The 69,524-nt window shown below is 56.8% G+C and overlaps 3 protein-coding genes and 2 pseudogenes across 3 annotated transcripts in view; 3 read left to right on the top strand and 2 right to left on the bottom strand.

Annotated features, from left to right (window-relative positions):
- Positions 1–14,813: 14,813 nt before the first annotated feature.
- On the top strand, positions 14,814–35,927 carry LOC139604531 (Fc receptor-like protein 4; annotated as a pseudogene).
- A 3,158-nt stretch (positions 35,928–39,085) lies between these two features.
- Positions 39,086–58,903, top strand: LOC139604530 (low affinity immunoglobulin gamma Fc region receptor II-like). Its single transcript, XM_071455666.1, has 8 exons — positions 39,086–39,177; positions 39,864–39,884; positions 39,973–40,203; positions 40,420–40,674; positions 57,494–57,763; positions 57,853–58,155; positions 58,236–58,322; positions 58,878–58,903. Exons 1-8 carry the CDS (start codon positions 39,129–39,131, stop codon positions 58,901–58,903), a joined length of 1,242 nt encoding a protein of 413 aa, XP_071311767.1. The 5' UTR covers positions 39,086–39,128.
- LOC139604511 (Fc receptor-like protein 3) lies at positions 40,991–57,351 on the top strand (annotated as a pseudogene).
- A 4,481-nt stretch (positions 58,904–63,384) lies between the features above and the next one.
- On the bottom strand, positions 63,385–64,929 carry LOC139604529 (low affinity immunoglobulin gamma Fc region receptor III-like). The gene is made up of 3 exons (XM_071455664.1): positions 64,881–64,929; positions 63,901–64,131; positions 63,385–63,662 (listed from the first exon to the last, which is right to left on the bottom strand). The coding sequence occupies exons 1-3, from the start codon at positions 64,927–64,929 to the stop codon at positions 63,385–63,387; spliced, it is 558 nt and encodes a 185-aa protein (XP_071311765.1).
- Positions 64,930–68,617: 3,688 nt separating this feature from the next.
- Positions 68,618–69,524, bottom strand: part of LOC139604528 (Fc receptor-like protein 2) — a 1,558-nt gene continuing 651 nt past the window's right edge. Inside the window, exons 3-4 of the mRNA XM_071455663.1 lie at positions 68,955–69,223; positions 68,618–68,865 (exon numbers count right to left, since the gene is read on the bottom strand). Coding sequence (XP_071311764.1) covers positions 68,618–68,865; positions 68,955–69,223 — 517 coding nt within the window. The remainder of the gene's footprint in view (positions 68,866–68,954; positions 69,224–69,524) is intronic.

The raw sequence follows: 69,524 nt of genomic DNA, 5'->3' as shown, positions 1-69,524 counted from the left end.
CGGAGGGACCAGAGCAAGGCTCAAAGCAGAGATTGGCTCTGATCTCAATTGGCCCGGGGGAAAAGGTGCCCGAGAAAAGGGGACAAGGAGAAATGTCATTGCCTTCAGTCCCACCATCCCGAAAACCCAAGGGAACCCTAAAGCGTCCTGAAACTCCAGAGAGTGCAGGGGCTTCAGGCTCCGACTCAGACACAGATGATACCATTCCGCTCCCTGATGAAATAAAGTTTTCTCCCAGTGATATCGAGGAGGCAGGTCAGTCTCTAAGAGCGTACCATCCCAATTCACAGGGGTCAGAGGGAGAGGAGGTGGAAAAAGTGGCGGAGTCGGGGAGAGGGGTTCAAAGGGAACAAGTGGGGAGGGGGGATGCGCTCTCTCACGGCAGGCGCGGTGGCACGGAAGTGGCGGCGGCCGGCGGGGGGGGCGTGGAGGCGATGGGAGACATGGGTTCTGGTGCGGCTTTTGCGAGCGCAACGCCGAAAGCAGCGGCAGCCTCATTTGGCGCGGTGCCAAAAGTGCGCGTGTCGAGCAAGGCTCGGGGAACAGCCAGGGAGGGCTCTCAAACCAACGCGGCAGCGTCAGACACGGGCAGCAAGGGCGGAGCAGCTGCAGAGCTCCGGCAGGCTGCCATGGGGGGATGCAGGAGACGCGCGGTGGTGATGTCAGACCCAGAAATCTGGACCCGGAGATCAGCTCGAAACGCAGCGCGAAAGGGGACACCCGCGGGGGAGGGGGGGGGGGGGGGGGGGGGGGGGTGCGCACTTCGGCGGGGGGGTGTGGATACAGCGTCAGAGGAGGAGGAGAGAGGGACAGGAACAGACAATAGGGAGGAGACTTCGGAGGTGGAGCGGGACGGAGACAGTGACATCAGTACAGGGGAGGCAGGGGGCGTCCCCGAAGGCACACATGCGCAGGGAGTGCCGGCGGAGCGAGGTCGGGGGCGGGTCCGATCCTCTGTGACGTCTGGGGCGAAGAGGAGGGGCCACGCTCGGGGTTCGACATCCCGGGGCTCCACCCCCTCTCCGAGCCCGATGCCTTTAGTCTCAAACCCTATGGTTCAAGCCCCTTCCACTCAAAAGAAACGTTCAAGTATTCAACCCTCAATGCCAGCTCAGTCAACAGCCATGCAAACTCGGTCTCAAACACGGTTGCAGGGGTTGCAGTCTGCCGAGCAGGAAGCGATCAAGTTCGTGTCATCATCAAGGTCATCCAGGCAGGCGACAGCGCCACCTCGTGGAGGGACGACCACATTGCAGGACATGTCAGACCTGCTCGACAGCGCCACCACATCACCTGCTGGCCAAACTGCAACAATGCAACAATTTTTTCCAACAATTTATAAAGGGAAAGCCACATCAAAGAAAATAAAAGCAACAACAACAACACAGCAAAAGGATAATATTCCATCAACTTCAGGATCATATGAAGTTGAAGACAGCTCAGATGAAACACAGCCTCAAGAAGAAGAAATGATACACATTACAGCAAGAGAAGGAATTCCAGCATGGATGCTTTCAGCAGCGGAAGCAGCAAGGAATCTTCTGCAGTCTTTTGATGCAGCAAAAAGAACACGTTCAAGAGAGCCTCAAGTTTCTTTTTCAGACTTAGGAGCAAGACTGAAGACCTCAAGTCAAAGAACATGGGACGCATCTCAGAGAGATCCTTTAATAATCATAGAGTGGATTTTCTTACCGAATAGGCCTTCAAAGACAATTCTGACAGATTTGGAGATGGCCGCACAGATCATCATAAAGGGGAGAACAAGATTGCTGACAATGGCGGGACGAGAATTTTCAAAAATTTATCTGCCTTTGAAGAAAGATTATTTTGATTGGGCGATGCAGAAATCAAAAGATTTGTTAATTGCGTTGTTAGCTTTTCCAGGAGCTTGCACCATCAATTTTCCACAACATAGAATGTTGCAATCGCAAATATGCTACAGAGCAAAGCCAAAAATAAGTGAAGAACCTCTGGACGGGATCACAGTGTTCACTGATGGCTCAGGAAAGACACACAAGTCAGTGATCACGTGGATGAACTCAACGACAGGGGAATGGGAATCAAACGTAAAGACGGTTTAAGGCTCTCCACAAATTGTGGAGTTGGCAGCTGTTGTCCGAGCATTTCAGTTGTTCCAACACCTGCTCAATTTGGTCACGGACTCTGCATATGTTGCAGGGGTGGTCAAGCGATTGGAAGGTTCGCTCTTGAAAGAAGTCAGCAACGAAGTTTTATATTCCTATCTAGTGAGCATGAAAACAGTGCTAGAAAGCAGGAAAGAAGAATATTTCATCACTCACATCAGAGCGCACACAACACTTCCAGGATTTCTAGCGGAAGGGAATGCTCAGGCAGACAGATTGACAATGCCCATTTCACAAACACTTCCGGACATTTTTGAGCAAGCACGACTGAGTCATGCATTTTTTCATCAGAATGCGCAGGCGCTGATGGAATCCTTTCGTCTCACAAAAACTCAGGCGAGGGAAATCATTAGTGCTTGTCCAGATTGTCAACTCGTGCAACCACCTGCTTCAACAGGAGCAGTCAATCCACGAGGACTGCAAAGTCTTCAGCTGTGGCAAACAGATGTCACAAAATATCCATCATTTGGGAGACTCAAAAATGTTCATGTATCAGTAGATACATTCTCAGGGGCAGTCTTTGCTTCAGCACATGCAGGGGAAACAGCAGAACATGCTTGTCGACATTTTTTACAAGCATTTGCATCATTAGGTGTGCCTCAAGAAATAAAAACAGATAATGGTCCAACATATACAGGCAGGGTGCTTGACAGATTCCTGAAAAGATGGGGTGTCAGACACACATTTGGCATTCCACATTCACCCACAGGTCAGGCAATCATTGAAAGAACACATCACACCCTGAAATCCCTTTTGGACAGGCAGAAAAGGGGGGAGCCAGAGGCGACACCACACATGAAGTTAAACAAAGCGTTGTATGTGTTGAATTTTCTTAACAGTTCATCTTCTGAACCCAATCCACCAATCGTGAGGCATTTTTCAAACAGCTCTCAGGCAAAACTAAGGGAGAATCCTTTGGTTTTGATCAGAAACCCAGAGACAGGACAAATAGAGGGTCCTTTTGAACTAATTACTTGGGGCAAGGGTTTCGCTTGTGTTTCCACAGGGCGAGGGCTGAAGTGGGTGTCAGCACGGCATGTGAAGCCATTTCAGACAAGAGAGCAGGAGAGCACAGATCCCAGAGGCAGAGAGACGAGTACGCAGACGGAGGAAGAAACTCAAGTTGTGAGCAGTGACTCAGAAGAGGGACGAAAAGAATAAAAACTTTGGGGGGTTTTTTCCTTTGTGGCTTTGAGTGGGAGCATGACAATGAATTTTCATAAGGGTGAAGTCGTGAGCTTCATGATGCTCATGCTTTCATCTGTTGCTTTAAGCAATGGAGCAAATCTACCCGTCAGTCAGCCAAAACAAAATGTTTGGGAAACGTTAGCCCAGGCAGCAAATTTAGAAAGTATCTGCCTGACACATTCGAAACCAGGGAAACCATTCACAGCATGCATGGTTGGGTTGCCAGTGGGCAAATGGCCAATTCCAGGGCATTCTCCAATGGAGATTTCGCAAGTCATCAAAGATCCTGTGAATGAATGGTGTGCTTGGACACATCTTTTACCTGTGGCTTCTACCGAACCGCAGGAACTGGAAATTTTCGGGTCCACAACAATGGAACTATGCATGGAATTCGAAATTTCGAATGTGTCAAGGACAAACAAAAGCGTTGATGTCACACCAAATCACAAATATTATAGAAACGCATCAGCTTGGTGCAATCACACTGTGACGACAGCCAAAGGATCAATCCAGGTCCCAGTGCAATTGCCACGTGGGTTGTTTTTAATTTGTGGGGACAGAATTTGGCACGGCACTCCTGCAAATGCCAAGGGAGGTCCATGCAGCATTGGGAGAATTTCAATGTTGTCACCAGATTTGAAAGTATTAAGAGAGCAAAAACACAAAGAGAAAAGGTCCTTGCAACATTACAGTGCAGACTGTGATGATGAAGTATACACCTGGGACAAGGCAAGGAGAATTGCGGCAGCAATTTTCTCACCTCAGACAGCGTCGGGGGTGGCCTTGACTCAACTGGACCACATGGGTTGTTGGTTGAGCAAGCATGCTCAATCAGTCTCTCTCGCTTTGAGTGATATATTAAAAGACATAAGTAGTGTGAGAGAGGCAACTCTTCAAAATAGGGCAGCAATCGATTATCTATTGATTGCTCATGGACATGGATGTGAAGAGTTTGAGGGAATGTGCTGCATGAATCTCTCGGATCATTCAAGATCAATTCATGAAAGCATTCAAAATATAAAAGACAGTATAAAGAAACTAGGCGAAATCACTGGGTCATGGATTGATGCTGTGGCAGGATTTTTTGATCTTTCTCCCTTATGGAGAGGGTTTTTAAAAATGGGATTTTATATTTTAATAATACTCTTAGTCCTCATGCTCATCGTCCCATGCATCTTTTTGTGTGTGAGACGTGTCATGAGTCAAGTTGCCAAAGAAGTCTTCTTGGTGCAAACAGAAGGGGGAGATGTGGGATCTCAGCACATCGTTCCCGATGTCCAGAGATGCCAGGAGAACCCTTGGGGGGTCTCGAAAATCCTGGAATGTTGCCAAGAGTGTTTGGTGGCTTGATTTTGATCCATCCACAGAAGTAATAAGAATTTGAGGACAAGAGAATCACTTTAGAGTGAAAAGTGTAAAAGAGACACATTTAGAGGGTGAAATATAGACTTTAAGGTTTTTGGTACAGGGGGGTTATGGAGACAAGATGGAGGGATCAGGGCGTGTCTCGTCCTTCTTCTTTCTTCTTCTTGTCCTCCATCTCCTGTGGTGATGTTGGCACTTGGGGATTGGTTTATGGTGAAGGTGCACTTGCTAACATGGGTGAAAAGCATTGGAAAATAAAGGTAAATATTATGTACGTAGATTTTAGTATAAAAAGACATCACCGCCCCGTGGGTGGTCAGAGAGTGCCTGTGACTGCTTGCAGATCAGACCTCTGTTGGGCAGACAGAAAATTTTGTAGATAAGAAATAATAAACAACCTGAAGACCGAAAAGCTGAAGAGTCCAGACTCGTCCTTTGAAACGCGTGCCACCCAAGAACCACTCTACCCGTGTCGGGGCAGAGACAGACAGCCGAACCCGACAGTTAGTGTTGGGACAGTGATGTGTATTGTGGAGTGGCTGATGTTGTTGGGGTGCCCATCCAAGGGTGGGGCCCAGCCATGGCCCAGCCCCACTGCACAGGGATGGCCATTGCCCAGCCCTGCTCTGCCCAGCCCCAGGTGGCAGCCAGCACCTGAGGGTCCCCCCTGCCCCCTTGGCTTTGATTCTGGCAGCTTTAGAGCTGCTGCAGAGGTGAGAATTCAGTGGGTGGAAAAAGGCCTGCCTGTGGTTTGCTCAGCCCTGCAAGAAGCAGAAATCACAAAGGGAGCCCAAGCAGTGGCTCTGGGAGGGCCTTTGATGGTTTTCAGAGCAGGGCTGGCTGGAAACTGCCCCTGCAGGGGCAGCTGAGAGAGAACCAATCTGGAAATGCAGCAATTGATCATCTGTTCCTTTTGCTAAGGGACAAAGAGAGCCCTACAACTACTGCAAATCCCACAACAATCTGTTCAACAAGCTGACCTGGACCATGCTTCTTTAACAAAACCTGCAGCCCTCTGGAACCTCATGAAAAGAATGTTTGGCCTCAGGCTGTGACCATTAGATAAGAGGTAAATGTGTGGAAATATCAAACAGGGGGTCTGGCCACGGCTCTGGTGGAGCTCTGGGGAGTGACCCTGTCTGGATTCAACATGTCCCCAAAGCTGCTCCATCCCTGCCCTCCTCATCTGAGTGAAAGGCTAGGGCTTTACGGGAATTGTGATGTAAAGCCACCAGAGGTACTGTTGTGGACCTGAGACCTGCCCAGGGTGAGGCGCTGCCTTCCTTCCATTTGGGATCATGGAGAGTGGTCGTGGGTGTTGTGCAGGACATGTGCCTGGCCCCGGGACACTGCTACGCTGCCACTGGGCACTGGGATCCAACCTGCTGCCTTGGCGGCTTCTGCCCGCTGCCGGTGGTGGTGCCGGGACCGATTGGTGGCCGTGAGTTTGCAAAAGGAGCGATTTCCCCTCCTGCCTCCCGCCCGAGGCCGCCATGGCCCCTGAGGGAATGGAGCTGGAGCGGGGCGCCCCCTGCTGGCCGGGAGTGCTCCCTGCAGCGGCCCCTGCTGGCCGCGGTTATAACTGCCACAAAAACCAACAGCGCTGAGCGGGAGGGAAAGTTCTGGGTTTGTGTTGTTTCTTCTGTTCTGGTTTAAAAATTTCCCACTAAAAAGCTGTTATTCCTTTTCCTACATTTTGGCCTTGAAGCTCCAAATTCTTTGAAGTTAAAAAAAGTTTCAGAGATGGGTCTTCTTTCCTTTCCAAGAACATTCCCACTTTCCTTGGCAGATATTTCTCATTTAAATGAGTTTCCAACTCCTGGGTTCCAGTGTGGATGGGACAGACGCCCAGAGAGGAGACAGGGTCAGCGACTTGGCCACCTCCTGATCTGCATTTTAAGCCACTTGGGCCACCAAGGGCCCTCTCCCCAGCAGGGACTTCTCGTCAGATGGCTACTCAGGAGCTGGCTTTGACAGAGCCTCAAACTGTCCCCAGTGTGCCATGGTTGACAGACTGATGGACAGGTGGAGCCGTCTCACCAAAAGCAAGGCCTGACCCACCCCTGCCACACACAGCTGTTCCAAAATGTCTCCAGACATCAAACTTTTCCTGTCTCTGACACCCTCTCTGTGCCATAGTGTGATCCCGACTGCCCTGGAAATGGGGGAGGTTCTGGAACCCCCACAGGGCCTTTGTGACATCCTTGTGTGGGGAACACAGCAGAGGAGGTGTTTGGGACAGGGGAGAAGAGAATCCAGAGCCTCCTGAAGAGTGCTTTGGCCCTCAGAGCAAGGAAGGTCCAGGCTCCTGCCAGGTTCCTCTGCTGTAGGAAACGTGCTGGTGTTTTGCAGAGATATAGTTAAAAACTCTACAACTTTTGTGAAAGTTGTAAAGCTGGTATGTTTATTACAGCACTGGATGCATGTGGGAATCGTTCTTCTAAAATGACATGCATACTTTTCAGGACTTCAGGTCTTTTTTTATCTTTCTTTCATATACATATGCATACAATTTGACAATAGGTTCATACAAATTCATTTTTACGAATTTTGCATGACATTTGCTGCTAGTTCTTCTTTATCAGGAAGAATTCTTAGGTCATGTTGACTTGCCCTCACAGAAATCTCTGTTTCTTTCTATCACTTTTTGTCTGTCTCTTTTATCTTTGTCTTTCACTGAGCAACTTCACTGAGCTTAGGTTCTGCAGTAAAGCTAAATATCTATAGTTTCTAACTACAGACTCAAAAATGTACATTTCACTGAAATCAAAATAGATTTCTACCTTAGAAAATTTTTTCTTTGTCTCAAGGGGGAAATATCTGGGGTTTGTTCCTTGTTGCGGCTTTGCCGGGAAATTGGTCCTTGCGTGACCATTTTGAATCTGTACCTTGTTTCTGTTGGTTTAATTCTCTCTCATTGCTGTTTCAGCAAATTGTTCTTCTCTCAGCCCTTTGGGATGTTTGTTCCCCCACGGGGAGCAGGAGGGGCAGTTTTTAGTGGCAGCACAGACACGAGTGGGTGCCCATGGGTGGGGACCCCCAGTGCCCCCAGTTCCCCCCAGTGTCACAGCACATTCCCGTAGATGTCACCGGGTTCCTGTGGTCACCCCTGGGGTCCCCGCAGCTCCGCGTAGGTCACCTGGGGATCTGGAGGGTGGTGGCACGGGGGGACGCTGCGAGAGACACGGGCTGTGGGATCTGGGTGGGGTGACACTGGTGGGTGACATGTCCCTCTGCGTGTGTCCCCCCCGTACTCACCCCCTGCCCTCTTGGTGACCATGACGTGGGTGTACAGCACCTCCCCCTCCTCTGGGGGGGCCGGGGGATCCGAGGGGGCCCTGAGGGAATAAAGGGGATGTGGGGGGGGAATATGGGAGGTCTTGGGGGTTGGGGAAAATAGGGAGCGTGTGGTTTGAGCTCCCCACTCACCTTTCCTGGTGCTTCCTGGCAGCTGCAGAGAAAGGGGGGAGGAGTGACTGTGGGGTCCCAGGGCCCCAAACCCTCTCAGAATTCCTGAACCCCCATGAGACCCTCAATTCGCCTCAGGGCCCCCAAGCATCCCTGAAGCCCCTCAGAATTCATGAATCTCCCCAGTGCCCGCGAGGACCTCAGCCTCAAGAACCCAACTCCCAGCAGGGACAGAGATGCCCCAAACAGCCCCAGGGCCCCTGAAACAACACCCAACATCCCACAAGTACACTCCAGTGTCTCCTTAAACCCTACAGGACCCCTAGCAAAGTTCATAATTCAGGGTCTGTGGTTGCTGCCCTATCACTCCCCACCTCTGTGGGCCTCTACAGCTCCCTGGGACCCCCGTCCCCCCCATCGTCACCCACGCAGGCGGTGCCACCAATGCCAGGCCACAATGACACCCATGAGCAGGAGCAGGAACAAAGGGCCCCACTGACCCCTGCAGCCTCTGCAAGAAACAGAGGGGGACAAAATGGAGTTACCCATCACCCCAGGGGTCCTGCAATCCCTGATGACCACATGTGACCCCACCTGTGACCCAGGGTGAGCCAGGTGTCACCTCCAGGGCCAGCTCACGGCTGAGTGCCTGGAACACGCGGTGCCTGTCCTGTCCCAGCTGGTTGGTGGCCACGCACTGGTAGGTGCTCGAATGTCCCACATCGATGTCTCTGAGCTCCAGGAGGGAACACCAGGCATCCTCCTGCCTGTTTTGCAGCCAGGTGAAGGTGACAGGGGCTAAGCCCACCTGCACCGAGCAGAGCAGGGTCACGTTGTCACCTGCACACACCTGGTGTGACAGGGGACTGGGGGTGATGGTGGCATTGGCCACGGGTTCTGCAGGGACAGAGACAGGGCTGAGAGCACTGGGATGGGCTGGCAGGCAGTGTGGAGGGATAGGGATGGGTGGGATGGGTGTGATGGGGGATGTTGGGAATGGGGTCACACCATGGAGGGGTGAGGGGACAAGGGGAGTGGTGGGGGGACACAAGGAAGGTGTCTGGGGGACATGGAGGTGCCCACAGAGGGGATCCAAAGAGGCTGTGGGGACTCCCCATGCCCATCCCCGCACTCACTGTGCACCGTGACGTGGAGCCGGGCACTGCTCTTCCACACGGCCCCACCCTCAGAGTGCACCTGGCAGCTGTAATTCCCCGAGTGGGAGACCCCCACAGCGGGCATCAGCAGCTGCAGGGACCCCTGTGGGCCCCCACCACCTGCCTGTCCCAGTAGAACACGTGCAGGAGGGGGGCTCAGGGCTGCAGGGGGCTGGGGGTGCTGAGGCAGCTGAGAGTCAGGGGGGACCCATGGGTGGGCTCGGGGGGACTCTCCAGCATGGGCACCACAGGGGAGGGGGATTTGTGAGCCTGAGTCCCTGGGGAGGGGCTGTAGGGTTGTCGGGGTGGCAGCAGTGGGGTGCTCACCGTGCACTGTCACTGTCACCGGTGCTGACTCTTTCCACCCCCAGGGTTTCACCCAGTCTTTGCAGTGATAGCTGCCACTGTGATTCAGCTGCAGAAGGGACAGGGACAGCTCAGTCCAATTGGGGACCACCTGTGGCTCTTTCTCCTCATGGTAGAAAGACACGGAGTTGACCGTTCTTTTCCGCCAGCCCCGGCAGTGCAGTGTCACCGTGTCCCCCTCCAGCTGTGCCCACACCGGCACCTGCAGCACCAGCCAGTCTGGGGGACAGAGGGGTCCTGTCACATCTCAGGTATCTGGAGGGTCCCCAGGTCACAAGGATCCCCCCACTGCGGTGACACCCCAGCGCCAGATGGTTTTCCCCACACTGGGATGCTCTGGGATGTCCTCAGAGCAGGGGACGGGCTCTACTAACACAGGAGGTGACCCATGGTGTGGAGCCCAGCCAGAACCCTCGGGGTCTCGTGGGTGCAAGGCTGGGGACACCCAAACACCCCTCACCATCTGAGATGTTCACAGGCAGGCTGAACACACTGTCAGGTCTGCCACAGTTGCAGGTGCCACTCAGGGGGCCAGTGAGGAGGTCGAGTCCCTGTTGCCACCAGTGCTTCCCGTCCTTGTACCAGGTGGTGGCACCGGCGGTTCCCGAGCCCTGGCAGGTCAGTGTCACCCGGTCCCACAGCACCACCGGCCTCCAGGCGGGCTCCACCAGGAGCTGGGTGGTCTGGGCACCTGCGGGTGACAGGGGACACCAGCCTGCCAGGGCCAGCGTGGGGCTGGGGACAGCGGGGTGGGGCCATGGCATCCCGTGAGGACTCACCAGCGAGGCCAAGGGTCTGGGCTAGAAGGGAGCAGGGACAGGGCTGGCTGGGGGTGGCCCTGTAGGGACAGAGGCACAGGGGCAGGGGGAGTGGGGGCTTTCCCTGAAAAAGGTCTCAGTGGGGGCATTGGTGTGGCACAGAGGTCTCGAGGACAGGGACACAGCAGCCAACCCCTGCTCAGGCATGGGGACCCTGTGCTAGCACAGGTCACCCCTGCCAGCCCCACAGCCACATTCCCATGACCCTGTGCCCATGGTCCCATTCTGGTGGCACCTGTCCCCATGGCTCAAGCACATGGTGCTTGTCCCCTTGTTCCTGCCCCTGCATCCCTGTGTCCCTGTTCCCCTGTCTCTGTCCCCACAGCTGCCCAAGCCCAAAGTTTCCTTCTGTAGCATCCTTGTCCCCACAACTCCATCCTCCTGTCCCTGTACCCACATCCCAGTTCCCCTGTGTGTGTCTCATGTTCCTGTCCCCATGGCCACCCCACAACTCTGGTGACACTGGGCTCTATGTCCTGTTGGCCTTGAGGACCCCAGGGGACCCAGCAGTCCCCCTGTGCCCCCTTCCCTCCCCATCCCCAGGGTGTCAGGCCCGTGCCTGGGGCACTCACCCCACAGGAGCAGTGCCACCTTCCTGGCGATCCCGGTGTCCCCAGCCATGTGCACTGGCTGTCACTCGCTGCTGTGGCCACCACTCCCCTGGCTGGTGGCTCTTGGGATGAAGGGGAAGGAAGCAAGGTCACGTCTGTCCCCATGTGTTGGTGGCCCTTGGTGGGGCCAGGGTGGCCACAAGCTGGGCACAGGCTGTGGGCAGGGTGGGGAAAGCCTGGGGACATGGTGGGGGATGCTGTTGCCAGGAGTGGGGGGCTCATGGGATGTGGGGAACCAAGGATGGGTGTCCAGGAGAATGGGGGTCCACTGCAATTGGGGTTTCCATGCCTGGGGGCATTCAGGGATGGGGGTGCTGTGGGAACATGGTCCCCAGGGATTTGGGGTCATGGTGTGGGGGTGCCAGGGCTGGGGGTGCAGGGGGGAAAAAGGGGACCCACGGGAATAGGGGTTCTGGGGGAAGAAGCAGCCCATGGGATGGGATCAGGGCAATGGTGGTGCTGGGCAATGTCAGTCCTGGGATGGGGGTCCCCAGGGAGGAGAGACCAAGGCAATGGGAGTCCCATGGTTGGGTTTCCAGGGGAATGGGGGTGCCAGGGATGGGCAGTGGCTGGGTGGGCACGGGAGTCACAGCCCCTTCCTGGGGTGCCTCAGATTTTGGGGTGACTCAGAGCCCAGCACAGCCCCCACCCTGGGGCAACCCCATGGCTCTCCTGGGAGGTTCTGTGTCTCTGCCCCACTCACCCCTGGGCTTTTTCCTGTCTCCCAGCATTTCCTGGCTGAACCATCCCAGGGAACAGCTGGGAGGATCCCAGGAAGGGAAAAAAGGGGTTGGGGGGTGCAGACAGTGGTTTCAGGGCTGTGGGGGATGGGGCTCCCTGTCTGTGACCCCCCAACTCTTTCTCTTTCCTGCAGCGGTTTGTGCTGAGGCAAGGACATGAATTCTGTCCAGGGGGCACATCCAGAGGGGTCCAGCCTTTAGGGAAAAGGGCAGCTCTGCTGTGCTGACACCCGGCTCTTGTCCCAGCCTCTTGTCCCTGGGAGCTCCTCCTCGTTCTGAGGGTGCCACATCCTTGGGGATTCCTTTCCCAGAGGTGGCACATCCTGGGGTCCTCTGTCCTGGCTGGGCCTTGAGCATTCCCGCTGTCCCCAGTGGGGCCCTGTGACCTCTGGGGTGCCCAAATTAAGGAGGCATCTTTTATGACCTTGCCCTGATGATGGTAAATCCCAGGATCAAGCTGGTTGAATTCCCTGATGCCCAATTGCTTTGGACAATTTTGGGGTCATATTTTGGTCTCAGATTTTGAGATGACTCAGAGCCCAGCACAGACCCCACCCTGGGGCACCCCAGGCTTGTCCTGGGAGGCTCTGGGTCTCTGCCCCACAAATCCCTGGGCTTTTCCCTGTCACCCAAATTTCCTGTCTTAGCAATCTCAGGAAACACTTGATGCCCAATTGACTGTGACAAAATTATACATCCATAGAAAAAAGGCATAAATCTTTTCCTACACCATTATTTCCCCAATGAAAAACAAACTCCTCAAAAATCAAAGTGACAAGGTATAAAATGCTTTGGTTTATAGAATCCTTTAAATCATTGCTTTCCCAACAGGAGGAAATCAAAACACAATAAAAACACAAATAAGTGGAAATAAAAACACAATAAAACCACAAATCACAATGAAATGAGACTTTTTGGTTCCCTTTAGCAGCCCCCTGCTGCATCCCACAGCAGCGTTTGCTTGTGGATAACACAGAGGGTGGAATCTCCCTGAGTGTCCAACAGCTCCATGGGATTGTTCCCTGCCTGCTGGGCAGCAACCCAGCCCCTAAGGAAGCCTTTTCTTGGCCCATATTTAGGAACTCTCCCCATGTTTCTCATTCCCACCCTGAAACTGGATTGACTTCCCATGGAGGAAGGGGAGAAGCTCTGTCCATCCTTGGGACAGTGCACAGGAATCTGTGGAAATGCCCCTGTGTGCCTCAGGGTCTGATTAAATCCCTGGTAAATCCACTCCAGCCTGCCCTGAATTCCCCTGCCTGGGCACTCCCTGCTCCTGCTGTGACACCCCTGTTCCCCAGCCCTTCGTGTGCAGCCCCTGCTCAATATTTCCACACTTTCCCCTCTCTTCTGGTGTGCACATTCAGAACCCAAACATTCTTCTGGGAGGTTCCAAAGGGCAGGAAGTTTTGCTCAAGAAGGAGGGTCCAGGTCAGGTTGTTGAGCAGAGTGTTGTTGTCTTTGCAGTAATTCTGGGGCTCTCCCAGTCCCTTGCCAAGAAGGATAAAATGATCAATTGCTGCATTTCTGGACTGGTTCTCTCTCAGCTGAACCTGCAGGGGCAGTTTCCAGCCAGCCCTGCTCTGAAAACCATCAAAGGCCCTCACAGAGCCACTGCTTGGGCTCCCTTTGGGTTTGTGCTTCTTTCAGGGCTGAGCAAACCACAGGCAGGCCTTTTTCCACCCACAGAATTCTCACCTCTGCAGCAGCTCTAAAGCTGCCAGAATCAAAGACAAGGGGGCAGGGGGGACCCTCAGGTGCTGGCTGCCACCTGGGGCTGGGCAGAGCAGGGCTGGGCAATGGCCATCCCTGTGCAGTGGGGCTGGGCCATGGCTGGGCCCCACCCTTGCATTGACAGGGGTCCCCAGGATGTGCTACCCCTGGGACAGGCACCCGGCCAGGAATGTGCAGGGACATTTCCAGAACTGCCATACCCAGGACAGGACCCCTCATGCCAGGATGTGTCACCCCCTGGGACAGGATCCCCCCAGGACAGGACCCCCCTGGATGTGCCCCCCAGGACAGAACCCCCCCCTTTCCCATCTGACTCTCATCACAAATGGCCTCTTCCTTCTTGTCCAGGAAAAGGAAAGTGAAAGTGTTGAGGGGGCACAGCCCAACACCTCCATCCCCCACAACCTCCTCACCATTCCCTGCACCCCCCCTAATCCAAATTTCCCCTGCCCCTCAGTCCCCCCAACCCGTTCCCTGCTCAGGTGCTCCCCGGGATTCCTGAGTCAGGAACCAGGGGACAGGGGACATGGCATAAAAGTGGGGAAAATAAGGAAAAAAGATAAATAAAGAGAGGAAAAAGTGAGGGGCAAGGGAGGGCACAGAGGCTGAGCTACCAAGGACCCCCATGCCCAGAAAATGAGCAACCAAGGAGGGCAGTGCTGGGCCCTGGCAGCTGAGACTCCTAGGCCTGCCCAGCCACTGCCCATCCCTGGGACCTCCATTCCCCCAGAAATCAAATCATAGCACCTCTGTTCCTTATATCCTCGCATCCCAGTATTGACATTCCCCAGGATCTCCATAGCCCAGGGCCCCCATTCCCAAGGAATCCTCTCCTGTTCATTCCATCCCCTGCAATCCTCCTTCCCACAGAACCATGATTCTCTCAGGAACCCCCATTCCCCCAGCATCCCCATCCCCTGACCCCAAATCTCTAGAGCCCACGCTCCCCTGGGACTCCCACCCCTGAGTCCTCCCAGCCCTGGGCACCCCCATTCCCATGGACCCCATCCCTTGGATCTCCCATTCTCCTGGACACCCATTCCTGGCTCCCCAAACCCACTGAGCCTCCCACTCCTGGGTACCCCATGTCCCACCTTGTTCCACCCACCCTTGTCCCCAGCCTGTGCCCAGCCTGTCCCCACCCTGCCCCCACCAAGGGCCACCTACACATGAGGACGGACGTGACCTCACTTCCTTCCCCTTCATCCAAAGAACCTCCAGCCAAGGGAGTGGTGGCCACAGCAGCGAGTGACAGCCAGTGCACATGGCTGGGGACACCGGGATGGCCGGGAAGGTGGCGCTGCTCCTGTGGGGTCACTGCCCCGGGCAGGGGCCTGACACCCCAGGATGGGGAGGGGAGGGGGCACAGGGGGGCTGTGGGGTCCCCTGAGGTCCCCAATGCCAGCAGTGCCAGTCCACGTTACCCACATGGACCTTGGTGGGACTGGGGATGTAGGGTGGCTTTGGGGACAGGAACAGGGGGCAGGAATTTGGGCATGGGGATGTGGGAACAGGAATGTGGGGACTGGCACCTTTGGGCTCAGGTAGCTCTGGGCATAGGGACAGGGGAACTGGGATGCAGGGACAGAAGGGGACAAGAACGGTGAGGATGTGGCCACGGGGATGGGATCATGAGCTGGTGGGGGTCACCTGGGTCAGCATGGGCTGTGTCTCTGGTGTCCTCATGCCCAGGGTGTCCACAGTGTCCCCATGTTCTGCCCCAGCCCAGGGTGGCCTCAGTGTCCCTGTCCCCAAGGTGTCTGTGCCACAGGGATGTGGTGCATGGGTGGCTGTGACACAGACATGTCCCCCTGCCTTGCCAAATCTTTTGGGGACCACCCCCACACAATTTCCCACAAGAACTGCTGTCCCCACTGGGACAGTTTTGGGAAAGACCTCATGCCTTGTGCCCCAGGTGCCTCTGTCCCCATGGTGCCACCCCCACCCAGCCCTGTCCCTTCTCCCTTCAGCCCAGACCCTTGGCCTCACTGGTGTGTCCTCGGGGGATGCCATGGCACCACCCCACTGTCCCCAGCCCCACGCTGGCCCTGGCAGGCTGGTATCCCCTGTCACCCACAGGTGCCCAGACCACCCAGCTCCTGGTGGAGCCCCCCTGGAGGCCGGCGGTGCTGTGGGACCGGGTGACACTGACCTGCCAGGGCTCGGGGACCACCGGTGCCACCACCTGGTACAAGGATGGGCAGCGCTGGTGGCAGGGGGGACCTGACCACTTCACTGTCACCGCAAGTGGCACCTACTGGTGTGACAGACCCGGCACTGGGCACAGCCCCGCATGACAGTCTCAGAAGGTGAGGGGGGTTTGGGTGTCCCCAGGGTGGCACCCACAGGGACCCCGAGGGCTCTGATTGGGCTCCGCTCCATGGGTCACCTCCTGTGTAACCAGAGCCCATTGCCAGCTCTGGGGACATCCCAGAGCATCCCAGAGTGGAGAACCCTATCTTGGAATTGGGCACCCCTGGTGCGCTGGGTGTGACCCAATGTGGGGGTGCCCATGAAAATAGGACCCCCGTGTTGCCTTCTTGTGAAGGCCGCGGCGACCTGGTTTCAGAGTCCAGCACTGCGATCTCCTCCTTGGGATCCCTCGTGGCCAATAACGGACGCTAACACCAATGTGGTGGACGGTTAAAGGCCTTTATTGAGGGGTCTCAAGAGTATTTATGGACTAAGGGGTTTCTCTACGTCAGAAAGGGGTTTGGCTATACTTTCTAGGGTTAGTATGGAGTGGAAAGTTACTGGCATCCATAGGTTAGGGGGGCTACACGTTTGGCTACATTCCTAGCGTGATCCTTATCTATGGGGAGAGGGGTAGAAGGATTCCTGTAATTTTCCATCACAGCCTGAAATCTTCCGAATGCCTGTCCCTTACCTACCACACTTCCCCCCCCTCTTTCACAAATGAACGAGGTAATCTTATACATAGGCACTGAAATGAGGTAGGAAGTTGAGATCTGACTAGGGAAAAGGGTCTTGGGAAACCTGAGTAAGTTTCTGCCAGGCAAGTCTCTCGTGACTGGCAGTGTTCCCTGTTGAATTCACAGTAATTGTTGCTGTCCCACGAACAGGATGCTAGCCTGTTCTAGGCGGGCCTGAACGAATGAGACTAGCTTGTTCAGCAGGCATGGCCCGAAGGTAATAGCTAAAAGCAGCATTGCCAATGGACCTATTAGGGTAGAAATTAGGGTGGTTAGCCATGGTGATTGATTGAACCAGGATTCGAACCAGCCCTGTTGGGCTTCCCTGTCTTTCTGTCTCTGAGCCAGTCTGTTTCGGAGTTCTGCCATGGAGTCTCTAACGACTCCTGTGTGGTCCGCGTAGAAACAACATTCCTCTTTCAAGGCAGCACACAGGCCTCCTTGCTGCATGAACAGGAGATCCAGTCCTCGCCTGTTCTGCAGGACTACTTCTGAGAGCGAGGAGACTGACTTTTCTAGAAAGGAAATGGATTTCTCGATCCTCTGCAGGTCCTCATCGATGGTCATCTGCAGCTGGGACAGTCCTTGGGGTTGAGTTGCTAGGGCTGAGACACCTGTTGCCGTTCCAGCCGCTCCTAGGCCGAGCAGCATTGCGATAGTTATACCTGTTAATATTTCTCTCTTGTGGAGTCAGCTGTTTTCTTCGAAAAGGTGGTACACTTCTTCGTCTGAGTGGTACAGGATCCTAGGGACGATCAGAACTTGAACACAAAAGTCGTTAGAGTTATCGAATTTGGCAAGAGACACCCAGGGACTCACTCCAGATCTCTGGCAAACCCACATCCCAGATGCGGATGGGACTACCCACTTATTATTCCTGTCGGGCTCAACTACTTCGGTGCAGACGTCGCCTTTCCGCTTAGCTAGGGTTGCATTGCCAAAGCATCTGCCCTGACCTGTGACTTGACTCAGGGTAATTCCTTTGCGGGGTGTGTCCCATCTGCACTGGCGAGGGGCATCGGCTGTGGAATAGCTGAAGGGGGTGTCTAAAGCGACTCCTTCGTAAAAGGGGGGTTTAATATCGTAGCAAAGCCAGCAGGAGTCGGTTAGGTTAGGGTTAGATTCATTCAGGGATAAAAAGGTAGCTTCTAACTCGCGAAGGATTGGGTCCGAGTCTGACCTGGCTGAGTGGCCTATCTGGAAGGCTTCCTCATCACCAGTCGGGATGTCGGTGACCCTTGTGGGCAGGGTTTTGGGGTAGGTCATGTTTCTCCCTTTCTGTGTGCTTTTATCTGTGGGAGCATAGGGTATGAAAATCCCCTGCTCCACAATGGGTTGGCATAGATGGGCCGTCTCGCATCTATAGCGGGAGGGGGCTGAATCTCGCACGTCCCCTCCCTCTCAGAAAGCATACGGTTTATTTGCACTATATCAAAAGGGAGTAAATCATCATTGCTAAAAAGACTGTCCACGAGAGTGGAAACCACCCCTGAGTTAATTCCTTTTTCTGAAATAGCTTTTACTATTGTCTGAATGTCTTTGGAATTAACGGGAGTATACTTTCTTTGCTGGTTCCCCTGGGGTCCTGTAATTCTCACCGGGAAGGCATGCACCAATGCTGCGGGTGCCCATCCCGCGCATTCGATTTTGATTTTACCCCAATCGGTGAGTTCGTATTGGGGCTGGTTCCCGACTGTGTTAAAAGTTTTATTTGGTTTCGTCCGAAACTGCATTGATTCTGTTTTCTCTGCTTCCGAGTCGCTGCTGGACTCGGTGGGCTCCACAGGGCGATCTGGGGAGCTGTGGCTCCCTTCAGAGTCGGAAGTCAACTGCCAATATACTTCCGGTTTCTGCTGCCGTTTTGTTCGGCTTCAGCCCCGCTCCTCCCCTCGGGGGCAGTGCCGCTCCCGCTCCCGCTCCCTGGGCTCGCCCTGCCTCCCGCAGGGAGGGATCTCTCCCATATATGGTGGCAGCAGTGGGCGCGGCTCCCGAGCGAGTGCCCGCCCTCTGTCGCACCCCCACGCATGTGTGTCTGCTGGGATCCGCAGCTCTCGGCTGGGCATGGGCTCAGCGCTGGTTTCCCGCGCATGCGTGTCCGCGGCTGGCCGCGTTTCCGGGTTCTTCCCGCCGCGGGCCGACGGGCTCCACCCCTCTTCCCGGCCACCCGCACCATATTCAAACGGGTAGGGCGGCGGATCCCCTCCGCCACCCGCGTGCGCGCTTGCCTTCTCGATATTTCGGGCTTCTGCCGCCAATCCCTCCCAAAAGGACTGCGCGCGTCCCTCCACTTCTTGCGCTAAGTTGGCTATGGGCGGGGAAGGGATAGGCGAGGGGCCCGCGGGCACCCCGGGGGGCTCCGGAGGTGGTCTGGGTCCCGGTGGGTCCCCCGAAGGGGTCAGGGGGTCCCCCGGGGGCTCCGGGGGCTCTGGGCTCAGGGAGGGATGGGATGCGCCTGGCCCCCGCGTCTCCCCGCTTTCAATCGGGTTGCCACCAGGAGGGGTTCGCGTTATCGCTCCCTCCCCCAGCTGTGGCGTGATTAACAGACAGGAACGCGCAGCGTTCCACGTCTCCCGTTCTTCTAATGCTTTGCGTAGGGCTGCGTCTGCCTTCCCCCACGCTTTCAGGCTTTTGCTGCTGCCTGTGGCTTTTGTGTCCTCTGCTAATGCGACAGTGCATTTCTGCCACGCCTCAGAGTGCAATATATCTATGGGTCGATCAATGACCCCAAGCTCGAGGAGTCTCGTCAAAGCGAGATTAAAGTTCCTGAGTTCACATTTGATTCCCCATTGCATATGTATCAAACTTACGACCTTCGCTATCGCTTCCATACGAATCGCAGGTCCCGGGGTGTCCCCCTGCTTCGCTACAGTCGTTCCAGCTCTGTGAGTGCTGTCCCCTGGCCAGGAGTACTCCCGTCGCCCGGACTCGTCGTCGTTCTCGGGTTTCGGCACCACTATGTTGCCTTCTTGTGAAGGCCGCGGCGACCTGGTTTCAGAGTCCAGCACTGCGATCTCCTCCTTGGGATCCCTCGTGGCCAATAACGGACGCTAACACCAATGTGGTGGACGGTTAAAGGCCTTTATTGAGGGGTCTCAAGAGTATTTATGGACTAAGGGGTTTCTCTACGTCAGAAAGGGGTTTGGCTATACTTTCTAGGGTTAGTATGGAGTGGAAAGTTACTGGCATCCATAGGTTAGGGGGGCTACACGTTTGGCTACATTCCTAGCGTGATCCTTATCTATGGGGAGAGGGGTAGAAGGATTCCTGTAATTTTCCGTCACAGCCCGAAATCTTCCGAATGCCTGTCCCTTACCTACCACACCCCCGGTGTAACAGGACCCCTGTGTGCCACAGCCCAGTTAGAGTTGCAGGTGTTGGCGTGGGAGCTGCTGGAGGGGGACATGGTGACACTGCACTGCTGAGGCTGGTGGGACAACCCGGTCACTGGAGTGTGATTCCACCATGGGGACAAGGAGGTGGGGAGGTCCCCCTATGGGGCCGAGCTATCCCTGCCCCCTCTGCCGCTGCACCACAGTGGCCACAACAGCTGCAGGAGCTGGGTGGACACCGAAAATTTTCCATGGGCACACTCGGCACCAGTGACAGTGACAGTGCATGGTGAGCACCCCCACAACTGGAACTCCAATCTCCTGACACCCCAAAAGCCACTTTCCAGTGCACTCAGAGTCACAGTCCTCACCTCCCCTCTCCTTCCCTGAGCTCTTCTTGGTAGCAATGCGGGAGGGTCCCCCCTAGCTCACCGAAGGGTCCCCCCTGACTCTCAGCTGCCTCAGCACCCCCAGCCCCCTGTGGCCCCGTGCCCCCCTCCTGCACGTGTTCTACCGGGACGGGCAGGTGGTGGGGGTCCCTGCAGCTGCTGGTGCCTGCCGTGGGGGTCTCTCACTCGGGGAATTACAGCTGCCAGGTGTGCTCTGAGGGAGGGCCGTGCGGAAGAGCAGTGCCCAGCTCTGTGTCACAGTACACAGTGAGTGCAGGGATGGGCACGGAGAACCCCCACAGCTTTCTTGGCTCCCCCAGCACTGCCTAGGGACCCCCAGCCTTCCCTGACACTTGCCCTGTGGCCCCAACCTTTCCCAGATCCATCCCTGGCTCCTCTCCTCCTTCCTTGGGTCTTTCCCAGCCCTACATGGGTACCCCCATCCTTCCCCAACATCTTTTCCATGTCCTGCCATCTCTGCCCCGGGTCCTTCCCCAGGTCCCCCATTCTTGGCCCATGTCTCTCCATCCCTCACTGGGTCCCTTCACTTCTTCTTGCGTCCCCCCACCCCTCTCTGAGGTCCCCGCACGTTCCTCAGGTCCCACCATCCCCTCCCTGGGTCCCTGTACCCTCCCTCGTGTTGCTACCTCTGTCTCCAGGTGTCACCTCCCTGAATCCCCCATCCCCCTGTTTCCAAGCCTCCCCCATCTCTGCAACTCCTCTCCCTCACAGGGATCCTCCTGCCCCTCCCCAGCCCCCCCGGGTCCCTCACTGTCCCCTGCTGTCCCCCCCTTCTGCAGGGGTCCCACCCTCGGGGGTGTCCCTGTCAGTGCAGCCCCCCAGGGGACAGGTGGCACTCAGGGACAGCCTGGTGCTGAGCTGCATGGTGGCCGCAGGGACAGGTCCCCTGTCCTTCTCCTGGTATCAGGAGGGCTCGGAGGCACCGCTGGGCACTGAACCCCACCTGGAGCTGCACCATGTTGGGGAAAATGACAGCGGCCAGTACCGGTGCCAGGTCAGTGATGGGGACAGTGTGGCCAAGAGTGACCCCATGAATGTCACTGTCTCCTAGGTGAGTGGGACCCTCGGGCTGGGGGTGACCCCACCCATGGCACCCCCATCCCTCCTCGCCAGGTGCCAGCCCTGTCTGCGTCCCCGCAGTGCCTGTGGCCAATGCCACCATCACCCCGGTTGCCTGTCACACCAGGTGCATGCAGGTGACCCCGTGACCCTGCGCTGCTCAGTGCAGGTAGGCTCAGCTCCTGTCACCTTCACTTGGCTGCACAACGGGCAGGAAGAGGCCCAGGGTCCCCTCCTGGAACTCAGTGACGTTGAATTGGGACATTCAGGCATCTACCAGTGCATGGCCACCAACCAGCTGGGACAGGACGGGCACCGCGTGTTCCGGGCGCTCAGCTCAGAGCTGGCCCTGGAGGTGACACCTGGCTCATCCTGGGTCACAGGTGGGGTCACACGGGGTCACCAGGATGTTCATGACCCCCGAGGTTCAGGGTCACCTCAGTCTGTCCCCCTCTGTCCCCAGCAGTGGCTGTGAATATCTGCAGGACCCTCCTGTTCCTGTTCCAGCTCCTGGCTGTCATCAGGGACTGTCACTGGCGGCACCGCAGGGGTGGGTGACAACGGGCGGGGGATGGGGGGTCCTGGAGGGAGAGGAAGCCCCCAGAGTGGGGGCAGAGATCAGCAGAACCCAGGGCCCCAGAGCTGGGGGACACTGAGCCTGCAGTGACCTCGGCTTGGAGTCCTGGCGGATTTGGGGTAATGTGGAGGGTCTTGGTCGGGGCTTCGGGTTTATCCCTGGGTGGGCTTTGAAAAACATTGCAATGGTAGTGGGGCTGGGAGCTCCTGGAGGGTTTGGAGAGTTCTTGGAAGGCCATGCAGGGATGTTGGAGCATCTTTTTGGGGGAGTTTGGGAGGTGCCCCTCCCTTGCAGCCTTGGGATTCTCAGGGCTCAGAGGGTCTAGGATGCTGGGGATGTTTGGTGCCCTGCAGTGGTGCAAAAGTTCTGGGGGGTTCAGGCATACTTGGGGAATCCTGGGGGAATCAGGATTCCGGTGGGAATCGGGGCTGCAGTGGGGTCCTGTGGATGGTTGGAGCTGCTGAGGTCCCAGGAAGGTTCAGGGGTCCTGGCGTCCCCAAGGTCACCCTCTCCCCTTTCCCTTGCAGCCACCAGGAATCCCCAGAACAGGTGAGTGGGGGGGCTCAGGCTGGGACTCCTCTTTCTCCCTCTTCAGACACTCCCCAGACCCGCCTTATCCCTACAGGGCCCCCTGGATGGGGGGGCAGTGCTGGATCCCAAATCATGGTAATCAAATGGGTGGGGGGTGTGTAGGGGGGTGACAGGGACACGTCACCCACGGGTGTCACCCCCCACCCAGGTCCCCACAACCGGTGCCTCTCACAGGGCCCCCCTGCACCACATCCCCCCAGGTGACCAACACGGAGCTGTTGGGACCCCAAGGGTGACAGCGGGACCCCAGTGGCATCTACGAGATCGTGCTGTGACAATGGGGGCACTGGGGGTCCCTGCCCTAGGGCACCCGCCATCTATTCCCCCCACTCCTGTGGGTGCCCACCATGCCTGTGGGGTGGCCACAAGTGGGGGGTCCCATGTGGGGCTGCCCAGGGCTCCCCATTCCAGTGCTCCCAGTACCCCCAGGGGCTCCCCATTCCCTCCCCCACTGCCAGGGGGCACAGGACCCTTGTCCATCTTATTGGATCCAAAATGCAGCTCTTTGATTAAACTGGGAGAAATGGTTTTTGTTTGTTCAGCTCTGCCTGGCCAGCTCCGGAAGGAGGAGGGTTCTGGTCAGGTTGTTGAGCAGATTGTTCTGGGATTTGCAGGATTTTTGGGGCTCCCTCAGTTCCTTGGGGACAGGGACAGAATAATGAATTGCTGCATTTCCAAACTGGTTCCCTTGCAGCTGCTCTGCAGAGGGGAAGGAGCTGCCGCTCCTTTTGTCCCGTCTCGGTGACACCGGCCACGTGCTCAGGGATGTCCTGTGGTGCCGCCCCATCACCACTGGTACTGACCCCGCAGCTGCTGAGCCCCTCAGGCCGAGGTGGAGCCCAGCAGCAGCAGCAGGAGTGCCCTGAGAGCCACGAGAGCCCTGGGCTGAAGCTTGGGGAGGCCGGGGATCTCCCCAGATGCCACCCTAATGCCTGCCCCAGCTCCAGCCCTGCACGCCAGTGCCCAAAGCCCCACACCCGGTGCTCCCTGAGTGTTGTCTGATCCCTGGAGCTGCTGCAGAGCCTCAGCCTGGCCTGGCCATTGGACAGCTGGGGGCGCCGGGAGGTGCCAGGAGGGTGGAGTGGACTGGGGACTCTGGGGAGGAGCCCCGGGCACTGCAGGAGCCAAGTCCTGGCCTTGTGTCACTGTCTGTCACAGGTCGTGGCTGCCATCGCGCTGTGAGGGCTGGTGTCAGCATTGATAGAGACGGCACCCCGTAGTTTGCATGCATGAAGCCAATTTATTGATTTGGAAAGCTCTGTTCATATACCTTTTCAGTTATAGCTACAATTAGCAGCAATCACAATGTTTACATTTCCTGGTAACATCTCTTAATCATGGCTTTGCACAGATTCGCACAGGCACTTACAGTCTTGCATGATTTCTCTCAAACGAAGCATATCAAGTACACCGTTATCTTTTGCTTCCTCCTTCAAGCTTCTTCTTTCTGTTGTCAAGACCTGCAGCCTACAAGGGCTAAAACGTCCATGTCAGTTACAAGCTGAGCAGTACCTTCAGTCCTGCTTTCTGGCTGTATTCCCATATCTCCCCCTTTCTTTTCCACCAGTAAAATCTTTTTTGTGGATTTATCAATTAGTCTTTGAACACGTTGCAAAACGTGGCAAACAAATTACCATAAGCAATAATACAGCTAAAACATAAGTTTCTATTTTAACTAAATTTTTAAGCCAGCCAGTAAGCCCCCATCCCTCAAGTATTTATTTGTCCAAGACAAAATCGCTAATTTGCAATTTAGTTACACTCTGTTGAAGGGCTTGTATGCTAGCGTGGATAGATTGAGAGTGGTCCGACAGATTCATGCAGCATAAACCTTCAAAGTTTCACAGCCATGTCCTGGCAGTCCTACTTCTGTTCTTGTCTTGCTCCCGAGGGCTGTGTGGCAATTAGGGAATTTTTCTTTTCTCTGGGCTCATTCTCTTGCAGGCAATTGACATTTGTCCAGACAAACAGGTAACTGCTTTGGATCTGTTGGTGATAAAACACATGCCTACCTTCTCCCTAGGTTAGTAAATGAGTTAGGCCTTATCACTGTACACTCAATTAAAGATATTAACATAGAAACTTTTAGATTGTCTCTGCACATGCAAATCTTCAAAGCAGTATTGCTCTGCAAGTGATCAAATTGATTTGATTTGCTTTCAAAATTTTTTGTGTAAATATTAGTGTAAACACTCTTGAGGAGCCATACTCCCCTGTCTCTTTTTTTTTAACAACATGTGTGTCTCATTATGAACATGAAGGCAACATAAAAAACCAAGTATGTGGCAAAACAAGAAACTTACACTAAGCAGAAATAAATCAGAAAGTATGTACAAGTAGTAGTATATGAGAGATAGAAGGTTGATTTAAAAGAATGCATTATCAATTCCCTAAATACTGTACCATCCCCAGGGTCTGCAGGTACTGGCAAACCTCATTTTACAGTGAGGGCTTGGAGAACCATTCCTGGATAAGATTTCCAAGATCACTCTGAAAGGCATTCCAAGTAATATAGGTCCGATTTTGGTAAGTCAAAATGACCTGAGTACAGTTTTGGTGCAGAAAACACCTGGGCACGGTGGGCACCCATGGGAGCTGGGGGCGGGGGCACTCACACGGGGAGTGCCCTTGGGCAGGGACCCCCAGTGCCCCCAGCATCACAGCACGTTCTCATAGATGTCACAGGGGTCCCGCTGTCATCCACGGGGTCCCGACCGTTCCACGTTGGTCACCTGGGGGGCTGTGGCACAGAGGGGCTCTCTGAAAGACGCGGGGGTGACATGCCCCTGTCACCCCCTGTACTCAACCCCTGCCCACTCGGTGCCTACGATAAGGGGGTCCAGCACCACCCTCTCCTCCAGGACCATACTGGGGGGATAAGGAGGGGTCTGGGTGGTGTCTGGGCATGGGGAAAGGGGATTCCCAGCCTAAGCCCCCCCACTCACCTGTTCTGGGGATTCCTGGTGGCTGCAAGGGAAAGGGGGGAGGGTGACCTTGGGGACGCCAGGACCCCTGAACCTTCCTGGGACCTCAGCAGCTCCAACCATCCACGGGACCCCCAAATCCCCACTGCAGCCCCGATTCCCACCGGAATCCTGATTCCCCCAGGATTCCCCAAGTATGCCTGAACCCCCCAGAACTTTTGCACCACTGCAGGGCACCAAACATCCCCAGCATCCTAGACCCTCTGAGCCCTGAGAATCCCAAGGCTGCAAGGGAGGGGCACCTCCCAAACTTCCCCAAAAAGATGCTCCAACATCCCTGCATGGCCTTCCAAGAACTCTCCAAACCCTCCAGGAGCTCCCAGCCCCACCCCTCTTCAAAGCCCACCCAGGGATAAACCTGGAGCCCAACCAAGACCCTCCAAATTACCCCAAATCCTCCAGGAGAAGAACAGGGACCTGTCCCCACAGCCACCGCGCAGCTCAGCACCAGGGGGTCCCCGAGTGCCACCTGTGCCCCGGGGGGCTGCGCTGACAGGGACACCCCCAAGGGTGGGACCCCTGAAGGAGAGGGGGACACCAGGAGACGGTGAGGGACCCAGGGGGTTGGGGAGGGGCAGGGGAACTCCAGTGAGGGAGAGGGGGTGCAGATATTGGGGGAAGGGGGCTTAGAAAGGAACCTCGAGGGATGCTGGGGGGGTCAGCGAGGGAACACCTGGAGAAGGATGTGGGCAACACCAGGAAGAGTATGGGGACCCAGGGAGGAGATAGTGTGACCTGGGGGGGTGTGCAGAGACCTCAGAGAGGGGTGATGGGACCCAGGGAGGGGCGAGGGGACCCAATGAGGGTTGGAGGGAAACACAAGCCAGGAATGGGGAAACCTTGGGAAGGACAAGAAGCAGCAATGGCAGGACACGGAAACAGTGTCAGGGATGGATGGGGGAACCCATGTAGGGGCTGGGGGTCCCAGGGAAGGACCTGAGAAAGAATGGTGGGAGCCAGGGAGGGATCTGTGAAAGGCTGGGTAGCCCGGAGCAGGTCTCAGGGAGGGCTGGGGGATGCCTGGCAGTGTGGGGGACCTGCGGCATCTGTGGGTGCTCCCCATAACCATCCCCACATTCATTGCGCACCGTGACGCGGAGCTGGGCGCTGCTCTTCCACACAGCCCCACCCTGGGAGTGCACCTCACAGCCATAATTTCCTGAGTCGGAGACCCCCAGGGCGGGCACCAGCAGCTGCAGGGACCCCTGCGGGCCCCCCCCCACCTGCCCATCCCAGTAGAACACGTGCAGGAGGGGGCTCGGGGCCGCAGGGGGCTGGGGCTGCTGAGGCAGCTGAGAGTCAGGGGGGACCCCAGGGTGGGCTCAGGGGAACCCTCCAGCACCGGCACCAGCACCAGGTAGAGCTCAGGGCAGGAAAGGGGAGGAGAGGACTGTGACTCTGAGTCTGTTGGGAAGTGCCTTTGGAGGTATCAGAAGATTGGAGTTCGAGCCATGGGGGTACTCACCGTCCACTGTCACTGTCACTGCTGCTGACTGTGACAGCCAGGACCCCAGAAAGTCCCGGCAGTGGTAGCGGCCGCTGTGGTGCAGCTGCAGAGGGGACAGGGACACCTTGGTTCCCCTGAGGGACTGCCCCAGATCCTTCTCATCCTTGTAAAATCGCACCCTGGTGACAATGTTTTTTTGCCAGAGCTGGCAGTGCAGTGTCACCGTGTCCCCCTCCAGCAGCGCTCGTGCTGGCACCTGCAGCACCAGCTCATCTGTGGGACAGGAGGGTCCCATCTCACTGAGGGGTTCAAGACTGTTCCAAGGTGGATGCCCATGGCCCCGGGGACATCTGGGTGCACTGGGATGTCCCTGTGTTCAGGGGAGAGGCTCTCTCTCCCCTGAGAGAGAGGGGTGAGAGGTGTGAGGCCACCCATGGAATGGAGCCTACCCAGACCTGTCCAGGGCCACACTGATCGTAAAAGATCCCCCCTCACCATTTAAGACTCTCATGGGTGGGCTGTGCCCAGTGCCGGGTCTATCACACCAGAAGGTGCCACTCGCGGTGACAGTGAAGTGGTCAGGTCCCTCCTGCCCCACAAGTGCTGCACGTCCTTGTACCAGGTGGTGGCACCGCTGGTCCTCCGAGGGGCTTGGTGGTCTGGGCACCTGAGGGTGACAGGGGACACCAGCCTGCCAGGGCCAGCGTGGGGCTGGGGACAGTGGGCTGGGGCCATGGCATCCCCTGAGGACTCACCAGCAAGGCCAAGGGTCTGGGCTGAAGGGAGAAGGGACAGGGCTGGGTGGGGCTGGCACCATGGGGACAGAGGCACCTGGGGCACAAGGCATGAGGTCTTTCCCAAAACTGTCCCAGTGGGGACAGCAGTTCTTGTGGGAAATTGTGTGGGGGTGGTCCCCAAAAGATTTGGCAAGGCAGGGGGACATGTCTGTGTCACAGCCATCCGTGCACCACATCCCTGTGGCACAGACACCTTCGGGAGAGGGACACTGAGGCCACCCTGGGCTGGGGCAGAACATGGGGACACTGTGGACACCCCAGGCACAAGAAAACCACAGACAAGGCCCATGCTGGCCCAGGTCACCCCCACCAGCTCATGATCCCATCCCCATGGCCACATCCTCACTGTTCTTGTCCCCTTCGGTCCCTGCATCCCAGTTCCCTTGTCCCTATCCCCAGAGCTACCTGAGCCCAAAGGTGCCAGTCCCCACATTCCTGTCCCCACATTCCCAAATTCCTGCCCCTGTTCCTGTCCCCAAAGCCACCCTAGATCCCCAGTCACACCAAGGTCCACTGTGGGTACCATGGACTGGCACTGCTGGCATTGGGGACCTCAGGGGACCCACAGCCCCCCTGTGCCCCCTTCCCTCCCCATCTCAGGTGTGTCAGGCCCGTGCCCGGGGCACTCACCCCACAGGAGCAGCGCTACCTTCCCGGCCATCCCAGTGTCCCCAGCCATGTGCACTGGCTGTCACTCTCTGCTGTGGCCACCACTCCCCTGGCTGGCGGGTCTTTGGATGAAGGGGAAGGAAGCGAGGTCACGTCCCGTCCCCACGTGGAGGCCCTTGGTGGGGGCAGGGTGGAGGAAAGGTGGAGATACAGTAGGGCACAGGCTGAGGACATTATGGGATTGTCTGGGGACATGGTGGGGGATGATGTTGGCAGGAGTTGGGGACTCATGAGATTTGGAGAGCCAGAGACGGGTGTCCAGGGCAATGGGGAGGCCTCAGGGATGGGGTTTCGGGGGATTTGGGGTCCTGAGGAGAAGTCACCAGGGGTGGGGTGCCATGTGAATGGGGTTCCCAGGGCTGGGGGGACTCATAGATTGGAGTCCCATGCCAGCGTGGGCTCCAGGGATTTTGGGTGTAGTGGTTTTGGTTTGCTAATTCGAGATTTTTTTGATTAATGGAATAATTTATGTGGTGAGTATAGTGTTGGCTAACTATTTACCAATTTATTAGAATGTGTTATTTATTTGTTGTTTTGAGATGGAATTAGGGAAAAGGTAAAGTGGCTTTAAAACTTCAAAAGGGTAAAAAGAAAAATTTATTAATAGCAATAAATAGTAATAGTTATAGTAATTATAACAGTAATAAATCCCTCATCAGGGGTGGTGGGCCAGGGATGGGGGTGCCAGGGGAAGGGGGGGTCCTGGGAGAATCAAGGTCCAGGGGGAAGGGAGATTTCGGGGGATGGAATGAATGGGAGAGATTTCCTTGGGAATGGGGGTGATGGGCCATGGAGATCCTGGGCAATGGAAGCCCCAGGATGGGGGTCCCAGGGAAGGGGGGACAGAAGGAATGGGGGTGCCGTGCTTAGGTTCCCAGGGTCATAACAGTGTCAGGAATGGGCAGTGGCTGGGTGGTCCCCTGGGTCACAGCTCCTTCCCTGGGTGCCTCAGATTTTGGGGTGACCCAGGGCTTAGTGCTGCCTTCTGGGTGGCCCATGATTTGGGGGAGCAACAAAAGCGGATTCTGAGGTGCTCTGGGTCTGTGCTCCCCCAAACTCCAGGGGAATTTTCCTCTCTTCATTTCCATTTCCTTTCTTTCATCCCAGATTTCACAACCCCCCAATTCAAGCCTTGATGATCCTGGGGAGCTCCTGAGCAGGGAGTGGGCTGGGGGAAGCCCAGGGTGGGGGAAGCAGCGGTGAGGGGTCTGGAGGGGGGGCTGCGGAGGCTGTGGGAGATGGGGGTGCCCGGCTGTGCCCCCCAACACTTTCGCTCTCTCTCTCCTGCAGAAGAAGGAAGAGGCCGTTTGACACCTTTGTCACACTAGGGGCCGGTTCTGCCCTGTGGGGGCACATCCAGGGGGCTCCTATCCTGGGGAGATCCTGTCCCAGGGGGGACACATGCTGGACAAGGGGCTCCTGTCCTGGCATGGCAGCTCCGGGGGATCCAGACTTCTCCATTCATGCTCGTCCCCTGCAGGATCTGAGCCGGCAAGAGCAGCTGGGGAATGGAGCCCCAGGCAGGAAGGAGCTCCCAGACTCCTGCTCCTTGAAGCCAGTGGCCATCCAAGGCTGGGGCCCAGCCATGGCCCAGCCCCACTGCACAGGGATGGCCATTGGCCAGCCTTTTCCCTCTTATCTGGCAGCCGCAGCCAGAACCCAAACATTTTTTCCAGGAGCTTCCAGAAGGCTGCAGGTGTTGTTCAAGAAAGAGGGACCCAGTCAGGTTGCTGAGCAGATTGCCGTGACATTTGCAGTAGTTCTGGGGCTCTCTCAGTCCCTTGCTGAGAGGGACAAAATGATCAATTGCTGCATTTCCGGACTGGTTCCCTCACAGCTGCCCCGGCAGTGGGGGTTTCCAGCCAGCCCTGCTCTGAAAACCATCAAAGGCCCTCCCAGAGCCACTGCTTGGGCTCCCATTGGGGTTTGTGCTTCTTGCAGGGCTGAGCAAACCACAGGCAGGGCTTTTTTCCACCCACAGAATTCTCACCTCTGCAGCAGCTCTAAAGCTGCCAGAATCAAAGCCAAGGGGGCAGGGGGGACCCTCAGGTCCTGGCTGTGGCTGTCAGGGAGTCCCCCCCGCCCCGGTCCTAGACCGAGCCCCCTGGGCAGGGTCCGCCCTTGCCGGGGCCGCTGCGGTGCCGTGAAGGGCGAGGGACAGCGTTGAAAGCGCTGCTGTGAAAAGAGAGAGATGGGCCACTGCAAGACATAAGATCAAGGCAGAGATTAATCTCTCGCTGGCTCTCCAAACCTCGCAGAGTTCTTTATTTTTAAAACAAAATTTCTTTTTTCTTTCTATTTGTTTCTTTTCTTTTTTCTTGCTGTTAGGAGGGAGGGCTTTTGTTCTGAGGAATGCATCTGTGATGCTAAAACAGTTAAATATTGCCCAGAGGGTAAAAGCAACAGATGTGATTCTTCTCATGTTAAAATCGGCCTGGCCTTTCTTCTGCAGCTGTTAGCACAGCTGGACACAAGAAGAAGAGGAGGCTGTGGAAAAAAGCTTTTTGCTAAACCCAGAAAGTTTTGGGGCATGCTGATGGCAAATGCTGATGTAGTATTGTCTTCCTTTCGTCACTGTCTCTGTTCTGGTAAGAAGTCCTTTTCAGGTACTACTGAGGCAGCAATCAGAACCAGGGAAAGAGTGTGGATTCATGCCAGCAGAATCAAAGGACTTGTGAAGGAACCTGAGGAATGGACTATTACATCTAAACTGGGTGGTACCAAATTGATTTTCAAAAGGAGACTGTGTGGTAATGGTTTGGGAAATCCTATTTGTGAAAAACACGTTCACTCTCCTGTGAAAATTTAAAAAGTTTAACAAAGGACAATAGGAAACAAGGACTATGGAGCAAAGGTTATTACAGCTGGGTGCATCTTGACACTCAGCCAAGACCACACTGTTCTTTTCGAGATACCCCTTAAATACCTTTTCCATTACATCAGCCTGTTGCATATTCATAGACACTTATGTATAGTAAACTATTTTCCTAAACTAGTTAACATATTGCAAGAACTGATTAGTGTGGCTCCTCCTTGGGTCTGCTTTTTTAGAGCATGCATATTCCTTGGTTGTGGTTTTAATCCTTTTTTATCATTGCCTTCAGTTTTGTGTCTTGGTCCACACTGTCTTCAGAGGATGAGTGCTGATAGTTGGCAGATCTGTACAGGTGTCCTCATCCTGTGTTCATCGGATATTATCCCATCCAAGCAGGCATTTTAACACAAGCATCCTTATATCAGCTATTTCCAAGTATTTCACTACTATGTCCAAGCTTAATTAACAACAGAAATAAAAACTATATCTTTAGAGCAAAGTTATTTTAACACCAGACATATAAAATCCATTTTAATATTTGTGAAAATCCAGTATTATAATATGTATCTATAACAGTTATAAAGAAATAGTTTTTATTTCTGTTGTTAATTAAGCTTGGACATAGTAGTGAAATAGCTGATTTAAGTATGCTTGTGTTAAAATGCCTGCTTGGATGGGATACATCCAATGAAGATAGGATGAGGACACCTGCTAGAGATATGCCAACTCTCAGCACTCACTGTCTTGAGAGGAATGATGGATTTGTCTTTACAAACAAACTCTGGGTCTGCTGGTAGATAAAACTAGCACTGGGAGATGAAAGAAACAATGGGGAGGATTCCACTGATTGATGAATGGGAAAAAGATATTTGCCTTTACAAACTGTAGGTTTGCTGATACATGAAATTGGATATTGAAAGATGAAAGAAACAATGGGGAAAACCCCTAAATTCCATAAGAATTAAAAATTAAAAGAGAGGGTTATCCAGTAGAGGGGAATCTTTGGTATCTGTACCTCCCAAGTACCTCAGCCAATGGGGAAGAGAGAAGGGAAATGAAGATAAAAAGGAGGCTTTGCCCTCCAAAAATGTGAGAGATCCCAGGGGAATGCCCCATGGCCTCTCCCTTTATTCCAATAAAGTAAAAGGACTCCTCTGTCTCCTTTTTGGATATAAACCTCTGATGTTTGTTGTAAGAGCCTAAATGAGATGCGGGACTGTTTTGCGGAGAGAGCCAAAAACTCCACAACTTTGTGAAAGTTGTAAAGCCGGTATGTTTATTATTACAGCGCTGGACGCATGCGGAGATTACTCTCCTAAAAGGCATGGGTACCTCTGGGAACTTCAGGTCCCTTTTTATCCCCCTCTCATATACATATGCATACAGTTTCACAATAGGTTCATCCATATTCATTTTTAGGAATTTCCAGTGACATTTGCCACTAGTTCTTCTTTATCAGGAAGAATTCCTAGGTCATGTTGACTTGCTCCGTCACAGCAGTCTCTGTCTCTCTCTATCATCCTCCGTCTCTCCCCCTTATCTCTGTCCTTAACTGAGCAACTTCACGGAGCCTAGGTTCTGCAGTCAGGCTAAATAGCTATGGTTTCTAACCACAGACTCAACTCAAAAATGTACATTTCACCTAAATCAAAATGGATTTCTACCCTGGAAAATTTCCACTTTTTCTCAGGACTCCAGGCAGCTCTTCAAAATGCAGTTTATTCCATCCCACATGTTACAGCAGTGCAGGGTCATGAGCAACAAAGCCTGTGCCTACAGCTGTCAGCTCCAGCTGCAGGCAGGCCTGGAGACCCTTTGGTTTTGGTTACAATGCATTATATACTTTTCTTTGCTTAGCATCTTAATACAGTAGAACCAATCAATACCTTAACTATTATCTACAGCATATCATAACTACTCTAATTACCATATTCACGTTACTATTCTCCAATCACTAAAAGTTAGTACATTACAGTTTAAGCTAGAAGTTGCTTTTCAGTTTTCTTACAGTGGAAAATTCTGAGGCCTTCTTTCTACTTGCAGCTTTGCTGACTTCTCTGCCTGTGCTCTCTTCCTGATTGGTAAAAACATCTTCTTGTCTGAGGTGGGTTTATCCTTTGCTCTAAGTCGTAAAAACTCCTTCTAACAAACATACCCTTTGCCTTCCTGGTTATCCAGTAAGACTGGCTCAGCAATTCTTTTCTTCTATATAAAAACTTGCTTCTATCTCTATTCCTTCATCAGACTCTACATGTAAAAATCTTTCTGCTAAGCACACATATCTGTGAGACTTTCTTGTCAAACTTTCATCCTTCCTTAACACCAAGGTGTCCATGCCAAATGGATGTGGTTCATGGGTGGCTGTGACACAGACATGTCCCCCTGCCCCTCCAAATCTTTTGGGGACCATCCAGACACACTTTCTCACAAGAACTGCTCTCCCCACGGGGAAAGTTTGGGGACAGCCACCACATCCTGTACCCCGGGTACCTTCCCTGCAGTGACACACTCACCCAGCCCTGTCCCTTCTCCCTTCCAGCCCAGACCCTTGGCCTCGCTGGTGAGTCCTCAGGGGATGCCATGGCCCCACCCCCACTGTCCCCAGCCCCACACTGGCCCTGGCAGGCTGGTGTCCCCTGTCACCCACAGGTGCCCAGACCACCCAGCTCCTGGTGGAGCCCCCCTGGAGGCCAGCGGTGCTGTGGGACCGGGTGACACTGACCTGCCAGGGCTCGGGGACCACCAGTGCCACCACCTGATTCAAGGCTGTGCATCAATGGGGGTAGGAGGGATGTGACAACCTCAATGTCACTGGGAGAGGCACCTACATGTGTGACAGACCCGGAACCGGTCTCAGCCCCCGCTGTGGCAGTCTTAGATGCTGAGGGGGGATCTTGAATGATCAGGGTGGCCCCTGAGAGGTCAGAGTGGGCTCCACTCCCTGGGTGGCCTCACACCTCTCATGTGGCGAGAGCCTGTGCCCTGCCCAGAGGGACATCCCAGTGCACCCAGATGTCCCCGGGGCCATGGGGAAACACCTCGGACCTGTCTCGAGCCCCTCAGTGAGATGGGACCTCCTGTCCCACAGACAAGCTGGTGCTGCAGGTGCCAGCATGGGCGCTGATGGAGTGGGACACGGTGACACTGCACTGCTGGGGCCAGCAGGACAACATGGTCACCAGGGTGTGATTTCACAAGGGTGAGAAGGATCTGAGGGGGTCTGTCATTGGGACTGATCCGTCCCTGTCCCCCCTGCAGCTGCACCACAGTGGCTGCTACAGCTGCGGGGGCTTGGTGGAGTCCTTTATGCAATGGTCAGCAGCAGTGACAGTGACAGTGCACGGTGAGCACCCGCACGGCTGGAACTCCAATCTCCTGACACCTCCAAAGCCACTTCCCACTATACTTAGAGTCACAGTCCTCACCTTCCCTCTCCTTCCCAGAGCTCTTCATGGTGCCGGTGCTGGAGGTTCCCCCCGAGCCCACCGAGGGGTCCTCCCTGACTCTGACTCTCAGCTGCCTCAGCACCCCCAGGCCCCTGCGGCCCCGAGCCCCCCTCCTGCACGTGTTCTACCGGGATGGGCAGGTGGTGGGGGCCCACAGGGGTCCCCGCAGCTGCTGGTGCCCGCCATGGGGGTCTCCCACTCGGGGAATTACAGCTGCCAGCTGCGCTCCAAGGGGGGGGGGGGGGGGGGGGGGGGGGGGGGCGTGCGGAAGAGCAGCGCCCGGCTCCGCGGCACAGTGCACAGTGAGTGCAGGGATGGGCATGGGGAGCCCCCAAAGCCTCCTCAGGTGCCCTGCCTGGATATGTCCATGTCCCCCTGACACCTTTCTTGGGTCCTTTCATCACTCCCCTTGTCCCTGCACCCCTCTGTGGTGTGACCCCCGGGGGGGATGGTGACCCTGATGTGTCCCCCACTGTTTCTTGCAGTGGCCACAGGAGTTGGTGGGGCCTTTTTGCTCCTGCTCCTGCTCGTGGGTGTCATTGTGGCCTGGCACTGGTGGCACTGTGTGGGTGGGTGACAATGGGGGGATGCAGGCCCCAGGGAGCTGGAGAGGCCCCCAGAGTTGGGGAACCATAGGGTGGCACCCACAGCTTCAGAATTGTGACCTTGGTTCGGGGTCCTGTAGGGATTGGAGAGGTGCTAGAGGGTCCTGTAGGGATGTTGCAGGTATATTCGGCGGACCTGGGGGTCTTAGGGGGATCTCTGTGCCTGCCTGGCTTTGGGTTTTTGAGGCTGAGGTGGTCGGGGGCACTGGGGAGGTTCATGAATTCTGGGGGACTCCAGGGGTACTTGGGAATCTTGAGGAGAATTGAGGGTCTGGTGGACCTTCAGGAATCCTGAGAGAGGTCATGGCCCAGGGACCGCACAGTCTCCCCTCCCCTCTTTCCTTTGCTGCTGCCAGGAAGCAGCAGGAAAGGTGAGTGGGGGGCTCAAACCAACCGCTCTCCTTTTACCCCAACCCCCAGAGACCTCCCATTCCCTCCCCCACATCCCCTTTGTTCCCTCAGGGCCCCCCCGGATCCCCCGGCCCCCAGAGGAGGGGGAGGTGCTGTACACCCACGTCATGGTCACTAAGAGGGCAGGGGGTGAGTACGGGGGGGCACACACAGAGGGACACGTCACCCACGAGTCTCACCCCACCCACATCCCACAGCCCGTGTCTCTCGCAGCGTCCCCCCGTGCCACCACCCTCCAGGATCCCCAGGTGACCTACGCGGAGCTGCAGGGACCCCAGGGGCGACCGCGGGAACCCGGTGACATCTACGGGAATGTGCTGTGACACTGGGGGGAACTGGGGGCACTCGTGTGTGTGCTGCCACTAAAAACTGCCCCAATCCCTCCCCATGGGGGCACAAAGATCCCAAAGGGCTGAGAGAAGAACAATTTCCTGAAACTGCAATGAGAGACAATAAAACCAACAGCAACAGCAACAAGGTTCTGAGTCCAAATGGTCACAAAAGGAGCAATTTCCAGGGAAAGGCCTGAAAAGGAACAGACCTAAGACATTTCCCCCAGACTGGCAGGGCCGTGGACCTTCCTTGACCTGATGGCAAAAGCAGCCTTCAGGAGGCTCTGGATTCTCTGGTCCTCTGTCCCTAACTCCTTCTCTGCTGTGTTCCCCACACGATGTTGTCACAAATGCCCTGTGGGGGTTCTGGAGCCTCCCCCTTTTCCAGAGCAGTCTTGATCACGCCATGGCACAGGGTGGTGAGTCAGAGACAGGAAAAGTTTCATGTCTGGAGACATTTTGGAACACCTGTGTGCAGCAGGGGTGGGTTAGTCCTTACTTTTCATGAGACAGGGCCCCATCTGTCCGACTGTCTTCCAGCCTTGGCACACTGGGGACAGTGTGATACTCTGCCAAAGCCAGCTCCTGAGTGGCTGGGTTTCCAGAAGTGCAACATGGGGAGAGGACCCTTGCTGGCCCAACTGGCTTAAAAGGTAGAGCATGAGGTGGCCAATTCCATGACCCGGGCTCCTCTTGTGGTGTCTGTCCCATCGATGCTGGAAGCCAGGAGTTGGCAACTCATTTAAATGGGAAATATCTACCAAAGAAAGTGGGAACGTTCTTGGAATTGAAAGAAGACCCATGTCTAAAACTTTCTTTAATTTCAACAATAATGGGGCTTCCAGGTAAAAATGTCGGAAAAAGAGTAGCAGCATGTTACAATAAAATTTATAAAGCAGAACAGAACCAACAACACAAACCCAGAACTTTCCCTCCCGCTCAGCGCTGTTGGGTTTTTGTGGCAGTTATAACCGCGGCCAGCAGGGGGCGCTGCAGGGAGCACTCCCGGCCAGCAGGGGGCGCCCAGCTCCAGCTCCATCCCCTCAGGGGCCATGGCGGCCTCGGGCGGGAGGCAGGAGGGGAAATCGCTCCTTTTGCAAACTCATGGCCACCAATCGGTCCCGGCACCACCACCGGCAGCGGGCAGAAGCCGCCAAGGCAGCAGGTTGGATCCCAGTGCCCAGTGGCAGCGTAGCAGTGTCCTGGGGCCTGGCACATGCCCTGCACAACACCTTCAACCACTCTCTATGATCCCAAATGGAAGGAAAGCTGCACCTGACCCCAGGCAGGTCTTGAATCCACAGCAGCACTTCTGGTGGTTTTGTGCCCCAATTCCTGCAAACCTCAGCCTTTCACTCAGGTGAGAAATGCAGGGATGGAGCAGCTTTGGGGACACCTGGAATCCAGACAGGGACACTCCCCAAAGCCCCACCATGGCCACGGGCAGAACCATTGAACGATATTTCCACACATTTCTGACTTATCTGGTGGCCACAATCCAAATTCAAGCATTCTTTCCATGAGGTTCCTGAAGGCCACTGGTTTTGTTCAAGAAGGAGGGTCCAAGACAGGTTGTTGAGCAGATTGCTGTTCTCTTTGCAGTAGTTCTGGGGCTCTGTTAGTCCCTTACAAGGAGGAACAAATGATCAATTGCTGAACTGGTTCCCCCATAGCGGTCCCTGCGGTTGGCGTTTCCAGCTAGTCCTTCTCTGAAAACCATTAAAGTCCCTCACAGAGCCACTGCTTGGGCTCCTTTTGGTTTTGTGCTTCTTGCAGGGCTGAGCAAACCACAGGCAAGGCCTTTTCCCCCCACAGAATTCTCACCTCTGCAGCAGCTCTAAAGCTGCCAGAATCAAAGCCAAGGGGGCAGGGGGGACACTTAGGTGCTGGCTGCCCCCTGGGGCTGGGCAGAGCAGGGCCGGGCAATGGCCATCCCTGTGCAGTGGGGCTGGGCCATGGCTGGGCCCCACCCTTGGTTGGCCACTGGCTTCAAGGAGCAGGAGTTTGGGAGCTCCTTCCTGCCTGGGGCTCCATTCCCAAGCTGCTCTTGCTGGCTCAGATCCTGCAGGGGACGAGCAAGAATGGAAAGTCTGGAATCCCCCAGAGCTTCCATCGGCCAGACAGGAGACCCTTGTCCAGCATGTGCCCCCCCGGGAAAGGATCCCCACAGGACAGGAGCGCCCCTTGATGTACCCCCGCAGGACAGAACCGGCCTCTAGTGTGACAAAGGTGTCAAATGGCCTGTTCCTTCTTCTGCAGGAGAGAGAAAGTGAAAGTGTTGGTGGGGGCACAGCCGGACACCCCCATCCCCCAGAGCTTCCCCAGCCCTCCCTGCAGACCCCTCACCCCTGCTTCCCCCACCCTGGCCTTCCCCCAACCCATTTCCTCCTCAGGGCCCCCAAGGACGATCAAGGCACAAACTGGGGGCTTGTGAAATTGAGGGGTAAAATGATGGAAATGGAAATAAAGAGAGGGAAAAGTCACTGCGAGCTGGGGGGGCACAGACCCAGAGCCCCTTGGAATCTTTCTGGGGTGACCCCAGGCCACTGGCACCTTGTGGGGGCTGTGCTGGCTCTGGGTCACCCAAAAATCTGAAGCACCCAGGGAAGGAGCTGCAGCTCATGGGCTCACCCAGCCACTGCCCATCCCTGGCACCTTCATTCCCCTGGGAACCCAAACATGGGACCCCCATTCCTTATGTCCCACCCTCTCTGTGGCCCCATTCCCAGTACTGACATTCCCAGTATCTCCATGGCCCAGGACCCCATTCCCAAGGAACCCTGTCCCATTCATTCCATCCCCTGAAATCCTCCTAGGACCCACCATTGCCCCATGCCATGAACTCAAATCCATGGAGCCCACATTCCCCTGGGACTCCCATCCCTCAGTCCCCTTAGCTCTGGGGATGTTCATTCCCATGGCACCCCCATTGCCAGATATTCCCCCTCCTCACCACCCCCATTTCCCAGTGACCCCATTCCTGTCTCCCCAAACCCACCAAGCCCCCCACTCCTGGGAACCCCATGTCCCACTTTGTCCCACCCACCCGTGTCCCCAGCCTGTCCCCACCCTGCCGCCACCAAGGGCCACCTACACATGAGGGTGAGATGTGACCTCGCTTCCTTCCCCTTCATCCAAAGAGCCGCCAGTCAGGGGAGCGGTGGCCACAGCAGCGAGTGACAGCCAGTGCACATGGCTGGGGACACCGGGATGGCCGGGAAGGTGGCGCTGCTCCTGTGGGGTGAGTGCCCCAGGCACGGGCCTGACACCCCAGGGATAGGGAGGAGAGGGGGCACAGGGGGGCTGTGGGGTTCCCTGAGGTCCCCAATGCCAGCAGTGCCAGTCCATGTTACCCACAGTGGACCTTGGTGGGACTGGGGATGTAGGGTGCTTTGGGAACAGGAACAGGGGGCAGGAATGGGGGGCAGGAATTTGGGGATGGGGATGTGGGAACAGGAATGTGGGGACTGGCACCTTTGGGCTCAGGTAGCTCTGGGCATAGGGACAATGGAACTGGGATACAGGGACAGAAGGGGACAAGAACGGTGAGGATGTGGCCATGGGGATGGGATCATGGGGAGGGGATCATGAGCTGGTGGGGGTGACCTGGGCGAGCATGGGCTGTGTCTATGGTGTCCTTAGGCCTGGGGTGTCCACAGTGTCCCCATGCTCTGCCCCAGCCCAGGGTGGTCACAGTGTCCCTATTCCCAAGGTGTCTGTGCCACAGGGATGTGGTACATGGGTGGCTGTGACACAGACATGTCCCCCTGCCTTGCCAAATCATTTGGGGACCACCCCCATACACTTTCTCACAAGAACTGCTGTTCCCATGGAGACAGTTTGGGAACAGCCCCCACACCCTGCACCCCAGATGGTGCTGTCCCTGCAGTGCCACCCCCACCCAGCCCTGTCCCTTCTCCCTTCCAGCCCAGACCCTCGGCCTCGCTGGTGAGTCCTCAGGGGATGCCATGGCCCCACCCCGCTGTCCCCAGCCCCACACTGGCCCTGGCAGGTTGGTGTCCCCTGTCACCCACAGGTGCCCAGACCACCCAGCTCCTGGTGGAGCCCCCCTGGAGGCCGGCGGTGCTGTGGGACCGGGTGACACTGACCTGCCAGGGCTCAGGGACTGCCGGTGCCACCACCTGGTACAAGGACGGGCAGCGCTGGAGGCAGCAGGGACCCAGCCACGTCTCTGTCACTGAGAGAGGCACCTACACATGTGACAGACCCGGCACCGGGCTCAGCCCCCCTGTGACAGTCTCAGATGGTGAGGGGGGATCTTTAATGATCAGGGTGGCCCCCAACAGGGCTGGGTGGGCTCCACTCCCTGGGTGGCCTCACACCCATTGTGTGGTGAGAGCCTCTCTCCAGGACACCTGGACGTCCCACTGCACCCCAGTCCAGCCACATGTCCTCAGTGCCATGGGCATCCACCTCACTTTTCTTGAGCCCCTCAGTGAGATGGGACCCTCCTGTCCCATAGATCATCTGGTGCTGCAGGTGCCAGCACAGGCGCTGCTGGAGGGGGACACGGTGACACTGCGCTGCCGGGGCTGGCAGAACAACCCTGTCGCCGGGGTGCGATTTTACCGGGACAAGAAGGATCTGAGGGGGTTCATCAATGGGACTGAGCTGTCCCTGTCCCCCCTGCAGCTGCACCACAGTGGCCGCTACAGCTGTGGGGGCTTGGTGAGGTCTTTTATGTCACAGTCAGCAGCAGTGACAGTGACAGTGCACGGTGAGAACCTGCACGGCTTGAACTCCAATCTCCTGACACCCCCAAAGCCCCTTCCTAGTGGACTCAGAGTCACAGTCCTCTCCTCCCCTTTCCTGCCCTGAGCTCTTCTCGGTGCTGCTGCTTGAGGGTCCCCCCGTGCCCACCGAGGGGTCCCTCCTGACTCTCAGCTGCCTCAGCACCCCCAGTCCCCTGTGGCCCTGAGCCCCCCTCCTGCACGTGTTCTACTGGGATGGGCAGGTGGGGGGAGGCGGGGGGGGTGTGCAGGTGTCCCCACAGCTTCTGTTGTCCATCATGGGGATCTCCCATTCGGGGAATTATGGCTGTGAGGTATATTGCAAGGGGGACCGTGCAGAAGAGCAGCACCCGGCTCCCCGTCACAGTGTGCAGTGAGTGCGGGGATGGGCATGGGGAGCCCCCATGGTCTGCTCGGGTCCCCTGGTTGGGCATCTCCATGTCCCCCAGACACCATTCCCAGGTCCTTCCATCACTCCCCTTGTCCCCTCGTCACACCCCCATGGTGTGACCTCATCCCCGACATCCCCCACCACACCCATCCCCCACTGTCCCTATCCCCCCACACCAGCTGCCAGCCCCTCCCAGTGCTCTCAGCCCTGTCTCTGTCCCCACAGTGCCTGTGGCCAATGCCACCATCACCCCCGGTCCCCTGTCACACCAGGTGCGTGCAGGTGACCCCGTGACCCTGCACTGCTCAGTGCAGGTGGGCTCAGCCCCTGTCACCTTCACCTGGCTGCACAATGGGCAGGAGGTGGCCCAGGGTCCCCTCCTGGAGCTCGGGACCGTCGATGTGGGACATGTGGGCACCTACCAGTGCATGGCCACCAACCAGCTGGGACAGGACAGGCACCGCGTGTTCCAGGCACTCAGCCCTGAGCTGGCCCTGGAGGTGATACCACAGAACAAAGGGACACAGAGGGACACAGGTGGGGGTCACACGGGGTAACTGTGGGGTGCAGGACCCCTGGGGTGATGGGTGACCCCGATGTGTGCCCTTCTGTTTCTTGCAGTAGCCGCAGGGGTCAGTGGGGCCCTTTTGTTCCTCCTCCTGCTCGTGGCTGTCATTGTGGCCTGGCACCGCTGGCATCGTATGGGTGGGTGACAATGGGGAGACAGGCGTCCCACGGAGCTGTAGAGGCCCTCAGAGTTGGGAAGTGAAAGGGAAGCATCCAAGCCTCAGAATTGTGACCTTGTCTGCAGGTCCTGTAGAGTTTGGGGAGGTGCTGGAGGGTTGTGCAGGGATGTTGGGGGTTCTTTAAGGAGCCCTGGGGGTGTTTGAGGACTGTCTCTCCTTGGCAGGCTTTGGGTTTTTGAGGCTGAGTTGGTTGGGGGCACTGATGAGGTGCATAAGTTCTGGGGGGCTTCAGGGATACTTTGGGTCCTTATGGGAGTTCAGGAATCCTGACAGGCTTCAGGGCCCAGGGACCCCACAGTTACTCCTCCCCTGCTTCCATTGCAGCGGCTAGAAAGAACCAGGAAAGGTGAGTGGGAGGCTCAAACCAACTGCTCTCCTTTTACCCCAACCCCCAGAGACCTCCCATTCCCTCCCCCACATCCCCTTTGTTCCCTCAGGGCCCCCCCGGATCCCCCGGCCCCCCCAGAGGAGGGGGAGGTGCTGTACACCCACGTCGTGGTCACCAAGAGGGCAGGGGGTGAGTACGGGGGGGACACACACAGAGGGACACGTCACCCACGAGTCTCACCCCACCCACATCCCAAAGCCCGTGTCTCTCGCAGCATCCTCCCGAGCCACCACCCTCCAGGATCCCCAGGTGACCTACGCGGAGCTGCAGGGACCCCAGGGGCGACCGCGGGAACCCGGTGACATCTACGGGAATGTGCTGTGACACTGGGGGGAACTGGGGGCACTGGGGGTCCCCACCTATGGGCACCCACTCGTGTGTGTGCTGCCACTAAAAACTGTCCCAATCCCTCCCTGTGGGGGCACAAAGATCCCAAAGACCTGAGAGAAGAACAATTTCCTGAAACAGCAGAGAGAGAATAAAACCAACAGCAACAACAACAGCGTTCAGAGTCCAAACGGTCACACAAGGAACGATTTCCAGGGAAAACCCCCAAAAAGGAATAAACCCCAGACATTTCCCCCAAAACCTTTCCTCCACCAGAGGAACCTGGCAGGGCCTCAACCTTCCTTGCTCTGATGCCCAAAGTGGCCTTCAGGGGGCTCTGCATTCTCTTGTCCCCTGTCCCAAACTCATCCTCTGCAGTGTTCCCCACACAAGGATGTCACAAAAGCCCCGTGAGGGTGCTGGAGCCTCCCCCTTTTCCAGGGCAGTCGGGATCAGGCCATGGCACAGGGTGGGGTGTCAGAGGCAGGAAAAGTTTGATGTCTGGAGACATTTTGGAACACCTGCATGTGGCAGGGGTGGGTCACGCTTTGCTTTTGGTGAGACAGAGCCCCGTCTGTCCATCAGTCTGTTAACCATGGCATATTGGTGACAGCATGCCACTCTGCCAAAGCCAGCTCCTGAGTGTCCACATGACTAGAAGTGGGCCCTTGGTGGCCCAACTGGCTTAAAATGCAGAACATGAGGTAGCCAAGTCCCTGACCCTGTCGCCTATTGGGGTGTCTGTCCCATCCACACTGGAACCCAGGAGTTGGCAATTCATTTAAATAAGAAATATCTGCCAAGGAAAGTAGGAACATTCCTGGAATGGAAAGAAGACCCATATCTAAAACATTTTTTAGTTGCAAAAAAGATAAGGCTTCCGGGCAAAAGTGTAGGAAATGAATAACAGCTCTTTACTGAGAAATTAATAAATCAGAACAGAATTTATAAACCAGAAAATTTATAATCCAGAACAGAACCAACAACACAAACCCAGAACTTTCCCTCCCGCTCAGCGCTGTTGGTTTCTGTGGCAGTTATAACCGCGGCCAGCAGGGGGTGCTGCAGGGAGCACTCCCGGCCAGCAGGGGCGCCCCGCTCCAGCTCCATCCCCTCAGGGCCCCTGGTGGCCTCGGGCGGGAGGGAGGAGGGGAAATCGCTCCTTTTGCAAACTCACGGCCACCAATCGGTCCCGGCACCACCACCGGCAGCGGGCAGAAGCCGCCAAGGCAGCAGGTTGGATCCCAGTGCCCAGTGGCAGCGTAGCAGTGTCCTGGGGCCTGGCACATGCCCTGCACAACACCTTCAACCACTCTCTATGATCCCAAATGGAAGGAAAGCTGCACCTGACCCCAGGCAGGTCTTGAATCCACAGCAGCACTTCTGGTGGTTTTGTGCCCCAATTCCTGCAAACCTCAGCCTTTCACTCAGATGAGGAGGGCAGGGATGGAGCAGCTTTGGGGACACCTGGAATCCAGACAAGGGACACTCCCCAGAAACCCACCATGGCCACGGGCAGAGCCACTGACTGATATATCCACACGTTTTTCTCTTATCTGGCGGCCAGAATCCAAATCCAAGCATTATTTCCATGAGGTTCCTGAAGGTTGCTGGTTTTGTTCAAGAAGATCGGTCAAGCTTAGGTTGTTGAGCGGATTATTGTTGTCTTTGCAGTAGTTCTTGGGTCTCTCATTTCCTTACCAAGATGAACAAATGATTATCTCATGGACTGGCTCCCTCAGAGCAGCCCCTGCAGGGGGGGGTTTCCAGCTAGCCCTACTCTGAAAAACCATCAAAAGCTCTCTCATGTTGTCATCTTATTGCAAAGGTTCCCATACCTTCTTGGTGATTTCTTATGGGCAATTCCTAGCAGCACTAAATCTTTCATCTTCACAGCATAGCTAAAAAACACCAACTCTCTTTATCCAGCTAACTCACTCTTTTGTAGCACTCGTCTTCTCATTGGACACAGCTGTGGCCTGTTAAGGGCAGGCTTGTTCTTAATCTTTGGTGATTAGTAGAGCTGCAACTCTTCAGGTGTGAGGCTACTTTCTGCACTATCTTTATTTTCTTACATTCTATCCTTCCACACTCTCAGAGCCACTGCTTGGGCTCCCTTGGGGTTTTGTGCTTCTTGCAGGGCTGAACAAACCACAGACAGGTCTTTTTCCACCCACAGAATTCTCACCTCCGCAGCAGCTCTAAAGCTGCCAGAATTATAGCCAAGGGGGCAGGGGGGACACTCAGGTGCTGGCTGCCCCCTGGGGCTGGGCAGAGCAGGGCTGGGCAATGGCCATCCCTGTGCAGTGGGGCTGGGCCATGGCTGGGCCCCACCCTTGGATGGCCACTGGCTTCAAGGAGAAGGAGTTTGGGAACTCCTTCCTGCCTGGGGCTCCATTCCGCAGCTGCTCTTGCCAGCTCAGATCCTGCAGGGGACGAGCAAGAATGGAGAAGTCTGGAGTCCCCCGGAGCTGCCATGCCCCAGGACAGGACACCCTTGTACAGCCCGTGTCCCCTCTGGGAAAGGATCCCCACAGGACAGGAGCCCCCTGGATGTACCCCCCAGAAGAGAACCCACCCCCGTGTGAGAAAGGTGTCAAACGGCCTCCTCCTTCTTTTGCAGGAGAGAAAAAGTGAAAGTTGGGAAGGGGGTAAAAGCTGGACCTCCCTATCCCCCACAGCCTCCCCAGACCTCCCTGCAGACCCCTCACCCCTGCTTCCCCCACCCTGGCCTTCCCCAGCCCATTCCCTGCTCAGGTGCCCCTGAGGACCATCAAGGCATGAACTTGGGGTTGTGAAATTGAGGGGTAAAATGGTGAAACTGGAAATAAAGAGAGGGAAAAGTCACTGCGGGCTGGGGGAGCACAGACCCAGAGCCCCTTGAAATCTGTCTGGGGTGACCCCCAGGCCACTGGCACCTTGTGGGGGCTGTGCTGGCTCTGGGTCACCCAAAAATCTGAAGCACCCAGGGAAGGAGCTGCAACCCATGGGCTCACCCAGCCACTTCCTATCCCTGGCACCCTCATTCCCCGGGAACCAAAACATGGGACCCCCATTCCTCATGTTCCACCCTCTCTGCAGCCCCATTCCCAGTACTGACATTCCCCAGTATCTCCATGGCCCAGGACCCCATTCCCAAGGAACCCTCCGCTGTTCATTCCATCCCATGAAATCCTCCTAGGACCCACCATTGCCCCATGCCATGAACTCAAATCCATGGAGCCCACATTCCCCTGGGACTCCCATCCCTCAGTCCCCCCATGTTGTGGTTTGTTATGTTAGTATGTTCAGTTCCCCCACTGTTGAGCTGTAATGGTTCTGCCCAGGTTCTCCTCCCCTCTTCAGTTATATGTCAATCACCCAGCTCCTCCCTTGTTACCCCGGTTACTATTGTATCCCCTTCAAACCCCACCCCCGGCTGCCTATCAGTCACGTGGCACTCCTGCCTCCTTCTCTAGAACCTTCTAACAAGGGTGTCAGGTGATTGGCTAAGGGGCCGGGGCCCCTCCCTTGGTTCCCCACTGTTGGTTCTCCCCTCGTGCCAATCTTTTGTGTGTTACCCCCTCCCTGGACTCCCATTTGTTCCCAAACTGTTACCACCCCTACCGCCCACTCCCTTTATAACATGATGTATCCCCACCCTCGTGGCTCTTAGGTTCTTGGCCTCCTTGGGGCTCTAATAAACTGGAACTTGCCACCAACTGAAGAGTCTCCTCTTCTTTTCTCTCGGATTGAAGCTCGTCTACGGCCATGTCTGAAGGAAGTGCTGTCACTGCAGCGTGAAGCACTAGCCTTAGGTGCTGTGCCCAATACGTGAGTTGGGAGAGTGCCCCCACGGCTGCAAGCAGGCTGGCTAGCTACCCGGGACGTTCTCCATTGGCCAACCAGCTTCACCCCCAGCTATGGGGACGCTCATTCCAACGGCACCCCCATTTCCCAGTGACCCCATTCCTACCTCCCCAAACCCACCAAGCCCCCCACTCCTGGGAACCCCATGTCCTACTTTGTCCCACCCACCTGTGTCCCCAGCCTGTCCCTATCCTTCCCCTATCAGAGGCCACCTATGCATGAGGGCAAGATGTGACCTCACTTCCTTCCCCTTCATCCAAAGACCCGCCAGCCAGGGGAGTGGTGGCCACAGCAGAGAGTGACAGCCAGTGCACATGGCTGGGGACACCGGGATGGCCGGGAAAGTGGCACTGCTTCTGTGGGGTGAGTGCCCCAGGTACGGGCCTGACACCCCAGGGATGGAGAGGGGGCACAGGGTGGTTGTGGGTTCCCTGAGGTCCCCAATGCCAGCAGTGCCAGTCCATGTTACCCACAGTGCACCTTGATGGGACTGGGGATGTAGGGTGGCTTTGGGGACAGGAATAGGGGGGCAGGAATTTGGGGATGGAAATGTGGGAACAGGAATGTGGGGACTGGCACCTTTGGGCTCAGGTAGCTCTGGAGATAAGGACAAGGGAATTGGGATGCAGGGACAGAAAGTGACAAGAACCATGAGGATGTGGCCATGGGGATGGGATCACAGGGATGGGACCATGAGCTGGTGGGGTGACCTGGGCCAGCATGGGCTGTGTCTGTGGTGTCCTTGTGCCCAGGGTGTCCACAGTGTCCCCATGTTCTGCCTCAGTCAAGGGTGGCCTAGGTGTCCCAGATCCCCAGGTGTCTGTGCCACAGGGATGTGGTGCACGGGTGGCTGCGACACAGACATGTCCCCCTGCCACTCCAAATCTTTTTGAGACCACCCGCACACACTTTCCCACAAGAACTGCTGTCCCAACAGGGACAGTTTTTGGGGACAGCCACCACACCCTGTCCCTGGTGTCTCCTTCCCTGCAGTGCCACTGTCACCCGCCCTATCTCTTTTCCCTTCCAGCCCAGACCCTTGGCCTCGCTGGTGAGTCCTCAGGGGATGCCATGGCCCCACCCCACTGTCCCCAGCCTCACACTGGCCCTGGCAGGCTGGTGTCCCCTGTCACCTGCAGGTGCCCAGACCACCCAGCTCCTGGTGGAGCCCCCCTGGAGGCCGGCGGTGCTGTGGGACCGGGTGACACTGACCTGCCAGGGCTTGGGGACCGATGGTGCCACCACCTGGTACAAGGATGGGCAGTGCCGGGGGATGGAGGGACAGGACCGCCACAGTGTCACCAAGAAAGGCACCTACACATGTGACAGTCCCACAACTGGGCGCAGCCCCCTGTGACAGTCTTAGATGGTGAGGGTGGATCTTTAATGATCAGGGTGGCCCCTGAGAGGTCAGGGTGGGCTCCACTCCATGGGTGGCCTCACACCCCTTGTGTGGCAAGAGCCTGTGCACTGCACACAGGGACATCCCAGTGCAGCCCAGTGCACTCCAGAGCACCCAGATGTCCCTGGTGCTATGGGCACCCACCTCAGAATGGTCTCATCAGTAAAATGTGACCTTCCTGTCCCACAGACCAACCGGTGCTGCAGGTGTCAGCGCGGGCACTGCTGGAGGGGGACACAGTGACACTGTGCTGCCGGGGCCGGCAGGAAAATCATCTCAGCAGGGTACGATTTTACCGGTAGGAGAAGGAACTTGGGGGTCCCTCAGGGGAACCGAGCTGTCCCTGTCGCCCCTGCAGCTGCACCACAGCGGCCGCTACCAATGCGAGGGCTTGGTAGGGTCCTGGCAGTCACGGTCAGCAGCAGTGACAGTGACAGTGACAGTGCACGGTGAGAAACCCCACAGCTGGAACTCCAATCTCCTGACAACCCAAAGTCACTTCCCAGCAGATTCAGAGCCATAGTCCTCACCTCCTCTCTCCTTCCCAGAGCTCTTCATGGTGCCGGTGCTGGAGGCTCCCCCCACACCCACCGAGGAGTCCCCTCTGACTCTCAGCTGCCTCAGCAGCCCCAGCCCCTGCAGCCCCGAGCCCCCCTCCTGCACGTGTTCTACCAGGATGGGCAGGTGGTGGGGGGCCCACAGGGGTCCCCGCAGCTGCTGGTGCCTGCCGTGGGGGTCTCCCACTCAGGGAATTATGGCTGTGATGTGTACTCCCAGGGTGGGGCGTGCAGAAGAGCAGTGCCCGGCTCCGCGTCATGGTGCACAGTAAGTGCATGGATGGGCATGGGGAGCCCCCACAAACTCCTTGGCTAACCCACACTGCCTGGCATCCCCCAGCCCTCCTTGATGCATGATCTGGAGTACCCAACCTTTCCCGGATCCCTCCCTGGCTCCCACCATCTTTTCTCGGGTCCCTCACCAGGTCCCCCAGCCCCTACATGGGTACCCCCATCCTTCCCTGGCACCGTTTCCGTGTCCTGCCATTGCTGCCCCGGGTCCCTCCCCAGGTCCCCCCATTCCTGGCTCGTGTTTCCCTCCATCCCACATTGGGTCCCCTCACCCCTCCATGGGTCCCATCACCCCTCTATGAGTTCTCCGCACACCCCCCAAGTCACACCATTCCCTCCCTGAGTCCCCGTACCTGCCCTGGTGTTGCCCACCTCCCTCTCCAGGTGTTCCCTCACTGACCCCCCCAGCATCCCTCGAGGTTCCTTTCCAAGCACCCCCCCCGCCTCCACATCTCTGTGCCCTCTCTCCATCACTGGAGTTCCCCTGCCCCTTCATGAACCTCCTGGGTCCCTCACTGTTCCCTGGTGTCCCCCTCTCCTGCAGGTGTCCTGCCCTCGGGGGTGTCCCTGTCAGTTCAGCCCCCCAGGGCACAGGTGGCACTCGGGGACCGCCTGGTGCTGAACTGCGCAGTGGCCATGGGGACAGGTCCCCTGTTCTCCTGGCACCGGGAGGGCTCTGGGGCACTGCCTGGCACCAGCCCCCACCTGGAGCTGCGCCACATTGGGGACAATGACAGCGGCCAGTACCGGTGCCGGGTCAGTGACGGGGACAGCGTGGCTGAGAGTGACCCCCTGAATGTCACCGTCCTGGGTGAGCAGGACTCTCAGGCTGGGGATGACCCAACCCAGAGCACTCCCATCCCACCTTGCCAGGTGCCAGCCCTGTCTGTGTCCCCACAGTGCCCGTGGCCAATGCCACCATCACCCTCAGACCCCTGTCACACCAGGTGCCCGCAGGTGACCCCGTGACCCTGAGCTGCTCAGTGCAGGTGGGCTCAGCCCCTGTCACCTTCACCTGGCTGCACAACGGGCAGGAGGTGGCCCAGGGTCCCCTCCTGGAGCTCAGTGACATTGAAGTGGGAGATTCAGGCACCTACCAGTGGGTGGCCACCAACGAGCTGGGACAGGACGGGCACCGCATGTTCCAGGCACTCAGCCCAGAGCTGGCCCTGGAGGTGACACCTGGCTCACCCTGGGTCACAGGTAGGTTCACACAGGTGGGGTCACCAGGGAGTGCAGGACCCCTGGGGTGATGGGTGACCCTGATGTGTCCCCCTCTGTTTCTTGCAGGGGTTGCAGGGGTTGGTGGGGCCCTTTCCTTCCTGGTCCTTCTCATGGCTGTCATTGTGACCTGGCACTGGTGGCACCGTGTGTGTGGGTGACAATGGGTGGATGGGGGGTCCCAGGGAGCTGTAGAGGCCCACAAAATTGGGGAACCATAGGGAACGACCCACATACCCACAATTGTGACTTTGGCTGAGGGTCCTGTAGGGTTCAGGGAGGTGGTGGAGGGTCCTGCAGGGTTGCTGGGGGTTCTTTCAGGGGCCCTGGGGGTGTTTGGGCGTCTCTGTCCCTGCTGTGCTTTGGGTTCTTCAGGGTGATTTGTTTGAGGCCACTGGGGAGGTTCATGAATTCTGGGGGTGTGACCGTGGTCACAAGGGTTTTCAGGATGAAGAAGAGACGAGAATGTTGACTCCATGATCAGAAGGCTTGATTTATTATTTTATTATATATGTTACATTAAGACTATACTAAAAAGAAATAGAAAGGAAAAGGTTTCTTCAGAAGCTAGCTAAGCTAAGAATAGACAAGAATGAATAACAAAGATCTGTGTCTCAGACAGAGAGCAAGAGCCAGCTCTGCCATGAGTGGTCAGGAAATCCAAACATCCACAGGAGACCAATCACGGGTCTGCCTGTTGCATTCCACAGCAGCAGATAACCATTGTTTACTTTTGGTTGCTGAAACTGCAGCTTCTCACAAGGAAAAATCCTAAGAAAGGATTTTTCATGAAAGATGTCTGTGACAGAGGGGCTTCAGGGATGCTTGGGGGTCCTGAGGGGAATTGAAGGTCCCGTGGAGGTACAGGATTCCTAAGAGGGTTCAGGGCCCTGGGGACTCCTCAATCACCCCTCCGCTCTTTCCTTTGCAGCTGCCAGGAAGCAGCAGGAAAGGTGAGTAGGGGGCTCAAACCACACTCTCCCCTTTTAGCCCAAACCCCCAAGACCTCCCACTCCCCCCCCCCACATCCCCTTTATTCCCTCAGGGCACCCCCGGATCCTCCGGCCCCCAGAGGAGGGGGAGGTGCTGTACACCCACGTCGTGGTCACCAAGAGGGCAGGGGGTGAGTACGGGGGGGACACACACAGAGGGACACGTCACCCACGAGTGTCACCCCACCCACATCCCACAGCCCGTGTCTCTTGCAGCGTCCCCCGTGCCACCACCCTCCAGGATCCCCAGGTGACCTACGCGGAGCTGCGGGGACCCCAGGGTGACCGCAGGAACCTGGTGACATCTACGGGAATGTGCTGTAACACTGGGGGGAACTGGGGGCACTGGGGGTCCCCACCCATGGGCACCCACTCGTATGTGTGCTGCCACTAAAAACTGCCCCAATCCCTCCCCATGGGGGCACAAAGATCCCAAAGGGCTGAGAGAAGAACAATTTCCTGCAACAGCAATGAGAGATAATAAAACCAACAGCAACGGCAACAAGGTGCAGAGTTCAAATGGTCAAAAAAGGAACAATTTCCTTGGAAAGCCACCGAAAAGGAATAAACCCCAGACATTTCCCCCTGCACGTTTCCTGCACCAGAGGAACCTGCCAGGGCCTCGACCTTCCTTGCTCTGATGGCCAAAGCAGCCTTCAGGAGGCTCTGGATTCTCTTCTCCCCTGTCCCAAACCCCTCCCCTGCCGTGTTCCCCACACGAGGATGTCACAAAAGCCCTGTGGGGGTTCTGGAGCCTCCACCTTTTCCAGGGCAGTCAGGATCAGGCCATGGCACAGGGTGGGGTGTCAGATACAGGAAAAGTTTGATGTCTGGAGACATTTTGGAACAGCTGTTTGTGGCAGGGGTGGGTCAGGCCTTGCTTTTGGTGAGGCAGAGCCCTGTCTGTCAATCAGTCTGTCAGCCGTGGCACACTGGAGACAGTGTGATGCTCTGCCAAAGCCAGCTCCTGAGTGGCTGGGTGACCAGAAGTTGCACCTGGGGAGAGGGCCCTTGGTGGCCCAACTGGCTTAAAGGGCAGAGCATAAGGTAGCCAAGTCCCTGACCATGTCTCCTCTTGGGTTGCCTGTCCCATCAAGGCTGGAACCCAAGAGTTGGCAACTCATTTAAATGAGAAATATCTACCAAGGAAATTGGGAATGTTTCTAGAATGGAAAGAAGACCCATCTCTAAAACATTTTTTAATTTCAGAAATGATGAGGCTTCCAGGCAAAAGTGTAGGAAAAGGAATAACTCCTCTTTACCGAGAAATTAATAAAGCAGGACAGAACAACCAACACAAACCCAGAACTTTCCCTCCCGCTCAGCGCTGTTGGGTTTTTGTGGCAGTTATAACCGCGGCCAGCAGGGGCCGCTGCAGGGAGCACTCCCGGTCAGCAGGGGGCGCCCCGCTCCAGCTCCATCCCCTCAGGCGCCATGGCGGCCTCGGGCGGGAGGGAGGAGGGGAAATCGCTCCTTTTGCAAACTCCCAGCCACCAATCAGTCCCGGCACCACCACCGGCAGCGGGCAGAAGCTGCCAAGGCAGCAGGTTGGATCCCAGTGCCCAGTGGCAGCGTAGCAGTGTCCTGAGGCCAGGCACACGCCCTGCACACCACCTGCAACCATTCTCCATGATCCCGAGTGGAATGAAGCGCCTGACCCCAGGCAGGTCTTGGGTCCACAGCAGCACCTCTGGTGGCTTTACACCACAGTTCATGCAAACCCTCAGCCTTTTAATCAGGTGATGAGGGCAGGGATGGAGCAGCTTTGGGGACACCTGGAATCCATACAGGGTCACTCCCCAGAGCCCCACCATGGCCATGGGGCAGAGCCTCTGCTCCATATTTAAGGAATATTATTCCAAATATTTCTGGGTGGGATGTGCCTAGCCTCGTCTGACCTTTACTGCTAGGCCAAAGGCAGCAGCTGTGATGTTTCACCTCAGAGATACCTTTGGCCATCTGGATGCTGCAGCTAGGCACTCAGAAGAAATCCAGGCATAGTAGAAACTCAGTTTACCTCTGGTGGAAAAGGTTCAGGCGACGGTGAAGAGAAAAAGGAGAGGATTCTGCCATAGACTTTTAATCCAGAGTTTTATTCCAGGATGACAGACCTCTGAATCTTGTAACAGCCCCCAAGAGAATCCAGACCACATGGTCCCGTCTTATTTTAAGCCTGGGGACAGGGGGAGGGGAAGGGACAGGTGAGGCACCAACCAGGTGGGAGGAGGGGAAGGCTCAAGGGATAAAGACACTTGGACAGGCCAATGAGCCCGGACCTGAGGGGCATCTTTTGAACTTCTGCCAACCACACCACGACCCTGCTGGAATGTTAAGATTGATGGACAGCTCTCAGCAGGAGGGCAAAGCAGGAGGGGAAAGGAGAAGTTGGCACACCTGGGGGGTTAGGATAGGTGAAACAGCAAATGGCATCACACTGCAACACGTATTTCCACACTTTCCCCTCTTATCTGGTGGACACATCCAGAACCCAAACATTCTTTCCATGAGGTTCCTCAAGGCTGCAGGTTTTGTTCAAGAAGGATGGTCCAGGTCAGGTTGTTGAGCACAGTGTTGTTGTCTTTGCAGTAGTTCTGGGGCTCTCTCAGTCCCTTACCCATAGGAAAAAATGATCAATTGCTGGACTGGTTCTCCCACAGTGGCCCCTGCAGAGGGGGTTTCCAGCCAGCCCTGCTCTGAAAACCATCAAAGGCCCTTGCAGAGCTAATGCTTGGCCTCTCTTTGGGGTTTGTGCTTCTTGCAGGGCTGAGCAAACCACAGACAGGGCCTTTTTCCCCCACAGAATTCTCACCTCTGCAGCAGCTCTAAAGCTGCCAGAATCAAAGCCAAGGGGGAGGGAGGGACCCTCAGGTGCTGGCTGCCACCTGGGGCTGGGCAGAGCAGGGCTGGGCAATGGCCATCCCTGTGCAGTGGGGCTGGGCCATGGCTGGGCCCCACCCTTGGATGGCCACTGGCTTCAAGGAACAGGAGTTTGGGAGCTCCCACCTGCCTGGGACTCCATTCCCCAGCTGCTCTTGCCAGCTCAGATCCTGCAGGGGACGAGCAAGAATGGAGAGGTCTGGATCCCCCAGAGCTGCCATGCCACAGGACAGGAGCCCCTTGTCCATCATGTGTCCCCTCTGGGACAGGATCCTCACAGGACAGGAGCCCCCTGGATGTACCCCCTAAAGCCAGAACCCGCCCTCCATGTGACAAATGTGTCAAACAGCCTCTTCCTTCAGCTGCAGGAGAGAGAAAGTGAAAGTGTTGGGGGGGGGAGAAGCTTCACTCCCCTATCCTCCACAGCCTCCCCAGCCCTCCCTGCAGACCCCTCACCCCTGATTCCCCCACCCTGGGCTTCCCCCAAGCTGTTCCCTGCTCAGGTGCCCCCCAGGACCATCAAGGCATGAACTGGGGGCTTGTGAAACTGAGGGATGAAATGATGAAAAATGCAATGAAGAGAGGGAAAAGTCACTGAGGGTTGGGGGTCACAGACCCAGAGCAGCTCAGAATCTGTCTGGAGCGGCCCCCAGGCTGCCAGCACCTTGAGGGGGCTGTGCTGGCTCTGGGTCACCCCAAAATCTGAGCCAACCTAGGCAAGGAGCTGAGGCCCAAGGCCCTGCCCAGCCACTGCCCTTCCCTGGGACTTCCATTCTCCTGGAAATCAAATCGTAGGACCCTCATTCCTTATGTCCCGCCCTCTCTGCAACGCCCATCCCAGTACTCACATTCCCCAGTATCTCCATGGCTCAGGAGCCTATACCCAAGGAACCCTCTCCTGTTAATTCCACCCCCTGAAATCGTCCTGGAACCCACCATTCCCCCCTCCCATGAACTCAAATTGCTGGAGGCCACATTCCCTAAGGATTCCCATCAGGGAGTCCCCCCAGCTATGGGGATGTTCATTCCCATGGCACCCCCATTGCTGGTTATTCCCCCTACTCAGCGCCCCAATTCCCAAGTGACCCCATTCCTGCCTCCCCAAACCCACCGAGCCCCGCACTCCCGGGAACCCCATGTCCCACTTTGTCCCACCCACCCGTGTCCCCAGCCTGTCCCCACCCTGCCCCCACCAAGGGCCACGTACGCATGAGGTGACCTCACTTCCTTCCTCTTCATCCAAAGAGCCACCAGACACGGGAGCTGCGGCCACAGCAGCGAGTGACAGCCAGTGCACATGGCTGGGGACACCGGGATGGCCAGGAAGGTGGCGCTGCTCCTGTGGGGCGATTGCCGTGGGCACGGGCCTGACACCCCAGGGATAGGGAGGGGAGGGGACACAGGGGGGCTGTGGCATCCCCTGAGGTCCCCAGTGCCAGCAGAGCCAGTCCATGTTACACACAGTGAACCTGGGTGGGACTGGGGATGTAGGGTGGCTTTGGGGACAGGAACAGGGGGCAGGAATTTGGGGATGGGGATGTGGGGACAGGAATATGGGGACTGGCACCTTTGGGCTCAGATAGCTCCGGGGACAAGGACAAGGGAATTGGGATGCAGGGACAAGAATGGTGAGGATGTGGCCATGGGAATGGGATCAGGGGGATGGGATCATGAGCTGGTGGAGGTTAGCTGGGCCAGCATGGGCTGTGTCTGTGGAGTCCTTGTGCCTGGGGTGTCCATGGTGTCCCCATATTCTGCCAAGCTCAGGGTGGCCTTGGTGTCCCTGTTCCCAAGGTGTCTGTGCCACACGAATGTAGTGAACAGGTGGCTGTGACACAGACATATCCCTCTGCCTCTCCAAATCTTTTTGGGACCACCCCCACACATTTTCCCACAAGAACTGCTGTCCCCATAGGGACAGTTTGGGGATAGCCACCACACCCTGCCCTGGTGCTGCCGTCCCTGTGGTGCCACGCCCACCCAGCCCTGTGCCTTCTCCCTTCCAGCCCAGACCCTTGGCCTCGCTGGTGAGTCCTCAGGGGATGTCATGGCCCCACCCTGCTGTCCCCAGCCCCACGCTGGCCCTGGCAGGCTGGTGTCCCCTGTCACCTGCAGGTGCCCAGACCACCCAGCTCCTGGTGGAGCCCCCCTGGAGGCCGGCGGTGCTGTGGGACCGGGTCATCCTGACCTGCCAGGGCTCGGGAACCGCCGGTGCCACCACCTGGTACAAGGACGGGCAGCGCGGGGGCAGGAGGGACAGGACCGCCTCCCTGTCACTGAGAGATGCTCCTACACGTGTGACAGACCTGGAACCGGGCGCAGCCCCCTGTGACAGTCTCTCTCAGATGGTGATGGGGGATCCTAAATGATCAGGGTGGCCCCTGAGAGGTCAGGGTGGGCTCCACTCCGTAGGTTGCCTCACACCCCTCGTGTGACAAGAGCCCGTGTCCTGCACACAGGGATATCCCAGTGCAGCCCAGTGCACTCCAGAGCACCCAGAATGTCCCCAGTGCTATGGGCACCCACCTCAGAATGGTCTCATCAGTAAAATGTGACCTTCCTGTCCCACAGACCAACCGGTGCTGCAGGTGCCAGCACGGGCACTGCTGGAGGGGGACACAGTGACACTGCGCTGCCGGGGCCGGCAGGAAAACCATCTCAGCAGGGTGCGATTTTACTGGGAGGAGAAGGATCTCAGGGGGTCCCTCAGGAGGACCGAGCTGTCCCTGTCGCCCCTGCAGCTGCACCACAGCGCCCCTACCGATGTGAGGGCTTGGTGGGGTCCTGGCAGCCACGGTCAGCAGCAGTGACAGTGACAGTGCACGGTGAGCAACCTCACGGCTGGAACTCCAATATCTTGACAACCCCAAAGCCCCTTCCCAGTGCACTCAGAGTCACAGTCCTCACCTCCCCTCTCCTTCCCTGAGCTTTTCTCAGTGCTGGTGCTGCAGGGTCCCCCCAAGCCCACCAAGGGATCCCCCCTGACTCTCAGCTGCCTCAGCACCCGCAGCCCCCTGTGGCCCCGAGCCCCCCTCCTGCACGTGTTCTACCGGGATGGGCAGGTGGTGGGGGCCCGCAGGGGTCCCCGCAGCTGCTGGTGCCTGCCGTGGGGGTCTCCCATTCAGATAATTACAGCTGCCAGGTGCGCTCCGAGGGTGGGGCCGTGCAGAAGAGCAGCGCCCGGCTCCGCGTCACAGTGCTCAGTAAGTGCATGGATGGGCATGGGGAGCCCCCACAAACTCCTTGGCTACCCCACACTGCCTGGCATCCCCCAGCCCTCCCTGGCACCTGCTCTGGGGTACCCAACCTTTCCTGGATACCTCCCTGGATCCCACCCTCCTTTCTCAGGTCCCTCCCTGGGTCCCCGAGCCCTCCATGGGTACCCCCATCCTTCCCTGGCACCTTTTCGGTGTCCTGCCATCGCTGGCCCGGGTCCCTCCCTAGGTCCCCCATTCCTGGCTCGTATTTCCCTCCATCCCACATTGGGTCCCCACACCCCTCCCTGGGTCCCTACAACCCTCTGTGAGGTCCTCGCACATTCTCCAGGTCACAGCATCGCCTCCCTGGGTCCCCATACTCTTCCTGGTGTTGCCCACCTCCCTCTTCAGGTGTTCCCTCCCTAACCCCCCCACCAACCCTTGGAGTTCCTTTCTAAGCCCCCCTCCCCCAATCTCTGCACCTCCTCTCCATCACTGGAGTTCCCCTGCCCCTTCATGAACCTCCTGGGTCCCTCACCGTCCCCTGGTGTCCCCCTCTCCCCTGCAGAGATCCCTCCCTCGGGGGTGTCCCTGTCAGTGCAGCCCCCCAGGGCACAGGTGGCACTCGGGGACCGCCTGGTGCTGAACTGCGCAGTGGCCATGGGGACAGGTCCCCTGTCCTTCTCCTGGCACCGGGACGGCTCGGAGGCACCGCTGGGCACCGACCCCCACCTGGAGCTGCACCACGTTGGGGACAATGACAGCGGCCAGTACCGGTGCCGGGTCAGCAATGGGGACAGCGTGGCCGAGAGTGTCCCCCTGAATGTCACCGTCCTGGGTGAGCGGGACCCTCAGGCTGGGGGTGACCCCACCCACAGCACCCCCATCCTGCCTCACCAGGTGCCAGCCCTGTCTGTGTCCCCACAGTGCCCGTGGCCAATGCCACCATCACCCTCAGACCCCTGTCACACCAGGTGCCCGCAGGTGACAACGTGACCCTGAGCTGCTCAGTGCAGGTGGGCTCAGCCCCTGTCACCTTCACCTGGCTGCACAACAGGCAGGAGGTGGCCTGGGGTCCCCTCCTGGAGCTCAGGAACATCAACGTGGGATGTTCAGGCACCTACCAGTGCATGGCCACCAACGAGCTGGGACAGGACAGGCACCGCATGTTCCGGGCACTCAGCCCAGAGCTGGACCTGGAGGTGACACCTGGCTCATCCTGGGTCACAGGTGGAGTCACATGGGGTCACCAGGGTCTTCAGGATCCCCGGGGTTCAGGGTGACCCCAGCGTGTCCCCCTCTGTCCCCAGCAGTGGCTGTGAATATCAGCAGGACCCTCCTGTTCCTGCTCCTGCTCCTGGCTGTCATTGGGGGCTGTCACTGGTGGCACCGCTGGGGTGGGTGACAATGGGGGGTGGGGGTGGGGGTCCTGGAGTGAGGGGAAGCCCCCAGGGTGGGGACAGAGATTGGCAGCACCCAGGGCCCCTGAGCTGGGGAAACTGAGCCCACAGTGACCTCGGCTGGGGGTCCTGGGGGATTTGGGGGGAACTTGGAGGATCTTGGTTGGGCTCCAGGGGCATCCCTTGCTGGGCTTTGAGGAATATTGGGAGCTCCTGGAAGGTTTGGGGAGCTCCTGGAGGGCTGTGCAGAGATGTTGGAGGACCTTTTTGCGTCCTGGGTAGTTTTGGGATGTCCCTCCCTGCTAGGCTTGGGGTTCAAGGGGCTCAGCGGGTTGGGGGCACCAGGGGGGTTGGGGGCCCTATGGTGGTGCAGAAGTTCTGGGGGGGTTTAGGAATGCTCAGAGTGTCCGGGGGGATTTAGGGATCCAGTGGGAATCAGGGCTACACTGGGGGGTATTTGGGGGTCCCGTGGGTCGTTGGAGATGCCGAGGTCCCAGGAAGGTTCAGGCGTCCTGGTGTCCCCTCAGTCACCCCCTGCCCTTTCCCTTGCAGAGACCAGGAAACTCCAGGACAGGTGAGTGGGGGGCTCGGGCTGGGACTCCCCTTTCCCCCTCTCCAGACACCCCCCAGACCCCTTCATCCCCACAGGACCCCTGCCAGAGGAGGGGACTATGCTCAATACCCATGCCAGGGGCACCAAGTGGGCAGAGGGCAAGTACAGTAGTTTACACTGGTACATGTCACCCACGGGTGTCACCCCCACCCAGGTCCCCACAACTACTGTCACTCACAGGGCACCCATGGGTGTCCCCCAGTCCTGCCCCACACCAGGATCCACAAGTGACCAACGTGGACCTGTCGGGACCCTACGAGGGACAGCGGGACCCCCGTGACTACGAGAATGTGCTGTGCCATGGGGGGAACTGGGGGGCACTGGGGGCATTGATTTCTCTCTGGGGTCCCTTCTTCCTCTTCACAGCACCCCACGGGGCTCCTCCTTCCCCCTCCCAGTGTTGGGGGAGTACACGACATTTTTCCCTTGTATTGTACACAAAATGACGCTTTTGCTTAAACTGTGTGAGAAGCAAAGCTCACACTTTAAAATTTGTAAATGCTTAATAAGAAATAAAAGGGAGAGTAAACAGCAGGCTGGGTGCTTGGCAACTGCCAGAGGCACAGGGTTAACTACAGCAATTCTTCTTACATACCTTTTCATTGTGTTGGTTAAATACATACCCAGGAGAGTTACACATATTCAAACATTCTTTCCAGTTCACATGTTCCCAGAAAAAACAGCAAAAGTTTCTCTTTTGCTCGGTTTGACCCTTGATTCATTTTCATAAAGTCCATGCCATACTGCAGATTAAATTTAAATATTTTATGTCCTTACAAGGCCCCCCTGTTCTGTGGTTTGACAGTTCTTGATAATCAAAGGGTCAGTGGTAAATTCCTCTTTGCATTCTCTCTTTTGATGTTTATTCACTTGCTACTTTTCAATGTGTTCTTCTCATACAGATGAGATTCTCTGCCAGAACATTAAATCAACATTAGCTATTTCACAAAATTATCTGAGTTATTCTCACCATTGTCACTTAGTCACACAAATAAAGGCATTAGCTACTTCTGCCATAGTTAATGTTATAATGCACAGCACATTGTCTCTATCTTGATCTTTTGTGAGAGCCTAAACAATAATATATTTATCACACTAAAATATATATTGTACACAGAGATTAGAGTAATAAGCTGACAAATAGTAGTATATCAAGAAGCAGTTAAAAATAGATTACAAACTGTATTATATCAAAACAATTGGGGAATACCAATATAATAGAGAAAGCCAATGACTACACAGTTATTCATAACAGGAGGAAGGTGTATTGAAGGATTTATTTTTCTCCTTATCCTGCTCTGATTTTGTCAGCAATAAATTCAATTCATATCTCTAATTCCGAGGCAGTTTTACCTGCAACAGGATTTGATGAGTGATCACTTCTGATCCTTGTCTCAAGCCACAAAACTTTTGCTGTTTTTTCTCCCCATCCAAGTGCAGAGGGCAGTGAGAGAGCGGCTGTGGTGGGTGCAGGGTATCCGGCCACTGTCCATCCATGGAAAGGCAGGGAGGAGGAGGAGGAGGGTCCAGGTCAGGTTGTTGAGCTGAGTGTTGTGGGATTTGTAGTAGTTCTGGGGCTCTCCCAGACCCTTGGGGACAGGGACAAAATGATCAATTGCTGCATTTCCGGACTGGTTCCCTCTCAGCTGCCCCTGCACAGGGGAGTTTCCAGCCAGGCCTTTTCCCCCACAGAATTCTCACCTCTGCAGCAGCTCTAAAGCTGCCAGAATCAAAGCCAAGGGGGCAGGGGGGACCCTCAGGTGCTGGCTGCCACCTGGGGCTGGGCAGAGCAGGGCTGGGCAATGGCCATCCCTGTGCAGTGGGGCTGGGCCATGGCTGGGCCCCACCCTTGGATGGGCACCCCAACAACATCAGCCACTCCACAATACACATCACTGTCCCAACAACATCACAATATTTAATCAACAATATAATCAATAATGTAATATCAACGCATATAATATCCAGTGAAAGTCAGCTTCCATTTACTTGTTTCCCACAACACATACCAGTAAAGAATTGTATTCCTCTTCCCACACCTTTTCCGAAAAGCACCATAATTTCAAAGTTATAATAGGTCAGAGAGAAGGGGGTAGTATTTTCCATTCCAAGGGAGGTTCCCACCTTGTTCAGTTTCCTTGACAGAGCTGAACAAAGAAACACCATTTCTGCCCATGTAACCAAAGAGTGGCATTTTTGTCCCAGGAACAGGGAACCAGGTCCTGTGCCCCCTTGGAACTGGGACAGGCACCAGTAAGCCACCTTAGTGGGAGCACTGGGAGGGGGATTGCAGAGCCACTAAGCACTCTGGGGTTAAGAGGAACAAATCTGATTTTGATTTATGTCTCAACATATGCTATACATGAGGTGAAAAATGACTCTGTGGATGTACATGTGCTGGGAACCCTGTCCATGGTGAGGCTTCAGGCAACAGAGAATCAGGGGAGAGAAAGCTTCAGTGATCTGGCTGTGAGTGACCCACACTGGCTGGTGGGACAGATGCCTGGGAAAAATGTCTATGAAAAAATGCCTGAGAAATCGGGCTGTGGGAGGAGCCTTTGCAAATCAAAGCAGCAAACTGTGACACAACAGGAGCGTTTTGCTTTGGGTTTCTTGGAGGGATCAGGGGCTTGCTTGGAGGGGTCAGTTTGGCCCTCCTCCCCTGTGGGATTCACATTCTCTGAACCTGGGAGAAGCAGGGAGAGAAGCAAAGAATCATCCAAACAATTTTTATCTCATTTTCTGCTCCTGTGTTTTTCACAAGTGGAATGCATTGTGGAAGATTGTTTACCTGAAGGGAATTGGTAATTGGATTCTGGTGTGAGTGTTTTGATTCACTGACCAATTGAATCCAGGTGTGTGTGTGGGGACTGTTGGCTGACAGTCATGAGATTGTGTGCAGTGGAGTGCAGTTGAGTGCTTGGCAGATTCAGTTTAGATGTAATATGATATAGAAGAATATAGTATAATAAAGTACTTAATTAGCCTTCTGAAAAGATAGACTCAGATGGATCATTCCTCCCTGACGTTGGGCAAAAGTATCACTGATACTCCCCCCCCCCCCCCCTCACCTTTTCCTCCCAGTGGTCCTTCTTCTCTGTCCGCACCCGTTTCTTCCCTGCTTCGCTGCTTCCCCGAGGCAGCTCATTCCTGCTCCTTCTGGACGTTCCTTCATTGCTTCCTTGATGGAGCGGATGCTGCCTGCACCCACCCGCCGCCTCTGCCGCGTTTCCCACGCTGCCCACAGCCCCGAGCCTGCTGCACCTGCCCACGGCAGCCCCAGCCCGCGGCAGCCAGCCCAGAGCCACCAGTGCCCAGCACCAGCCCGCAGCCAGCCCGCAGCAGCCCCTGCAGCCATCGCTCGCAATGCCAGAGACACGCAGGTGCCGTCCTTGGAAATCACGCCCAGCCACTCACAAAAGCCATGTGGGCTCGCCCTGGCTTGCAGCACACACACTCCATCTGCCGAGCTGATGCCCACAGAGCGCCCGGGCTTCTTGGGTTAATGCTGTCCCTGTCTTCTGTTTCTCTCTCTATCCTTTTCCCTTTCTACTCCCTTCTCTACCCCTTCAGTAAGAACACTTACCCTCCTTTATCAATAAACAGTTCTCAGATATAATATTGCCACACAGACAGGGCTGGCACTGGTCAAGGTGGGATGGGGGTGCTGTGGGTGGGGTCCCCCCCAGCCCAAAGTTTCTGCTCACCCAGGACGGTGACATTCAGGGGGTCACTCTCGGCCACTCTGTCCCCGTCACTGACCCGTCACTGGTACTGGCTGCTGTCATTGTCCCCAACGTGGTGCAATTCCAGGCAGGGGCCGGTGCCCAGCAGTGCCCCCGAGCCCTCCCGGTGTCAGGAGAAGGACAGGGGACCTGTCCTCATGGCCACAGCACAGCTCAGCACCAGGCGGTCCCCAAGTGCCACCTGTCCCCCAGGGGGATGCACTCACAGGGACACCCCGAGAGCGGGACCCCTGCAGGGGACACAGGAGGGATTGGGGACCCAGGAGGGGTGGGGGCCAAGGGAGGGGAAAGAAGGTGTTTGCAGGGGAGCAGAGAAGATCCCAGTGAGCAGAAGGGGACCCTGGGAGGCATGTTGGGACCTGGGGACAATGGCAAGAGCCCATGGAAAGGTGGAGAGACCCAGGCAGGGATGGGGAACCATGAGGGAGACTGAGGAGACTCAGGGAACTATTTGGGGTTTGAATATGGGCAGGAGGACCCAGGGAAGGAAGGGAGACTAGAGGGTGGAGCAGGGACCTTGGAAGGGGTGAGGAATCCTGGGAGGAATGGGGAGGACAAAGAGAGGGATGAGGGATGTGCAGGGGGAACTGGGCAGTCATGGGGGAAACCAAGAGGGACTTGGGAAATTTTGTGTGACTCAGGGAGGAGTAAAGGGAGGGATGAAGGACTCAGGCAGTGCTGGGGAAACCCTCTGAGGATGTCAGGTTTCCCTGTCCCCATCCTTGCACTCACTGTGCACTGTCACTGTCACCTGCTCTGACTCTCTCCACTGTGACACCACCTGGCCCCCGCAGAGGTAGCGGCCGCTGTGGTGCAGCTTCAGGGACAGCTTGGTCCAGTCCTGGGGCCCCCTCAGATACATCTCTTCACGGTAGAAGTACACAGCCTTGAGCACTTTGTTCTGCCTCCTCCAGCAGTGCAGTGTCACCGTGTTCCCCACCAGCAATGCCTGCGCTGGCTCCTGCAGCACCAGCCAGTCTGAGGGAAGAGGGGACCTTTCACACCAGGGCCATGAGAAGGGTCATGGTGGCACTGGGAGGCACCAGGAGCCACCCATTGTGAGGGAGAATTCTCCCCGCTGTGAGATGCTCTGGAATGTCCCCAGAGCAGGGGACGGGCTCTGGTCACACCAGAAGGTGATCCATTGAGCAGAGCCCAACCAGAGCCATCAGGGTCCCCGCAGGTACCAGCGTGGGGACACTCAAAACCCCCTCACCATTTAAGATTGTCATGGGGGGGCTGCACCTGGTGTCGGGTCTCTCACACATGTAGGTGACACTCCCGGTGACACTGACGTTGTCGCATTGCTCCTGCCCCCAGCGCTGCCCGTCCTTGTACCAGGTGGTGGCACCGGTGGTCCCCAAGCCCTGGCAAGTCAGGGTCACCCGGTCCCACAGCACTACCGGCCTCCAGGGGGGCTCCACCAGGAGCTGGGTGGACTGGACACCTGTGGGTGACAGGGAACACCAGCCTGCCAGGGCCAGCGTGGGGCTGGGGACAGCAGGGTGGGGCCATGGCATCCCCTGAGGACTCACCAGCAAGGCCAAGGGTCTGGGCTGGAAGGGAGAGGGACAGGGCTGGATGGGGGTGGCACCACAGGAATAGCAGCACAGGGGTACAGGGTGTGGGGACTGTTCCTAAACTGTCCCCATGAGGACAGTAGTTCTTGTGGGAAAGTGTGTGGGGGTGGTCCCCAAAAGATCTGGAGAGGCAGGGGACATGTCTGTGTGACAGCCACCCATGCACCACATTCGTGTGGCACAGACACCTTGGGAACAGGGACACTGTGGACACCCTGGGCATGAGGACACCACGGACACAGCCCATGCTGGCTCAGGTCGCCCCCACCAGCTCATGATCCCATCCCCATGATCCCATCCCCATGGCCACATCCTCACGGTTCTTGTCTCCTTCAGTCCCTGCATCCCAGTTCCCGTGTCCCTATCGTCAGAGCTACCTGAGCCCAAAGGTTCCAGTCCCCGCATTCCCGTCCCCACATCCCCCTCCCCCCCAAATTCCTGTCTCCTGTTCCTGTCCCCAAAGCCACCCTACATCAGTCACAGTCACACCAAGGTCCACTGTGGGTAACATGGACTGGAACTGCTGGCATTGGGGACCTCAGGGGACCCTGCATTCCTCCTGTGCCCTCTCCTCTCCACATCCCCGGGGTGTCAGGCCCGTGCCCGGGGCACTCACCCCACAGGAGCAGCGCCACCTTCCTGGCCATCCCAATGTCCCCAGCCATGTGCACTGGCTGTCACTCACTGCTTGGGGTGGCTGTCCCCTGGGTGGTGGCTCTTTGGCCAAAGGGGAAGGAAGCGAGGTCAGGTCTCATCTGCATGCGTAGGTGGCACCTCGTGGGGGCAGGGTGGCCACAAGCTGGGGTCAGGCTGTGAGCAGGGTGGGGACAGGATGGGGACAAGGCTGGGTGGGACATGGTGGGACCTGGGGTTACCAGGAGTGGGGGGCTCAGGGGGTTTGGGGAGCCAGCAAAGGGTGTCCGGGGAATGGGGGATCCCAGGGATGGGGTCTGTGGGAATGGGGGTCCTGAGGAGGGGGAGTCACTGGGGATGGGGGTGCCATGCTAATGGGGGTGCCCGGCGCAGGGGGAACTCAGGTATGGGAGTCCCAGGGGAACATGGGCTCCAGGAATTTGGAGTCATGGGATGAAGATACTGGGGGAATGGGAGTTCCTGTAGGAATTTGGGTCCTGGGAGAATCAAGTTTCTTGGGGAAGGAGAATTTCAGGGGATGAAATGAACAGGAGAGGGTTCCTTGGGGTCCTGGGCTGTGGAGATCCTGGGGAATGGCAGTACTGGGATGGGAGTCCCAGGCAAGGCGGGACCTAAGGAATGGAGCTCTCATGGTTTGATTTCCAGGGAAATGTGGGTCCAAGGGAAGGGCAGTGGCTGGATGGACCCATAGGTCTCAGCTCCTTCCCTGGGTGCTTCAGATTTTGAGGTGACCAAGGGACCAGCACAGCCCCCACAAGGTGCCAGTGGCCTGGGGGTCACTCCAGACAGATTCCAAGGGGCTCTGGGTCTGTGGAGTTGCTTCAGAGGTGAGAATTCTGTGGGGGAAAGGGCCTGGCTGTGGTTTGCTCAGCCCTGCAAGAAGCACAAAACCCAAAGGGAGCCCAAGCAGTGGGTCTGGGAGGGCCTTTGATGGTTTTCAGAGCAGGGCTGGCTGGAAACTGCCCCTGCAGGGGCAGCTGTGGGAGAACCAGTCCAAAGTGCAGCAATTGATCATTTGTTCTGCATGGTGTGGGACTGAGAGAACCACAAAACTACTGCACAACCCACAACACTCAGCTCAACAACCTGACCTGCACCCTGCTTCTTGGACAAAACCTGCAGCCTTCTGGGACATCAAGGAAAGAACGTTTGGGTTCAGGATCTGGCCACCAGATAAGAAGGAAAAGTGTGGTAATACCAAGCAGGGGCGCTGCTGCACGGCCATGGTGGAACTCTGGGGAGTGACCCTGTATGGATTCCAGGTGTCCCCAAAGCCGCTCCATCCCTGTCCTCCACACTGGAGTGAAAGGCTGAGGGTTTGCAGGAATTGTGGTTTAAAGCCACCAGAGGTGCTGCTGTGGGCCTGAGACCTGCCTGGGGTCAGGCGCTGCCTTCTTTCCATTCGGGATCATGGAGAGCAGTTGCGGGTGTTGTGCAGGGCGTGTGCCTGGCCCCGGGACACTGCTACGCTGCCGCTGGGCGCTGGGATCCAACCTGCTGCCTTGGCGGCTTCTGCCCGCTGCCGGCGGTGGTGCCGGGACCGATTGGTGGCCGTGAGTTTGCAAAAGGAGCGATTTGCCCTCCTGCCTCCCGCCCGAGGCCGCCATGGCCCCTGAGGGGATGGAGCTGGAGCGGGGCGCCCCCTGCTGGCCGGGAGTGCTCCCTGCAGCGGCCCCTGCTGGCCGCGGTTATAACTGCCACAAAAACCAACAGCGCTGAGCGGGAGGGAAAGTTCTGGGTTTGTGTTGTTTCTTCTGTTCTGGTTTATAAATTTCCTAGTAAAGAGCTCTTATTCCTTTTCCTACACTTCTGCCTGGAAACTCCATCATTTTTGAAATTAAAAAAAATCTTAGAGATGGGTCTTCTTTCCATTCCAGGAACGTTCCCACATTCCTTGGCAGATATTTCTCATTTAAATGGGTTGGAAACTCCTGGGTTCCAGCATGGATGGGCCAGAAAACAAAAGAGATGACAGGTTTATGGACTCGGCCACCTCATGCTCTGCCTTTTAAGCTAGCTGGGCCACGAAGGCCCCTCTCCCCAGGTGGCACTTCTGGTTACGCGGCCACTCAGGAGCTGGCTTTGACAGAGCGTCACACTGTTGCTGTGTGCCATGGCTGACAGACTGATGGACAGACATACCTTACCTGTCTCTAGCAAAACTAAGGCCTGACCCACCACTGCCACACTCAAGTAGTCCTAAATGTCGCCAGACATCAAACTTTTCCTGTCTCTGTCACCCCACCCTCTTCCATGGCCTGATCCCAACTGCTCTGGCAAAGGGGGAGGCTCTGGAATCCCCACAGGGCCTTTGTGACATCCTTGTGTGGGGAACAGGGCAGAGGAGGGGTGTAGGACAGGGGACAAGAGAATCCAGAGCCTCCTGAAGGCCACATTGGCTATCAGAGCAAGGAAGGTCCAGGGCCCTGCCAGGTTCCTCTGGTGGAGGGAATGGGCTGGGGGAAATGTCTGGGCTTTGTTCTTTATGGGGGTTTTCCCTGGAAGGCCTTTGGACTCTGAACCTAGTTGCTGTTGCTCTTGGTTTTATTCACTCTCATTGCTGTTTCAGGAAATTGTTCTTCTCTCAGCCCTTTGGGATCTTTGTGCCCCCACAGGGAGGGATTGGGGCAGTTTTTAGTGGCAGCACACACACGAGTGGGTGCCCATGGGTGGGGACCCCCAGTGCCCCCAGTTCCCCCCAGTGTCACAGCACATTCCCGTAGATGTCACCGGGTTCCCGCGGTCGCCCCTGGGGTCCCCGCAGCTCCGCGTAGGTCACCTGGGGATGCTGGAGGGTGGTGGCATGGGGGGACGCTGCGAGAGACACGGGCTGTGGGATCTGGGTGGGGTGAGACTCATGGGTGACGTGTCCCTCTGTGTGTGTCCCCCCCGTACTCACCCCCTGCCCTCTTGGTGACCACGACGTGGGTGTACAGCACCTCCCCCTCCTCTGGGGGGGGCCGGGGGATCCAGGGGGGCCCTGAGGGAATAAAGGGGATGGGGGGGGGGGGGGGGGCGGGAAGGGGAGGTCTTGGGGGTTTGGGCTAAAAGGGGAGAGTGTGGTTCGAGCTCCCCACTCACCTTTCCTGGTGCTTCCTGGCAGCTACAATGGAAAGAGGGGAGGAGTGACTGTGTGACTGTGCAGTCCCCAGGGCCCTGACCCATCACAGGATTGGTGAATCCCCATGGCATGTCCAAGCATCCCTGAAGCCCCCCAGAATCTGTGAACCTCTCCAGTGGCCCCAACCAAGTCAGCCTCAAGAACCCAAATCCAGCTGGACAGAGACCCCCCCAAACACCCCCAGGGCCCCTGGATGAACCACCAACATCCCTGCAGGACCCTCCAGCAACTACCCAAACCCTACAGGACCCCCTGCCAATTTCACATTTCTGGGGTTGTGGGTGCTGCCCTATCGCTCCCCAACTCTGGGGGCCTCTACAGCTCCATGGGACCCCCTGTCCCCCATTGTCACCCACCCACACGGTGCCACTGGTGCCAGGCCACAATCACACCCACAAGCAGGAACAGGAACAAAAGGGTCCCACTGACCCCTGCGGCCACTTCAAGAAACAGAGGGGTACACATCAGGGTCACCCATCACGCCCGGGGCCCTGCGCTCTCTGGTGACCCCGTGTGACCCCACCTGTGACACAGGGTGACCAAGGTGTCACCTCCAGGGCCACCTCTGCGCTGAGTGCTCAGAACACGTGGTGCCCGTCCTGTCCCAGCTGGTTGGTGGCCACGCACTGGTAGGTGCCCCAATGTCCCACATCGACAGCCCCGAGCTCCAGGAGGGGACCTTGGGCCACCTCCTGGTGGTCACACAGCCAGGTGAAGGTGACAGGGGCTGAGCCTACCTGCACCAAGCAGTGCAGGGTCACGAGGTCACCTGCACGCACCTGGTGTGACAGGGGACTGGGGGTGATGGTGGCATTGGCAATGGGCACTGCAGGGACAGAGACAGGGCTGGCACTGGGCGAGGTGGGATGGGGGTGCCATGGGTGGGGTCACCCCCAGCCTGAGGGTCCCGCTCACCCAGGACGGTGACATTCAGGGGGTCACTCTCAGCCACACTGTCCCCATCTCTGACCCGGCACCGGTACTGGCCGCTGTCATTGTCCCCAGCCTGGCTCAGCTCCAGGTGGGAGTTGGTGCACAGCGGTGACCCCGAGCCCTCCTGATGCCAGGAGAAGGACAGGGGACCTGTCCCCATGGCAAACACACAGCTCAGCACTATGGGGTCCCCAAGTGGCACCTGTGCCCGGGGAGCTTTGCTGACAGAGACACCCCCGAGGGAGGGACCCCTGCAAGAGTGGGGGACAGCAGGGAACAGTGAGGGACCCGGGGGTTTGGGGATGGGCAGCGGGACCCCAGGGAGGGAGACGGGGCACAGAGATAGAGGGGGCTTGGAATCAGGGGGGATGGGGGGGGGGGGGTCAGGGAGGGAACACCTGGAGAGGGAGGTGGGCAACACCAGGGAGGGTATGGGGACCCAGGGAGGGGATGGTGGGAGCTGGGGAATGTGCGGGGACCTCACAGAGGGGTGGGGGGATGCAGGGAGGGGTCAGGGGCCCCAGTGAGGAATGGGGGGACAGGAGCCAGGAA

The sequence above is a fragment of the Agelaius tricolor genome, unplaced genomic scaffold (assembly GCF_023055355.1).
Source record: "Agelaius tricolor isolate 1412-34295 unplaced genomic scaffold, bAgeTri1.0.p SCAF_52, whole genome shotgun sequence".
Classification (NCBI taxonomy): Eukaryota; Metazoa; Chordata; class Aves; order Passeriformes; family Icteridae; genus Agelaius; species Agelaius tricolor.
The sequence above is the reverse complement of the archived record's forward strand: the minus strand, read 5'-3'. Positions and strand labels throughout refer to the sequence as shown.

Coding starts and splice junctions, on each gene's coding strand:
- LOC139604529 (XM_071455664.1), bottom strand. CDS start 64,929: ATGGCTGGGGACATTGGGATGGCCAGGAAGGTGGCGCTGCTCCTGTGG. Junction 64,132..64,880: donor GGTGGCGCTGCTCCTGTGGG/GTGAGTGCCCCG, acceptor TGTCACCCACAG/GTGTCCAGTCCACCCAGCTC. Junction 63,663..63,900: donor CCCCATGACAATCTTAAATG/GTGAGGGGGTTT, acceptor CTCTTCCCTCAG/ACTGGCTGGTGCTGCAGGAG.
- LOC139604530 (XM_071455666.1), top strand. CDS start 39,129: ATGGCTGGGGACACCGGGATGGCCGGGAAGGTGGCGCTGCTCCTGTGG. Junction 39,178..39,863: donor GGTGGCGCTGCTCCTGTGGG/GTGAGTGCCCCA, acceptor TCTCCCTTCCAG/CCCAGACCCTCGGCCTCGCT. Junction 40,204..40,419: donor CCCTGTGACAGTCTCAGATG/GTGAGGGGGGAT, acceptor CCTGTCCCATAG/ATCATCTGGTGCTGCAGGTG.